The 72,089-nt window shown below is 38.3% G+C and overlaps 1 pseudogene; it reads left to right on the top strand.

Annotated features, from left to right (window-relative positions):
- Positions 1-26,027: 26,027 nt before the first annotated feature.
- Positions 26,028-26,663, top strand: LOC149147666 (fe(II)/2-oxoglutarate-dependent dioxygenase 4 pseudogene; annotated as a pseudogene).
- Positions 26,664-72,089: the final 45,426 nt, after the last annotated feature.

The raw sequence follows: 72,089 nt of genomic DNA, 5'->3' as shown, positions 1-72,089 counted from the left end.
AATTTAAGCTACTGCAATGAGTTAAAGGTGATTCCACATGAAATGTCCCACCTTACTTCATTAACCACACTGGACGCATGGAGAGTTGCATTAAGTGTGGCAGCAGAATCAGAAGGCAGAAGCATTTGGAGATTGAAGGGTTTGAAAAATCTGACGAAGCTGCTAATATGTATAAAGGGAACAACATCATCATCAGGAATAGAGGAGGGCATAATGGGAACATGGTTGAACATGAGGCACTTAGGGTTGGTCTTTGATTCTGATGTAATGGTCCATCTTCCTCACGACATGAAGAAGATGAGTAAGCTTCAGCTCTTTTACATGCAGCTCTACCGCGGGTCAAGTCTGCCGGATTACATTTGCAACTTCCAACATCTTGAACAGATAGACTTGGTGTCGTGTGACCAGCTAAGGGAGCTCTCTCCATTGGACCGGGTGCCAAACCTGAAGGTTTTATGGTTGTGGAACTGCGGTGGTTTGAAAGAGTTGGGAATAGGGAATTCTCGCGGATTTTCTATGTTAGAGAGATTGGTTCTCTGGTTCTTAAATAATTTAGAAAGCATTGGGGGAGCATTAAATAATGGTGTGTGGAATGAAAGTACACTGCCCAGACTGCGCATCTTGGATATCGGTGAATGTCCGAAGTTGAAGAGACTTCCCGTGGGGATGGACAAGTTACCCAAATTGAGTAAAATAGTGGCCGACAAAGACCAATGGAATCAAATGATTTGGGAAGATGATGTTATGAAGATACGTCTTCAAAGATTATATAAAGAATGGAAATGGAAAGTGTAATTTTTATTATTTAAATTTTGTTGATCATTTTACCATCGTTTTTATAATATAATTTTTTTGAATCATTATTATTATGCATGTGTTTCCGTAAAACCAAGCACATTATGTGTCAAAACCAAGCACACTATGCAGAGGCCTGAGAATTTGCAAATAAACATTGGGTGTATAATTTTGTCATCGACCTATGGTCAAGTTAGTGTTGCCACCACAAGGAGAACCCTATAAAAGGTTGTAAATAGAGAGATTGAAGAGAGGTTAGAAAGAAGAAAGAAAAGTCTCAAGTCTTTGAGGTGTCCCTGCAAAGCTCTACAATTTAATAATGAAGAATGTACACGATTGTTTTCCATGTAACGATATGGTTTCTCTGATATGGTTTCTATGATGGATGAATGAAATATCCATTTAAATTTGGTTTCTACAATTATTCTCCATTATAATGAATGTGTTCCTTAAGTATTTAGTATAATATTTGTAAGATCTATAAGGATATTTTATGTGAATGTTTGAGATGTGATATCTTATTGTTATGGTGAAATGACTCATCCCTAAATTGGATCTCTAGCTAAAGGTTCTATAATTCTTATAATCAACTTGGGTGGGACCTTCTCAAGCCATTATAGTCTGAAAATCTTGACGCTTATGGGGTATTTGTTGGCCAAGGAGTTAAAAGCTTGGGTCTGAACCCCATGCCAACACATTTGTTGATGAATTCCCCTACTCATTTTTTGGGGATGCATGGGATTTTATCAAATCATACCTATTCCATGTTTATCATAAAACTTTAGGACAAGTTCATTAGGATTAGAGACTAACTATTTTGAGTTGATCAAGTTCATTCTCATGATTGTGGACTTTAATTTTTTTTCCAAGTTAGAGGCCCATCAACCCACTCAACACATCCTATAAAAACTTATCTAAAGCTTTAGCTTTACACATCACACATATTCTTTGCAAAATAACTTTTCTAGAATGAACACTATTTATTTCAATAACGGTATGTCATTGGGAATTTCATTGTTACATGGGAAGGAAATGAATGGGGTTAGTCATTTAGTCTGGAAACTTTGCTCATTAAAATATACTTTAAAAAAATCCCATGATTAAGTGGAATGGCTCTTCATTCTAGTCATGCTCAAAGTCATATGACTTGTCTTGAATTCATAATTAACATGGAAAACTTGTTTACCATTTCATTGGCTTGTTTCTTCATTAACCAAATAAAATAAGAAAAAATGGGCCTATATCAGAAAATTAAACAAGTATTCCCTTTGGTGTCATACCTATATGTTTTGGTTGTAGAGGGACTTTGTTATCTTATTTTCTCTAAAATGAAAACATGATCTACTTCATAGGATTCATCTCTCAAAACCAATGTCCAAGAAGTCACTTAGTGGACATTTCCTAAATGAATCCTTCCTAGAAATTCTCAAGGAGTAACTCTTGTGGTTCCATATGGTTAGGTGTTTAGATACTTTTTGAATGTCCTTGACTTAAAATATTCAATGTGACAAGAGACAATGCGACAAGCATAGTGAATGAACCATGCTTAAATTATCAGCCTCATAAAATTTTATTTGGATACAAATAGTCGATGTGGTCCTAGACATCATCTAGTAAAATAATTTGTGCAATAAATTATATTGTGTTGAAATATTTTTCTTGGTCCATTTCAATTTCTTTCATGTTCTACTACATATAGTTATGAAAAATGCAATTCCTTTGCATCATAGTTTGACCTTTCCTATGTGGTGTGTTGTTATAGTTGAAGTACACTAGTATCCAATGCATCTAATATAAATCCGCATGTGTTTAAGTCATATTTTTTATATCCATAAGTCATTATTTGTAACTACAACTTCAACTAGTTACTCATCACTTCCAAGTAATTAAATTTCCATCATAACACCTTCTAAGGTATTTTTTTCCTTATTTGGACCTGAGGCTATGAATATAAGTTAGTGAACCATGGAATTGATCTATTTAGATAATATTTCAATGTCTATTTATTCGATGAAAACCTTACACTCTGTTGACGGTGCTAGAAATTTGTCAACCAATGGGTCTCCCTAATTTGAAGTCCCAATTAGACCTCACACTGTTTGGAGTAGTAGCCCCATCCGAAATATCGGCGCAATTTCCATGTATTCTTATAGATTTTACTTAGCTCTAACTATCAACAAGAGAGCGAGACGCATGGTGCCTTCGAGAAGCAAGGGGGTATGCATGGTGAGTGTTTCATCCTATGTGTGTCAAAGTTATTTCACTGTGGAGGGGAGGAAAAATGAGCCTCTAAGAGAGAGGTAGTAATACCACCATATTAGAGACACACATAAACAAGAAGGGTCCATACAACATCAATAGGAATAGTCCACATAGACGCGAAAATCATTGAAACCAATACAATCAAGAAGATTTGTCTAATATCCCCCAGAATAGTCCACAAGGATGCGACAACGATAATATAAATTACAACACATTCTAAATATGATAAGTACCAAAATAAATGAAATATTCAACTACTTTAGCACAAATGAAAGAAAACATGAATTACAAACATTCACATAATAGTCTTACAAATATCCATAATCCATGCATGAATAACATGTTGGCCCATAGGGATCCTCACATTAAGTAAAATTTCCAAGACAAATGTATATAATAAACACCACTAGCTCCAATAGTGGAGTGTTGGAGCCACTCCTTTCTCCTCAAAAGAACTAGCTTATCTCTTTGATTCCTTGCGGGAGGAGCCAAGGTGAAAACGTCCCTTGCTCTTTCAATGAAGGAGTATATATAACAATGAGGAGGTGATGCTCAACCTTCCTTGTGACTCTTCATATACCCTCATAGTTGTTTGACTTCCTATCACTTTTCAACTTTACATGACTCTTTGTATTCCACACATGTCCTTTGGACTTTCACTTTACAATACATTTCTGAAACATATGTTACATCATTGGCCACAAGTTGTGGCATGTGACCACTCATGACATTACATGACATGACACTACTGACATGGACTTCTTGATGATGTGGCAATGTCAAGCCACTGCTACTACTGAGTGTTGAATGTCTTCTTGAGAATGCTTTTCTTTTCACCTCCACATGGCTTGGTGATAAGGAATCTTCAATGATCTCAAATCTTGAATGGTGGTCACAAAATAGTGTTCCTTTGCTTTCATTGGTTGATTAGCTTGTGTGTTCAACTACAAGTGTTTCTTTCAAAATTCTTCCCTCCATATCCTTCTTCATCATCTTGTTATGGTATGATAGAGTAACTGCATCTACAATTCCCTCATGACGAGACGACATTAGTCTAAAACCCCCTTAGTCTAAGATGGTGCCTTCTGATCCATTAACTTAGTTGCAACCAGGTGATAGGTTGGGAGAGAGGGCTCAGTGACTGCATAGTTGCGCAGCTCAAGCAGCCAAGGGTGAGGCTTGATCCCTAAGACTGCACAGTGTAGAGGTCAGGCTGGATTGAGGGAGAAAATTACATAGTTCTCGGATCCAGTGAGATAGGTTGAGGGGGTGAACACTAAGAGGACATACTATGTAGTTCTAGGAAACAAGGGAGGCCGGAAAATTGCCCAGCTATGTAGTTCATAGGCTCAAGGAATGAGCTTGAGGCTTGTGATTGTGTAGTGAATAGTTAGGGCCATGTTGAGAGAAAGGATTGAGAAATTCTAGAGGCCAAGGCTAGAGCTTGAGCACAAAAATAGCGCAATGCAGCAGCCCTAGGAGGCAGGATTTGTCCATTGTGCAATTCCAAGGGGCAGGGTCACATCTAGAGGACTGAAACTGCATATTGCACAGTTTAGTGAGGTCAGGTGATTCCAGTCAGGACGCCTTCTCAGAAATGAATAAGTGTGAGACCTATGAGACTAATGTAAACAGTGATAAGACTTCGACTGTGATCTCACACTTAGAATACTTAATGATACAACAACATAGATCACCCATGACCATGAACATTTCATTTCCCTTTGTGTGACAACTTTATGACCCGTTATGACAAGTGCAACACTTAAGATAAACTTTGGGACGATCGTGACGACACTTTTGCGACAATGCTTAAAAATTTGTGAGTGTGCGAAAAATGTTTACATAGTTATAACAAATCATATACACAAAGATAGACCCTTGAAACCATCAGAACAGGCTTCTACACATTTCACAACAACTAATCATGCCAAAAGATGACAATTTACCAAACTTGCAAAGGGGAGAAGAATACTTCAAGAAAGTACATGAAATGAGATTCGATGTTTGCGACAACAATGTGCAAGACCAAGGAAGGCTCTGAAATTGAGTGTAAGCCAAAATTTTGGAGGGTGTTGTAGTAGCTACAACACTTAGTGACACATTAGTAGAGTTATATCTTCTCTGCCTCAGTTAAATTCTTCTGTGCAGGGCCTTGCTTCTTTAGGGAGTATTGATTCAGTGTGTAGATTACTTTGGTCTCCCCACCTACCCCATGAATGGACATGATCCCATTTATGCCTTCTCAGTTGAACATAACATAAGATTCAACGATATCACAATGCTTTGATTTGGAAATGGTAGTGTAGCTCACAAGCTTAAGATTTTCAGAGTATATTTTTTCATCTTTGGTGTTGCTTCATTGCTAATAGGCCTAGATAGTACCCCAACAGAGTCACGAAAGAATACGTACATTTCTCTGATACTAGCAATTCTGGACATACCTCGGTGAAGTTGATTGCTTCACCTCTCTGCGCGGGAATCCTTTCTCTTCTTTCATCTTTATTTATTTATTTTAAAGAGGACTATACATCGACACTTATTCATTTTTGGGTGGAAGAGGGATCTCGACTTATTGAGAGAAGAAGAGGTTTTTCCTTTAGAGAAGCATATAGAAACCTTTGATTTAGTTTTTATCATTTAGATTTTTCCCTTTCTTCTCTTCTACTAATTGGATAAGTATGAAAACACCAAAACACAAAAATTGATTATAGGCATAAGGTTTTTTGAATAGACATAGGTTCATGGTTGGACGAAAACTCTCCTTACGGATGGATCGTATTTTCTGTCAGAACTTCATTGACTAAAAGATATAACCAACACAAGGAAGATGGACAGGAGGTTAGCAAAATATTGAAGTGTCACAAGACTCTTTAGAGTTTGGCCACACACATACCAAGAAGCCAGAACATGTTCATGCACAACCCTTATTCACATGACGAAAACAAAGAAACATTCAAACAAATAAGGAAGAAAAGACTATTTACACAATGTAGGGCATAACCTTATATCATCATTGAAAGTAATGTTTTAAGTATTTTCCATTAACATGGAGAGATTAAATCTTCCCTTCAAGTGATTGAAGATGATAAGTGTGCTAGCCAAGCTTTTCATGGACTATGAATGGCCCAATCCATAGGGATTGAAACTTAGTGTGTTTGCCTTTGTCCTCGTGGACTTTATCCCACTTCAAGACTAAGTCACACACGTTGAATTTCTTCTTCCATGTGTACTTCTTGTCAAAACACCTCTTGATATGGTTCCGATAAAGTGAAAATATTTCTTTTGCTTTCAACCTTTCGTCCTATGATTTGTGAAGGGTTTCCATCCTATGCTACACTAATAAACATGGCTTGCCTTGGGATTCATATGAAAGTTGGAGAGCAGGAAAGTAGATCTTGGGCAAGAGGATGAATTCTTTTTCGTATACCAGGAAGTAAGGGGAGGTGTTCAGAGAGCGATTTGGCATGACTTGGTCAACCCATAAAGCATTTACCAAAGTAGAGTGCCAATTTTTCTTCTTAGAGAATATGGTCTTTTTAATGATACAAATGAGGTTCTTATTTGTGGATTCAGCAAGACCTTCCCCTCCAAATAATAATTAGTTGAATATTTCAATAGAATACCATTTTCTAATGAAAAATCATTAATTCTTAGCGATGAAAAGTATGTTTCATTATAGAAAACAAGAGAAGTAGGAATTTTGAACCTGGAAATGATGTTATGTTGAAAGAAATTTATGAGTTCCTGATCATTCACCTATTTGAGCAGAACTACTTCTATCCATCGCATAAAGTAGTATGTGGTAATCAGAATACAACGGTTCTTCTTTGATGAATGTGATTAAATTTCTCCAATAACATCCAAGCCCCATTGTTGAAAAGGTTCTTCCACTCCAATTGGCTGCAATGGGGTAGTTGACTTATTATTTCTACTGGCACACCTTTGACAGACCAGACATATGCGGGCATAAGCATGACCATCCTTGAATAATGTATGCCAATAAAAGACAAATCGTATGACTTTATGTGTTTTTGTTTTACCCATGAAATGTCCCTCAGCTATTCTGTCATGGAGATCATGAAATACTTTCTCTAAATCATGTGTTTCCAAACACCTAAGAAGTACTCCATTATGGTGTTTTTTTAAAGGCACCCATGCACCAACTGGCAAGATAATTCTTGGAGCCTCATTTCCCTCTTTTATCGTGTAGATCGATGGGGGGCGGTGTTATCACTCCTCTGAATCTCCAAGGCTGAGGAAAATTCTAGCTAAGGTAACCACATACCAACCTTTTAACTTGGTAGATAACCGTATCAAGTCGAAGAGGGATCTCTCCAAAGGATCACAGCCAAGAGGGATGGATAGATTAGGGTTTTATGCTAGCTATAGTAGCTTAGGGTTTTGATTTTATTTGATTGGGGTAGTCACTGGATGAGTGAATTAGGTCAGAGAGTGAACTAGGTCAGGGAAAAATAAAGTCAGAATTGTAGACATTTGATGGGGCAAGGTAGGAAAGTATTTTAACACTTTGTAGTATATTGACGGAATGGTTTAGACTAATGAGGTGCTAAAAATAGCATGGAAATCATGAATTCTTTTTAAACTGAAGAAATGAAACAAATTATGATGATTTTCCCAAAACAGAGCATAGAAGATGAATTTTGCTTATCACGCTTGATAATCAAACATATTTAGAAGTGAAATGGATAATGGAAAATACAAAACATTCACGCACATGTAACTGAAGAATAAATAATATTAAAATACCATGCCACAGGAATCCCACGAAAATCATTGCAACTCATCCATTATATTCCATGCCAAAGTCTGAAACACTAGTACACATCCAATGGAGTCCAACTTGTAGAATGAATGAAAAAGTACATGATACAGGCCTCAATCAAACTCCTCCCAGCCTTAGGGGTCAAATCCATGAGAGGATGAGAAGTTGCACCAAAATTTGAATTGATAGCTAGAGTGGTGGGTGGTCAAATTGACTCATCCCTAATTACAATGAACTCATTCATTACACCTCATAGAGTCTATTTGCCTAATGTATTTACCCTAGGTAATAGTAAAAAGACTATAATTACATTTACATGATCAATTACATCAGTAAAAAGTTTAATTCCCAAGAGGAAAATCAAATCAGGAGAATAACAGTGAAAAATTATGAAACTGGTCAAACGCGTAGCGTCAGTGTCAAACGCGCAGCACCAGTGTGAAACATGTAGCACCATCTTCAGACCCACTTTTTCCTGCCTTCCCGATGTCCAAATTGAGCCCGGGATTTCCCCTATCTAATTTCCAAATATACCTTTATTTTGAAAAATGGACTTGATTTGACCCTCCAAAAATGGATTCTTCCAAGATTGGTCAAAAGCGTAGTGTCAATGTCAAATGCGCAACACCAGTGTCAAACATGCAACTCCGTCTTCAGACACACGTTTTCCTACCTTCACAGTGTCCAAATTGAGCCCAGTATCACTTGTTCAAAATATATATCCCCTGGCTACACAATGGACCTATAAAGCACTGAAAATGATCAAGTATAGCCCTTCAAAACCCAATTCGCCCAAGATTTGTCAAAAAGTGCAGAATGAGGGTGCAAAAATAAGTGTGATCTTGCAGGAAGCTTTTGGAGGTCTGCCTCAAATCAAAATCGAGTGCATGATATTAGATTGGAAATATATTTCTGTCTAGGTATCATTTGACACATCAAGAAAGTCAGTTGGACAATCCAACTATAAGAAACATTGATTTTCCCAGGGTCACTCTAGAAGTGCAACAACACTCTTGTAGCAACTGTAGTTTTGACATTTCTCAAAACCCTTAACACCTGTGTAAAAATTGAAGGATTGTTTTCATCCTTGGACTATTATGGAAAAAAACCTCCCTCACTTTTATTAGTTGTATCTTTGTTTTGTCAGAAACATAGTTTGAAGAAAAACTAGCCCTATGTATGGAAAATGATTTGTCCCTTGGAATGATTTCTTGAAAAATGATGGATACATGATGGTTATGAGTTGGAATGGCCTCATACTTGCTGAAATGACCTCCCTTATGCCTCCTCTACTCATATGTCTCTGATTCCATAGCCAACCCTAGCTCAGTGGGAGAGGAAATTAGGGTTTAGTGCTTGTGGAAAATGATGATTTGGACACCTTTGGGAAAAGACAACTGCCTTTGGCATTCACTTAAATTTTTGAAACATTAACATTTCACTTGAATATTTCCTTTTAAAATTTGATCTTTTGATGGTCTTTGAGAACTCTTTGAATTTGACTTTGTTTTAATGAAGCCGACATATAGAGATTGAGTTCGTAGCTTAGGAACAATACTTATTACATATAGTGAACATAAAATTACATGATGAAATAAGCATTTGAGGGGGGTGGGTAGCCCCCCTCTATGGGGTCCGGGGCAGCGCCCCGGGAATTTTTTTTTTTTGGACCCTATATTAGGTTGGGCAAACCTACCTATGGTTTTCGGTCCATGGTTTTGGATGCAATGGTTTTTCGGTCCATGGTATTGGATGCTTCGACATGTATAAATATGTATTGTAACATTGAAAGGAACATAATGAAAAATCAAGCTGGTAGTCCCGGTTTTGGGATCCAGGGGAAAATCTCTGTGTATATGTGTTTTATGTGTTATGCTCTCACATTGTTTATTTTTCTGTGATTTAGAATTCGTATGTAGGTAATTTCTGTATGGGGTTAAAACCTTCATTTGGTATCGGAGCTATTTTGGCTTCAAGGGGACGCCTTTGTTGTTGAGGGGTTTCGCTCGGGCCTGTGGTAGACCCTGTTCAGTGGGAGATCTGCGAGATCAATTCTGGTGTTGAAAGAAGATGGCGAGTAGTGGAAAGATAGAGATCGAGAAGTTCAATGGTTAGAGTTTTGAGTTGTGGAAACTCAAGATGGAGGATCTGTTGGTGGATAAAGATCAGTGGATTGTGGTAGATCTGGGTACTAAACCAACGAGAGTGACTGATGAAGAATGGAAGAAATTGGATAGGAAGGCAAAGAGCATAATACGATTGTGTGTCTCAGATTCAATATTGCTGAATGTATCAGGGGAAGCTACGACGAAGGTTTTGTGGGACAAGTTAGGGACTTTGTACCAATCTAAGTCTCTGGTGAATAAATTGTTCCTACGGAAAAAGCTGTATAACATGAGGATGAAATATGGAGACTCGGTGACAGAGCATCTGAATGCATTTAATATTGTAGTAAGTCAGTTATCATCTGTTGATATTAAAATTTCAGATGAAGATAAGTGCATCAGTTTGTTGTGTTCCCTACCAGATTCGTGGGATAGTCTGGTTATTGCAATAGGTAGCAATGTAACCACTTTGAATTTTGATGAAATAGTCTCAGCATTTTGATGAAATAGTCTCTGCCTTGCTAACGGAGGAGATGAGACGGAAAAATATGGAGATCCAGAATGGTGATGCCTTGTCTAGACGAGGACGATCCCAGAATAGAAACAAAAATAAGTCATCGAGTGGGAGATCTAAATCTAGAGGGAGATCTAAATCTCCAGGAAAACCTGTAAAGGTGGTGTGCTGGAAATGCAAAAAGGAAGGGCACTTAAAAAGGGACTGTAAATCTAAAGCTCCTGATAAAGGAAAGGGATCTGATGATGCTCCTTCTGTAGAGGCGAAGACCACCTCAGATGAAGGTGGGGATGTGTATTTGGCTTCTTCAAGTACACATGTAGATCATGAGGCATGGTTGATCGACTTAGGTTCATCCTTTCACTTCACTCCCCATAGAGAGTGGTTTTGCGAGTATGAGAAATACGATGGTGGTGATGTCTTCTTAGGGGATGACAGAAAGGCTAGAATTGTTGGTCGCAGAAAAGTAAAGTTGAAGTTGCAAGGTGGAAGGGTTAGAACACTTCCGGGTGTTCTGCATATTCCTGCATTGGCCAAAAATCTGATTTTTGTAAGCAAGTTGGATGATGCTGGTGTAAAAACAGTGTTTGAGAAGGATACCTGCAAGATGGTTCGGGGAGCACTGGTATTGATGCGGGGAGTTCTAATTGGAACTCTGTACAAGCTGCAAGGTAGCACTATTGTTGATGGGTGGAATAGTTCTATGGTTCCTGAAAATGAAGCAGAAAATCTAGTGGTCTCTGGAGAGAATACCATGCTGTGGCATCAAAGGCTTGGACATATTGGAGAGAAGGGCCTTCGAATACTTCATGGTAAAGGTATGGTAGAAGGTATGAGTAATAGCTCTCTGGATTTTGATTTCTATGAAAATTGTGTATATGGGAAGCAGAATCAGGTGAGTTTACCCTCTGGTGGTAAGAGGGCGAAACATATATTAGAGCTTGTGCATAGTGATGTGTTTATACCTGTGAAGGTTCCATCACTGGGTAAGTCTGTGTACTATGTATCATTTATAGATGACTTCTCAAGGAATACATGGATGTATTTCCTTAAGAAGAAATCTGAAGTCTTTGACAGGTTTAAAGAATTTAAGGCTCTGGTGGAAAGCCAGACAGAGAAGAAGATAAAGGTGCTAAGGACAGATAACGATGGAGAGTTTTGCAGTAAGGAATTTGAAGAATTTTGTAAGAAGTGTGGTATAGCACGACAGAAGACTACTCCATATACACCTCAGCAAAATGGAGTTGCAGAAAGAATGAACAAGACATTGATGGAAAGGGAAAGAAGCATGCTCAGTGGTGTCGGGTTAGGACAGGAATTCTGGGCAGAGGCGGTGGAGACAACATGTTACCTGGTCAACAGAACACCTTCATCAGCGTTGGAGGATAAGAATCCACAAGAGGTATGGACTAGTAATAAACCCTCTCTTTTACATCTGAGGGTATTTGGACGTGATGCATATGTACATGTTCCAAAGGAGAAATGAACCAAGTTGGATAGTAAATCTGAAAAGTGCATCTTTATTGGGTATAAGGATGGTTTAAAGATTTATAAGCTTTGGAACCCAACAACAAGGAATGTTGTGTACAGTCAAGATGTGGTGTTCAGAGAGGTGAAAGATGTTATTAAACATGAAGTCCAACCAAAGGAACCTGAGAAGATAGAGTTTGAACTAAAGGAGGAAGAATCAGACTCTACAGTAGAGGAGGAATCAGAAGATGAAGAGCCACAAACTCTGGCTGTGAGAAGATCAGTTCGAGAAAGAAGGCAGCCAGAAAGGTATAGTCCATCTTCTTTCTGTTCAAATTTTGCTTTGTCTATTACTCATGATGATCCTAGAACTGTGAAGGAAGCAGTGGATTCAGAGGATGGAAAACTCTAGAAAGAGGCCATGGTTGATGAAATGGCATCTTTGCACAAAATGAGGCTTGGGATCTGGTGGAGTTGCCGGTTGGAAGGAAACCCATTGGCAGCAAATGGGTGTTCAAGAAGAAGACAAATGCAGAAGGAAAGGTGGAGAAATATAAAGCTCGGTTGGTAGCAAAAGGTTATTCCCAGGTGCCAGGAATTGATTTTGGTGATATTTTTTCTCCTGTTGCCAAGGTAACTTCTATTAGATTACTTTTATCTGTTACTGCTGCTTTTGATTTTGAGGTAGAACAGATGGATGTGAAGACAACATTTCTTCATGAGGATTTGGAAGAGGAAATATACATGAAGCAACCTGAAGGCTTTGCGGTGAAGGGTAAGAAAGAACTGGTATGCAAGTTAAAGAAGTCTCTGTATGGGTTAAAACAGTCACCAAGGATGTGGTATCAGAAATTTGATACATTTATACGGGGACTTGGCTTCACCAGAAGCAAAGCAGATCCCTGTGTGTATTTTAAATTAATTGGTGACTGTGTTATTTATCTGGTCTTGTATGTGGATGATATGTTGCTAGTTGGAAATGACAAAGAAATTATCTAGGATTTGAAGACCCAATTGTCCTCCAAATTCGACATGAAAGATCTTGGTGCTGCAAACTATATTTTGGGCATGGAAATTAAAAGAGATCGGGAAAAGAGGAAGCTCTACTTAAACTAGAGGAAGTATGTCGAGACAATACTACAGAGGTTTAATAAGCAGGATAGTAAAACGGTGAAGGTTCCTATTCCTATATGTGTGAGGTTATCTGCTGAACAGTTTCCCAAGACACAAGAAGAGAAAGAGGACATGTCCCATGTTCCATATGCAAGTGTAGTCGGTAGCCTGATGTATGCAATGGTCTGTACTAGACCAGACATTGCACATGCAGTGGGAGTATTGAGCAGGTTTTTGTCAAAACTAGGGAAGGAGCACTGGACAACAGTGAAGCGGGTCTTTAGGTATTTGCGTGGCACTAGTGATTATGGTTTGTGCTACCAAGGAAGACCACGATTGGACAGAGTGTTGTATATTCGTGGCTTTGTTGATGCAGACTAGGCTGGAGATATGGATCAGAGAAGATCTACAAGTGGGTATGTGTTTAACCTATTTGGAGGTGCAGTCAGTTGGATGAGTAAGAAACAATCTGTAGTGGAACTATCAACTACAGAGGCAGAATACATGGCATCCACTCATGCAAGCAAGGAAGCAGTTTGGTTGCAGAGATTGTGTTCAAATATGGGGTTGGTACAGGGAGCTATAAGGATAGACTGTGACAACCAAAGTGCAATTTTCCTGGTAAAGAACCCTGCTTACCATTCAAAGACAAAGCACATTGATGTTCAATATCACTTTGTGAGGGATATGATAGAAGACAAAAAGGTGTTACTGGTAAAGGTGGACACTTTGAAGAATATAGCAGATGCATTGACAAAATTTGTGAGTTCTGAGAAGTTATCTTGGTGTAGAGAAACAATGGGTGTTTCAGGGCTGGAAAAATGACTAAGCTCTCCTGTGACCCCCCGTGGAAAGAAAACAACAAGTGGGAGATTTTTGGGTTGTGTTATATTCTTTCCACGACTAACCTACGTAGTGAACCGGGGGTTAGAGGGGGGGCATAGCCCCCCCTTCATTTCGCTGATTGTGTAGCAAGGGGGTTTGAGGAGGGGTGGGTAGCCCCCCTCTACAGGGTCTGGGGCAGTGCCCCAGGAATTTTTTTTTTTTGGACCCTATATTAGGTTGGGAAAACCTACCTATGGTTTTCGGTCCATGGTTTTGGACGCGATGGTTTTTCGGTCCATGGTATTGGATGCTTCGACATGTATAAATATGCATTGTAACATTGAAAGGAACATAATGAAAAATCAAGCTGGTAGTCCTGGTTTTGGGATCTAGGGGAAAATCTCTGGGTATATGTGTTTTATGTGTTATGCTCTCACATTGTTTATTTTTCTGTGATTTAGAATTTGTATGCAGGTAATTTCTGTACGGGGTTAAAACCTTCATTTTTCTTTACAAATCATCTTCACCTGGTGAAGAAATGTTATTTGATCACCCTTTACTTGCTGATCTTATGCAATGGAATGGAGTTTTATTGGAACCTTGGAAACCCTATTGACCTAATGGAACCTTGGAAACCCTAAAAGACCTATTGAGACCTTGAACGACTGAATTTCAAGATGACATGACTCATGTGATGGCATGATGTCATTAATTTTATGGACAATGGATACTCATCAAGGTTGAAATGAGCCAACAAGGGGTATATTTCTGAAAGGAGTAAAGGAAACCCTAATTCAACCTTCAGTGACCAAATTTTTGCATGAAGACCCAGTGGAATGACAAAAATTTCAAAATGGGACCCTAATATGATATGAAAAGAGGATTTTTTATCAGTGATGAAAGTATGCAAATATAGACACTAACAAGGGGCACGGTTTCGTGCTCAAGGTATTGGTGCACATATGTCTACCAATACTTCATGACAATAGTGGGGGGAACTCGCTCAACACTGTACATTTTGTACTAGAATCAGGTTGTATCCTAAATATCCATCCAATATGGAAAAAAATTATGACCTCGATAATATTTGCAGTATCTATTCCATAGACAAAACAGAGTAGTTATATTTGTTTGAGGCATCGTTTAGATTTTGGAGATCAACACATAAGCAGATTTCCCCAGACTTATTTCTTACCGGGACCAATATGATCGGAGCATCCAAAAACTTCCTTAACTCCTTTTGAATGGGAGGCTGAAGTGTCAAATAAACCTTCCGTATCTTTTTTTGAAATTGCTTGACCCCTTCTTTTATTGGAATCACACGTTGGATAATGTGTGTGTCATAAGTTTTAAGTTCATCATACATCCACACAAATACATATTGGTACTACTTGAACAAGTGGATAAAGACTTGTCACTCTTGTGGTGTAAAAAAAGTACCAATATTGACAAAATTTAGATCCTTTTCCTTTCCCAAATTGATATGTTCATTCGACATCGTGGAACTATGGGTTTTAGCATTAATAGGTCCTCAGAAGTGATTTTTCAAGTCATAAAAATTTTCCAATGACACCATGCTTTTTGGCATGAGGTTGCCTTTGCTTAAGCTAGATGCATCCTGCAACACCCTTACATCCTCGTCTTCATCAATCACTACATCTTTGAAAATATCAACGTTCGCCATGAAGTGCACTATCTGCTGGTCATCATTGAAAATGCGTAAATTAGTAATATTATCACAGACGGATGGTTTATAAATAATTTGTACAGAGAAGTTGTACCTTAACAATGACAAACTAGAAGCAGCATTTGTCAGTGCATTCGCAACTGCATTACCCATTATAGGAACAAAAATAATATTAAAAGCTTGGAAATGTGAAATTAAACGCCATACCTCTTGTTGATAGATTTTAAGATGAGGTGACACATAGTGTATGGTACCACGTACCTGCCACACAACAATTTATGAGTCACCTACTTATTTTAGGATCGCAATGTTGAGGTTAATGTCTCTTTGCAAGCCCAAGATGAGTGCCTCATATTTGGTAGTGTTGTTCATGCACTCAAATTCCAAGTGGCTAGAGATCAAATGTTTTCTCTATAGCGGGTCTATTAAAATGAAACTAGCTCCACAGCCTTCCTACATTTTAGAACCATCAAAATACAAAGTCCACATATCATATGTACAAGGAATATGAAATACACTACTACTATTATTACTAATTGTACAAATATCAGTTTCACCAGTTGCACTGGGAAGGAGCTCCAACTATGTATTTGGTGGGACTGGGGATGGTTGCGCAAGATAACACCCCAGTTGAGTTCCTAGGAAGAAATTGCAAAAGATAAGTTATGCAAAATCGACTAGTTCATTATGTCCATTCAAGGGAGTAACAATATGCATCATGTATCTCTATGAGCTCATTTAGATCTTATTATTTCTTCCCTTATACAAAAGCCATAAATGTGATCAGTCTGTATCAAACTACCCTGGTAGCTTGTTGGACCAATATTTGCTCAACAATCCTCCATATGCTTCCGGAATGTCCACAATCACTATGTTGATACATTGGTGACTCACTCATTGGATGATAAACATGTAATCAAATCTTTGAGTTCACCAACTACACGGAAAAGAGTCATGTCCAGTTGTTACAGGGAAAAGTGTCTATATAGAACTGCTCTATCCCACTAAGGTGTGACAGCTTCCTTAGAAACAAACAGAGAAAAGATACTTTCGCTTTTCCTTTATGAATTATAGATGGAGATGAATAGAAAGACCAACCTCTGTCTTGCGCTAATCTCCTGATTTGATCCCTCTTTTATTTGATAGTCCTCAGCTACCTGCTACCTTGCACGCCCAGCTTCACAAAGTACCTGTAAGATCACAGAAGCATAGCACTATACAAAGACATGGATCTATAATCATAAACAATCTAGGATCAGATGTAAATTGACCATACAAATGTAGCAAGCATCAATGACACAAAAGCATGGAAGAAAACTCAAATAGCTTTTATTGATAAAAAAGAAAAGAGCCAAGAGGAGTTACAACCAGTTGTTCTGACCCAACATCAACCTCCCAGCAAATAAGCCCCACTTCACCTCAAACAAAGCTTAGATCACCCAACAATCTGATGTTTGTCTCGAGAAACCAACAACAATTCCTTACAATATGCAAAATTCTAGCCTCTGGATCTCTTGGATGAGGGATCCATATATAGATATTTGTAAGGGGGATGAGTCAGCTTGTGATTTGATTAGTGTCTTCTCTCTGATAGTTCTTGCTTCCACTTGGAGACTGATGGCCTCTTACTCATCCTTGGTCGAATTCAGTGAGGCAAGTGTCACAGGAGAAGATTATGGAAGCTTCCATTGCCTCTCCACCTCACGGAATGACACTTCCATTTGTCATTTCTCACCCATCGCACCCCACAGAAGGGACTTTTGAAATGCAACGCTCCCTCACAGTGTATTTGGATTAAATGCAATGCACTTAGCCAGTGGAGCAGCTGCAATGATCCTGTTTTGACCAATTCTGAGCAGTTTCTCATGGAGAACTTCTGGGAGAAGCTATAATCTGTTGACCTTGTTCCTTTAGGGGTTAGAACAAAACTTTTAGGGACTTAGGAGCCCTTGTTTTATGGACATTTCATGCTTGGGGTTGTAGGGCCCAAAAATGTATATCACAGTTGCCCCCTAAAGTATGAGGCCGTTAATCTTTTGGTGTCGGGTGAAATTCTTTATTATGAGGATCCAAAGTTCTTTCAATGCTGGGAGGAGACCTGTAATAAGTTACAATACAATACATTATCTTCATACTATTTTCATGATCTAGCTGAGGTGGGCATTCCCATGCTCAGCTTTATAAATTCATTTTCATGTACATAGGACAGACAATCGTCTGAGTGTAGACTGATGATTCTGATAGAGCCATCATCCTTTTGAGTGTATGATTATCTGTGCAACAATGATGTACATTTAATGTCTTTATTTCCCTGAATATATATCGCAGTCCGATGAAACTAGATCCGGGGTCTTCAATCGCGTCCGATCTTCACTCAAAGTACAAGTCGATCCATGTGAGAAATGTTCTGAAGTCGAACATGGAGAGACATCGCTTGATTACCAGTCAATGATGTAAACTGTTAACAAGCGCGAGAGGAATCACCGATAATGATAATGACCCTCAAGGTACTGCAGTACAATTCACGTGGCGTGAATAAAGGACTTGGCATCGAACACCACGCAAAATCTTTCAGTCGAAGGCCATTGATGTAAACCTATCGCCGGAAGTGAGAAACTTGCCATTGAGGCATGCAAGCTTCAAAGTACTGAATGGGGTGTTCCTAGATCAACTTCTTGGATAATGAGCTGATGTTGACAAGAAGTGATCCGTCACAGGAGGGCCTTAATGAATCCCACATCAATGACACGGAACGGAGCAAATGATTTTAATGGAGGTGAAAACGATCTGGTGATATAAGCTTCAGGGTGGCAGTCATGAAAGAATGGAGTATAATGTATGGTAGTGGGTGAGACACAGGTTAATTCACTGAATGACTTCTCTTGAACATATCGGCGACACTGATGTGATGGATTGGTAGCATTAACCCCAAATGTGGATGGTATGGCGTGACCATGGTGATGTGGCCGGTGAATGAAACAACCCAACCCGACTCGGACACGGAGTGGAAGTGTCATGTTCAAGAGCGACTTGCTACCAACAAAGTTTCTTCAAGTTTTCTTCCCAATTTTCCCCAGTCATTGCTGACCAGTACCTCTTTATTTTTGTCAAGCTTGAGGAGGATAACATATGCTTGTTCTATAATTTTCCCTTCGGGAAAATCCATCGCTATGTTTTAACGAGCCTAGCGACAGTGAAACTCGTTCTCGTCTATAGACAAGTTTGTCGCTATTAATCTTTTTAACGAGTTTAACGACAAAGATAACTCAGTCCTTTTCAATTTTAGAGAGTCTGAAAAGGAACGTAAAGGTAACTCCAAAATTATTTTTTCGTCATCTAATCCCTTAAGTCTGAAAAAGTATAAAACAATACAGAAGGGATGGATTTTCGATACTTTTAACGAGCCAAACAAAACAAGCGTTCGATCTTTTTGTGTAATAATCCCTCAGATCCAAAAAGATTAAAATCTAAAGGAGGGATAACACTTCCTGTCACTTTAACGAGCTGGAGAGGCCAATGGCTTGGCAATCTTTTCATATTTTACGAGTTAGTTCAAAAGAGCTTAAGGGAGACTCGTCTTTTGAGGAACGAGTGATAAAATGGGTGGCAGATGATTCCAGGTAAGGTTTGGAATTTTCCAATCATGGCAGTGTTACAAGGATGGCTAGTGAAATCACTCTTCACAGTTGTTCCTCAAAATGGGTAAACAATCAAATGGGGGTGAATTATCGGCCAATGAAAAAGTGGAGGTGACGGTGCAAACACGACCAAGGCTTTAATGGATGAAGTATTACATTCACGACGGTTATTTACCAGGGAATAGTTCATTTTTTAACGAGCTTAAACGCGGGGGGAAACATTTGCTCATGTCTTATGTTTATTTTTTAACGAGCTTGAAGTATGCATTAAAACTGATCAATTAATCCAGTCGTGTGATAAGAATGTCTCATAAAAACGGCAACTTTTAGAGTTTTTCCCCACATCCTTTCTTTATGCAAGTTAGGAAACGACCAATCCTACGAATTTAAAGGGTTAGAGGACCTACAAATTTAAAAAATAAATAGTCGCTCTTCGCTTGCACTCCAAAAGGTTTGCATGCCCCCAGGTATAAAATAGAGTTTCAAGGTTACCCCTTCTTTAGTCCGTTAAAACATTTGCTTTACTGAGAGAGGCCTACCTCTTACAAGTTACCCAAAGATTGTTCTATTCATAGTGCAAACAAAACACTTATTCGGTGATGTCTACCGAGATAAACAAAGGTGAGTGAAGGAGGCTACTCCACTCACATAACTTTGACAAGAGAATCTTATTCTAGAATAACCCCCTCTTCCAATCACGGACGGGAGTACAGACTAGTCATATTCTCTCGCGGAAACTTACCCTATACCTGGAGTTTTCCTGTCGAAGCAGACCAGGGTGCATGCCCCCTGGGTTTCAGTCATGTCCCTCTGAATCACTCGCGCTCATCGGGTGGACGGACTGGAGATTGAGACATTTCTTGCGTGAAAATACCATTCAGGGATGGTATATGACTATTTGCTCTGTATGATATGGGAAATGAAAGCTGGTCTACGAGCTTGACCACTCTTCCTTCGTGCGGAAAACACATTACTCTAAAGAGTGAGGAGACAATTGCTCCCATGCAATAAATATAGTCTCGTCCAAGGAGTAGATTGTAATCCAGGGGTCCTTGAACTACCATTATGTTCATGTGAACAGTTTTCCCTCTCAATGTTATGGGCACATTGGGAAGGATCCCTAACGGTCGACTGGTTCCTTTATCAAAGCCTGTTAGATTTCTCATCTCAGGCAAAAGCGATGGTGAACCAAGCGCTTTCCAAGCAGTTGAGGAAAGGATACTCATAGAAGCCCCCTCGTCTATGATGGTACCAGCCATAACCATTCTATATATTTGAACAATGATTCGGAATGGTACATTAGCTGGTAAACGGGGTCTGCCTAGTTGATTCCAGTAGAAGGAGACAAATAGGTTGCTTGGAGGTGGGACCGAATAGACGACTGGGTATGACTCTGACAAACTTCCTTCCTGCGGTAAAGGAACGTGTAAATTGCCCCCGTGTTCGTTGGAGTGTGTGCTTATGAAAAGAATTTGGATGGTGTCATCCTTGTTCTCTTCAGTGACTGTATCATCTGAATATGGAACCTCTGAAGGCAAGACCGGGTCAACTACCGCCTCGACCTTTTGACTTTCGTCTGGTATGGGTTCAGATGGTTTATCTTCAATGATAGATGCTTCGGCCGACCACTTGAGCGGGCCAACCAGATTTTCAACTAGTGACGGACTCGGCAAGAGTTTTTTATATCCAGGAGGAAGTCGTAACGGTGAAACCGGACGATCGTCTAGAACTCTTTTAGCTTCATCTAAGAAGGGACAACGGTGGACGACATGATCGCCTTCGCACAATTTACAAGGAAATGTATATTTTCCTTTTTGTCCTGGGGCTTCACTTTCACTAGTCGACGGTGTGTTTTCAACATGATCATTAGAGGTTGACGACATCGGGTTATGCATACGAGGAGACCAGTCCCTTAAGATCCGAGGGATGCAAGGACAATCTCTGTGATAGTGGTCTCCTTTGCAAATGACACATGGAGATTTAGGCCTGGTCAGTGCAGTGTGTGGATTTTTGCTAGACGACACTCATTTGCCCCCATTCGTTTTTGACTCCTTCTTCTTCTTCTCTTTCTTCTTCTTTTCCTTCTTCTCCTTAGGTACTTGACTTTTGGCTTTACCAGCCCCATCAAGTGAAGAGGAAGGAGGAGAGGAAGAATTAGAGGAAGTAGAAGGTTGGTGGGTAACTCTGGACTCGTCGAGTCGCTGGTTTGATTGTTCAGGAATTGTGGTGTTCTGAACGACAGAGGTTGAGAAGAGCCATATAGGCAAACCAATTGTCAGTCCTGGAAGCGACAATGTGGCCATATGGGGTGCACCAACATCTCCCCAAGAGGAGAAGGGACTAGGATTTCCTCCAAGGGGAATTCCTTGGTTGGTGGATTCCATTTTCTCAACCCAAGATCAACGTAGGAAAGGGTAATGAATATTCCGTTTAAAATAAATTTTAGATGCTTTGACACAACTTGTTTTTTTAATTTTTAAGAGTCGAGAAAAAACAAAAGATGACTCTAGTCTCCTTCAGTTTTTAATGAGCCTGAAGTGACAAGTGCTCAGATGGACCTTTTCCGTTAAGGAGTCTGAAAAGGAACCAAAGGGACTGCTCTGGAAATCTAGGTAGAGGGATTACCAAACCAATCACAAAACTACAAAATACTTTTTACGGTACGACAGTCAATCTTCCCGAATGTTGTGTTCAGTGCATTGTGATCGATAGGGTGGCAGAAACGGCTTCCTATGGATAAAGGATTAAGCCTATTGGGGTCTCCCGAAATATACTCGACGGTACGTGGGAGCACAAGTCCGTACTGGCACTTATCGTCTCAAAGTGGAGGAATCACCCAACCATCAGTGAGAACAATAGTTACCAGCCTTTATGATGCCAGAATACGTCCCTAGCCTAGACTTCTAAATGTTGTGCGTTAAGTTCGAAAGCGTTGTTAGATTCATTGGATTTATTTTAAGTTGATCTTGTTTATGAAGTTTTCCTTTCGGGTTCACCATGAGATGTAGATGTAATTCCTAAAATGAAATCTAAGATGATAAACAAACTTTTTATCTCTTTTATGCAATGAAAATCCTAGCTACTAGGGAAAAGAAAGACAAAATCTTTTCACAAAGAGCAAAGAGCACACTCTAAATGCACTTTCCTAAATCAAGCCAATCAGACTATCTATATGCAAATGCACATGCATGTATTTTTTTTTCGACTTTCTTAGTATATGAATGCTAAAAAGAAAGTTGATGCACAAATCTGAATTTCTTTTGAAGCGACAAATATCAACAAGTTTCTTTTCGAAATCAAAAAATGGAGACGATCACAACACCTTACTATTTTGAAATGAGTACTTGTTCTTGACACTAGAAAATTACAAATTCAGACCAAAAGCAATAGTAACGGGATAATCGACCATCAACAACAATCAAACTCTTTCCTAGGATTGAAATCGACACTTGTGACAATTTCAAATCAAAGGGTGACAGTACAATTATGCTACTTTTGCAAAGGAGAACTATAAATGATTCAACAAACACACAAAAACATCTACAGTTCTTTTGTACAAAGGAGACGGAATAATAGTAAGAAAAAGGGGTTTCAAACAGACATATACTGAACACAGGCAACAAAATTCAAGAATAGAACTGGAAAGAATGAACCACAGAAACCACAACTGCGCAGAGCTAGTCTGATCAGCGCACCTATAACACAAAGAATCTGAAATGCAGCGCAGGTTGTCCATTCGGGAAGTGCGCTGAAATTCAGAATCTCTGAATAGTACCTATGCTGGGCCAGAAATGAGACTTTGTTCGGGTTCCGGGTCACAGTTTGCAGTTCAGTTCTTGGGTTTTGGCCGAGCAAAAAGCAATCAGTAATGCAACAATTAGGGGTAGATCTAAGGATGATCTAAGAGCTATCACAATGGCAATCAGATGCATCACCCGATTGAAACTAGTGAAATGTGGACCCCTGTGAGCATCACCCGATGCAATGAGTGCTAAGTGAACTATTCAAAAATCATGAGAAATTAGTCACTTACGACTACCTCTCATGGAAATGGTCATACGTTTGAATGACTTACTTAACGCAGTTGAATCCCAAAAATGATATCTAATATAATGCACTGCGTAAATCCCCCATACTTAAATTCAAAAAGAGTCAAGGGATCTCTACTTGAATGGTTCATGAGGCACAATACTTGCTAAGGTTTTGCAAATGGGGTAGCAAGCTAAGTGAGCTTGATTGTGGGGAAAAACTCCACAGTTAAGCGCGCTTGAGCCAGAGGAGTTCTGGGATGGGTGACCTCCTGGGAAGTCCTGGTTACCGGGTGCAAGCCCCGGAAGTGATGATTGATGCTATGTGATTCGTTCTCCACATTTCACTAGTTTCAATCCCACTTCTTCACCCCTGTGAGCATCACCCGATGCAATGAGTGCTAAGTGAACTATTCAAAAATCATGAGAAATTAGTCACTTACGACTACCTCTCATGGAAATGGTCATACGTTTGAATGACTTACTTAACGCAGTTGAATCCCAAAAATGATATCTAATATGTTACATCATTGGCCACAAGGTTTGGCATGTGACAACTAATGACATGACATTACATGACACTTCTAACATGGATTTGTTGACGACTTGGAAATGTCAAGCCACTATTGTTGTTGAGTGTTGAATTCTTTCTTGAGAATTCTTTTCTTTTCACCTCCAAATGGCTTGGTGATAAGGAATCTTCAATGATCTCAAGTCTTGAATGGTTGTTGCAAACTAGTGTCCCTTCACTTTTCTTGATTTATGGGCTTATGTGTTCAACTACAAGTGTATATTTCATCATGATTATCTCCTTCATCTCCTTCTTCATCATCTTTCCATGGTATGATAGAGTACCTCCGTCTTCAATTCACTCATGACGAGACAACATCAGTCTGAAAACCCCTAGTCTAAGATGGTGCCTTTTGATCCATTGACTACACCGAAACGTGGTGATAGGTTGGGAGACAGGGCTTAGTTACTATGCAGTTCTGCATTTCAAGTAGCCAGGGGTTAGGCTTGAGCCCTGAGACAACGTATTGCGCAGTTCAGGCTGGACTACGGGGGAAAACAGTGTATTTCTGGGAGCCAATGAGACAAACTAAGGGGGTGGACACTAACACGACACACTGCATAGTACTGGGGGATAAGGGAGGCTAGGAAACTTCACAACTGTGATTTTTTAGTGTGCATTTAGAGCTAGGTTGAGAGAAAGGATTGCACAATTCTAAAGGCCAAGGCTAGAGCTTGAGCACATAAACAATTCAGTGTAATAGTCCTGGGAAGTAGGAACTACACATTGTTTAGTATCAAGGGGTAAAGTCACATCCAGAGAACTGAAACTGTGTAGTGTACATTTCAGGGAAGTCAGGTGAAGCCAAGTTGCTCAGTCGAGAAGCCTTCTCAGAAATGACTAAGCGTAAGACCGGTGAGACTGATGTAAACAGTAATAAGACTTTGACTGTGATATCACACTTAGAGTACTTGACGATACTGTTAGACTCCATCTTGCCAATTTGCTGTCAAAGTCACATTATCAAAGTTCATTTCTCATTATGTACATTCCTGTTTGATGTTTAGATCAGCAAGGAGTTAATTTGGTATTTAGGGCTAAGTGCAAGTTATTGTTCTCAAGGTGCTTCATAATACCTGCGCGCCAACACCGAGAGTTTTCTTTTCAGCAGCTTCTTGATGTATCTCTTCCATTTGCAAACGTAAGCTTTGATGGAGAAGTCTATTGGGCCAAAGCTGAGAACAGTGGAGGAGAAATCAGTTTTAGAACTTGTGCTCAACAACTTCTTTACGAGCTTGGAGATCCTAGTGCATATATAACTCCTGATGTTTCAAAATGTATCATTTCTCCCTTTGTCTAAAGATATGGTTTTTTCCAAAGGAGCAGAACTAAGCCTCCAAAAATGTCCTGAGACACTTCTTCAGTTGGTGCCAAAGGAATGCGGCTGGAAAGGTTGGGGAGAAATATCATATGGGGATTGGGGTGCATGAAGCGTGCATCAGCAGTGGATTATTTGGTTCGGTCATGGATGGAAGGGCGAGCACCTGGAACTCAAGAGTATATAGTTTCATATATTATCGGATTAGAAAGCTTGCAGGCACATTCTTCTGATGTACATCCTTTGTCTTCCATGGAGCCTATAGACCTAAAATTGCGAATGGATGGTCTATTTAATCTGAAGGATCATGCAGTTCATTTTACACAAGAATTGGAATCTCTTTATACCAATGGACCTGCAGGTGGCGGTGGCATCAGGATATAATATTTCTTCAGAAAATATTGGTACCACGAGAGTGCATATTCTGGAGGTTCAACATAAAATATAGGAATCCAGTAGAAACTCAACATGTTATAGGCTCAACGGACTTGGGGATGCTACTCTCTGAACGTTATGGTGAGGAATGTTTTAGATAGAGGTGTGAATTGTTCGAGAAGGATTGACCGACATGGAAAGACAACCTCAGACTTAATTCTTCGTCAAGAAATTGTGTTACCATCATGACTGTGAAAGACAGCTAAACCTAAATTCAATACTTTCTGGAGAAAAATCAGTGATTAGGGGTAAACTGGGCAAAAATTGTGCTTGAGTTTGCCGGCGCGGCACATCAGGCGACAAATTCCAGTGCTATCTTACAGGCGCGCGACGTGTTGGGTGAGGCGCACTACGCACTCAGTCTCAGAACTCAGAAAAATTTGCTTTGCTTCTAGTTTCGTGTCAAATCAGCTTGATCAGCTTGCAAATGTGTTTTTTATTGTAAACCATGGCGTGGACATTGCCAGAGAATTTTTCGAAATGCCCGTGGAAGACCGCTCGAAATTTTTCTCAAATGATATAAACAAGCCAGTTCGATTGTCGACAGGGTTCAATCCAAAGATGCGTAGCTGGAGAGATTATCTGGCCCACTCTTGTCATCCTCTAGAGGAAGTCATTAACTGTTGGCCTGAAAAACCTGCAGGATATAGAGAGATTGTAGGGAATTATGCCATCGATATGCAAGCATTGATTTTAAGGCTTCTGGCTGCCATTTCTGAAGCCCTGGAGCTCTCATCTCATTACCTGAACACACTTTTTGGAAAACCCGACCACACCATGTTTCTAAATTACTATCCTGCATGCCCCAACCCAGATCTCACCCTTGGTTTACAACCTCATTGTGACCTACGTGGCATCACTGTTTTAATGCAAGGCGATGTCAGCGGCCTGCAAGTAATGAAAGATGAAACGTGGGTGACTGTAGAACCCATGCCTAATGCTTTCGTCGTCAATTTGGGAATTCAACTGGAGGCTGTGAGCATTAAAGAGGTTCCAATGAAAGGGAAAATACCACAGCTGGAGATGACGGAACTTTGTTTCCATTTATCAAAGGGCGGAAGTTTTGTTCAAAACTATTTTTTATTAAAATCGGTTTTATTCAAATGGCAAATGTAACTTGGCAATGAAAGGTGAAAAGTAAAAGACCGAATGCCATGAAGACATCGACCACAACAGAAAAATAGGAACCGATCTCCTACTAATGGCTTCAGTTAAATCTCCAAGTGGATCTACGCTCCAGTATTTATCTCTTAATTGGCCATCAGAGGAATTCAAGGGAAACGATGCTTTGTTTTTAGAAAAAATGGATGACTCTTTCTATTCTTGCAATGATAGTCAAAACAACTCATTATTTTTCATCGACCTGTAGGAGAAAGGTTTTTGGTCTATTTATTGTATGAAAAAATGGTTTTGTTTCAAATGGCAACGTGACTTGATTTGCAATGCGCTTGTCAAAAGGTGACCTCCACATTCCAAATGCTATTTTGGTCTAACAACAAAAGGAAATGGAAAGTATAACGTGGCAGTCCAAGTCAAAAACAAAATTAGAACAAAGACATCGATCATGAGCAAAAAAATAGGGACATATTGCTTATCCTAGTCTTCAATTATGATTTGTAGGGTTCACACTACAACTTCCGCCTTTGTATTGGTCACAGAAAATGTAGCGCTGTTCTTTAGGAACCGATGAGTGACTTTTTACTATTTTTCATAATGTCAGTTGAAACAGTTCCATCCTTTTATGGATCGGTTTTCTCCTGAGCTTTTTATTGTATTAAAAAACATTTGTAAAAGGGGAGAAAAAGTTCTGAGAGGTGTGCGTGGAGGAGAACAGAGAGCTTTCTTGTACAGTTTTTGACAGAGAGTTTAATGAAAAATACAGCTCTGACCCCTGAGATTCCTGTGGTATGACATTTGACATATGTTTCTTCTCTGTCTCATATGTATCTTGTAATGTTTTTCATTTCATTCCTAACTCATTTTTGTTGAATACTTTTAAGTGAGAAAGGTAGAATCCAATTTATTTGCTCTGTCTTGAGGAAGTATTCATAGTTAATGTTTTCTTCTGTTTGACAAGGATCCATCTTCTATGCCCTTGTCGACTTCTCAGCAGTCTTGCCATTCCGTTTATCTCAATTTAATTGTTAAATTTCTTGCCTACCTTGCCTCAGGAGATAATCTGTGTTTTTGATTATATTTCTCTGTTCAAGCTGTTTCTTTGCCCCATGCAGCCCAGAAAACCCCATCATCCATTAAAACCCCTTTTCCTATCAATTTACTAGCCTAAAATCAGTATTCGTTATTGGTCATCTCAGCCCCTTTGAAGACTTTTTTGCCGAGATAGACCCGGAGAGAGCCCTCTCCTGTCCTTGTAGGGCTAGCTACGAGGCTGAGCTTGGTTTGTTGTTGCCTCGAGTTTTGCCTTCTTCAGCCTGAGTCAGTTTCGAGCGCTAACAGATACAACAACATAGATCACCCATGACCCATGAACAATGCATTTCCCTCTGTGTGACAACTTTATGACCAGTTACAACAAGTGCAACACTTAATATAAACTTTAGGATGACCATGACGATACTTGTGCGCAATGCTTAAAAATTTGTGAATGAGTGCGACAAATGTTTACATAGTTAGAAAAACTTACATACACAAATATAGACACTTGAAACCATCAGAACAAGCGTCTACACATTGTGCGACAACGAATCATGTGAAAAGATGACAGTTTACCCAACTTACAGAGGGGAGATAAATACTTCAAGAAAGTACATCAAATGAGTTTTGATGTTTGCAACAACAATGTGCAACACCAAGAAAGACTCTGAAATTGAGTGTAAGAAAAAATTTTGGAGGGTGTTGTAGAAACTATAACACACCCTTGATCCAATGCATCTACTAGACTAACAAATTTATAACCATTACAATTTATTTATAAATTACTTGTAATTTATTGATTTGTCATTGTTTTATGAGATTTTGTAATGAGTTGTTGGATTTTCATGTATGTTTGATAAGCATGTGTTAGTAGTATGATTTATGATGTGCCACGAAAGTTGTATTTTTCTTGTAATTAAGTTTTTATCTATTTGAAAATGGTTATTCATTTATTTCATTGATGAACAAAGAAATAATACACATGAACATTATTAAGATTTCAAATTTAATAAACAAATAGGTCATGGAGTATTTTGGAATACATGATTGTTATATGATCATGAAATCTATTAAATTTCATAATTGAGGTGTGGCTATCTAGTAGGTAATAAATATCACCTAACCCATTAACAACTAAATCAACCAAAATGAAATTGAGCTTGAGAATTCATTACTCTAATTAGACATTATTTATAAGAACCAAGAAGAATGATGTTCCCAAGAAATAATTTCTTCAACAACCTACTGGCACGATAATCAACCACCATGAGGAAACTAACAATGCTTGGTTGGTGAGGGGAGAGGGAGTGGTTGTGGCAAATAATTGGAAGGAGACTTAGAGTTGCTTATAATTATCATGACAGATCTAAGAAATATCTATTATATATGTACGTATATGAATCTCAATTTTGGTCATATTCTCTTTATTTATGTCAAGAATTGTGCATTGAAGTGTAGTGTTGTAAATATTCATAATAATTATATTAAAAAAAATTTACTATTTCAAATTTGAATTAAATAAAATTAAAGGGGTTCATTATCTCTCTTTGACTAGGGGTCCTCCTAAAAAGTTTACCAACAAATGCATTTTCTTTTTATATTCTTTTGTGATCACACTTACATTCCTTAGGTATATATGTTCTGCAATTCCACATTATAGCATGTCGACATGGAGAAACGTACATTGTCAAAATAAGGGAGATTTCCCAAATATAATACCCAATTAACTTTCTCTTTGTTTGGGGTATCAAGCTTCCCTAATATGTTGGATTGACTACCAATATATGGATTTAGAATCAAGTTAATACAAATCTAAATGATAAATATAATACTAATTAAAAAAAATAAAAAAAGTTGAACACCTAGCTAGAATTTAAGAACAAATAATGAATATTAAATTAACAATTATTTTATTCATTAAAATAGAAAGTAATTTATTGAATATTAATGATATGAATATTTGAAATAAATAACCATAAAAGCCATTTCAGATTGAATTGAAATAAGTAGGTACAATTTCACACTCATGAGTTAACAAATAATTGAAAAACAATAGAAAGAATTAATTACAATTACATGATAAATGTATATAGAAAAATAAAACATTATTACATTCATTCTAGCATAAGTGGGTAAAGGAATAATCCTAGACAAGAGGATATGCCATTATAAGTCTCCAAAAGTGGTCACCTTGGCTTCTTAGTTAATTTTGAAAGTAATTTATAATATCAAAGAAGAATTCATTTCTATATAGTATATATCTTATTTATAAAAAAGAAAAAGGAAGGAAAAATACATCAATTCCCCTAACTATTAATATCCTCAACTTGATTAGAGGGAACTTCATTTTTTCTTTTATATGATTTTCAACATATTCTTTAAGACTCAAAAGTTTAATCAAGTGAATGACTTTGAGAATGTGATGTTGTTTAAAAGGTTCTCTTTAAGAGAAAATTCTTTAACTCATCCATTTTTCATATTTTTCAAGCTTAGGTAATATAGTCTTTGATCAATGTGATGACCTTAGTAGGGTCCTCTACTAATTCATAAACTTTCATGGATATTCCACTAGATAGTTCATCACAACATATTTCATAAAAATGGCCTAAAATTTATACCACTAGAGTTAATTTCCTTAGATTCCATATTTATTAATTAATGTTTTTTTCTTATGCATACAATGGATATAATGTAGAACTATAGTGAATAATAAAATGAAAACACACACCAATCAAAATGAACATTAAGATATGATATGGGAAAATATTATGTGAGAAAAATTAGTGGGAAGGTCAAGATGGTATGTGTAGTGAAGTAAAATTATAAGTGTCGACATAAACAAATTCCTCTAGCCCGATAATGGGTCTAGCCACAACTGATACATTCCATGGAAGATTTCCTTAGGTTAGAACCAATTAAGAGGGCCTACCTCTTAGTACGCTTATCCCATTTGATGATGTCCTTGCTTGCTCACTCCAGCGATATTTCGCTTCCTTCTTCAAACACCTGAAACAAGTAAACAACAACAAATAGCAACCGTGATAATAGACAAATTGTAATTGAACCTACTTAACAAGTCAAGAAACAGTAAGCCATGTACATGTAAGATGAAAAATCACGTAGGAAATGAATTGATAGTTGCATATATATTGAATCAAGAAGAGATTACAACCATTGTCTTGACGTTGCCGTTCTCCTTTGACAAAACCAGGTTCCCAAACACCTCTGCTAGCATTCCATGATGGCCTCAACAATAATAGTTTTAAGGCTCTCCCCTTTAGGCTTCACACTAAACCAAATTCACACTTCTCCCTCACACAACTAGAGAACTACAACTATGAATAGCTTGTTGTTTTACTCCAAACTTAATTAGCACTAGCACAACAACATTAACACTAGCTTGTGCTTGGGAAAAAGGGAGGTTTATATAGAATGAATGGATGGGATATGGATCCTCTTCTCATGGGAGAAGGTCTTATCCCTTGACTTAGTTCATCATTATAGGGGAAAGGAGCCCAAACTGATATCCTCAACCCCATCCGGCCAAACCATTTACCAGTCTTCTAGAGCTGGAAGCTTCGGCTCTTTATTTAAAAAACTTTCCATAAGAGGATCGGCTTGACTGGAACAAAGCTTAGTTGCTTCGGTTGGTGCTAGGGACAGTGCTAATACCTGCATATCGGCACGAGGAAGACAAGGGCAATTAGAGTTGGTCTTGTAGATTGGGCAAAACAAAATTTTCAGGGGAAATGGTGCAAAAGGGAATTGATATTCTCATGAAGAGGGACACAATAGGAGTTCCTTAATGGAGGGAAAGCATGTAGGGTTCACTGTAGAGGTCCTCCAGGATCAAGGAATGGGGAGTACAGGGATAGTGACAAAATGTTGTGTAACATATGCCCCCTAAAGCATGAAGGCCGAACTAGCGTGAGGGATGAAACACTTTATGAATCAGTGCGAGGAACCGTAGTCTGTCATTGGAAAACCTGCAAGAAAGTACAGATACATATACATAACTAAGAACTTTGTCAAATGATACATGAATCTTGGCATGTACGCAACCATCCAGAGGATGATCATGTAAATGGATCTAGGTATGGGCACAACCATTCGTCAAATAGGATCAAAATGAAGCCAAGGTATGGTTGCAACCATCTAATAATGAGAAGGATCACATATGATAACTCATAGTGTGGTCGCAGCCATCCATATGAAAGAGAAATGTATATCAACATAACCATGTCACATCACTTCGCAACCTAGAATTTTTTGATCTGATTCCAGGGTCTTGTGCTCCAACACGACCCAATAAAAGTACAAATTCTAACATGCTAATAGATGTGTTGACGTAGAACATGTTAGAAAGTCGCTTTATTACCCGTCATTGATGTAAACTGTCAACAAGCACGAGAGAAACCACCAATAATGACAATGGTCCTCAAGGTACTATGAGCACAATCCATGGAATGGGAATAGAGGAACTGAAGTCAAACACCTATGAAATCACTTGACCAAAAGAAAATGATGTGAACTTGTCGATGAGTGTGAAGAACTTGCCATTAGGGGATGCAAACTCTAAGGTACTGGAAGGGAGTCTCTCAGTCAACTTCCCAGATAATGAGTTGAAGTCAATGGTAAGCTACTATGTCGAAGGAGGGCCATAATGTATCCCACATCATTGACACTAGACAAAGGGATGAAAAATGATTTCAGATGATACAAAGAATCAAAGGTAAATGTAACTGCAAAAGGAAAACTCTTGAACATATCAATGACACAACTAGAATTTTGGTAGCTTTTGGATCCATAGGATCGGTGGTCATGATGACATGGCATAGATCAAATGGAAGGAAAAAATGAATGGCCCAACCCAGGAAGGTCAACGAAAAAAAGGATGATATCCCAACTCAACACGAAGCAAAAAGTGTCATGTTCAAGAGTGAGCTGCCGACACAACTGATTAGATTTGCAAATTTTCCCCCACCATTTCTGGCAGGTACCCCAATTATTTTTTAATCGCAAGCTTGAAGGGGCTAGCATATGCTTGCATTGTAAGTTCATCCTTCAGATGAATCCGACCTAGTAAGTTTAACAAGCCCTAGGAAGGAGAAGTTCATGTTCATCATGGCGATGAATCCGTTGTCGTTTAGTATTTTAATGAGTCCGACAAAGGTGTAACTCGGTATCTTTTTCATGTTTAGAGATTTTGAAAAAGACACATAAAAGAAAACTCCACATGGTCCCTTTTAGTACATTTGTGTCTCTCGAGCCCGAAAAGGTAGAAAACAATACTTGAGAGAACCGCTTGACCATTTCAATCAAGGAGTACCTTTTTTTAAATAGTGCCTCCCAGCCCAAAAAAGGGGTAAACTTATACTGGGTGCACGACGTTTTGCATTCATTAACGAGTTCGAAACAACAAGGGCTTGACCATATTTTCGCTTTTAAAGGGTTGGAAAAGAGCTTGAAAGCAGACCCCCACTTTATTCTCTTTTACGAGTCAAAAGGGAAAAATAATTGGAAATCTTTTCATATGAGCTTAACGAGTAGAGAAAAGAGCTGAAACGTGACTCGTCATCATCGTCGAACATCCATCACCTGTCGCTGCACAAAAAAAGTAAAGTGTATTATCCAGTTCTTGAGGCAAAATAGGTTAATAGAATTACAAAAACCTAATATTTTCATGAAAAATTGAATAAAAAGGAGAAAATTAAATATATTTTTACCATTTACCATTTACCTTGCTATGAAGACCTTTTACTCACTTTTTCCCTAATTGTTTTGAAGCAGATTGTGGGAGATCCGGGAGGTCATTTATTGTGCCGCCAGTTACAGGTAAGAGCCAAATCCATGAGCTCCATTTTCATTCCTTTTATTCCTATTTGTAACAATATTTAGGTTTTTTGAGGGAGTTTTTGTAAAATGTTTTTCACCCTCGGTCGGTGCAACTTCCGGGCACGAAATTGTGCCTACCGAGGGTCATTAACAAGGCCTGTCGCACCGTCATTGCAATTGTTTTTAAAACAGGTGTGACAACACCGTGAGTAGGGAAAAAACCCTATTTTCTCACAAAACCACCGTTAAAACTTGAATTTTATGGGCCAAGCGTGGTTGTTGACTCAAATTAATGACTTTTATAGGAAATAATCGTTGAAAATGGTGGAATCGAAAGAACGGGAACATGAGGATGTGAACACCCAGGCATTGAATGATCCAAATTGCCTAGAAGCTTTGAGGGCTTGTGGGCTCCTAAAATTCTTTCTCACGGCAGGGATGCGAGCCCAACCTGAGTTGCTTTAGTACCTGATTAGTCTTTTGGACATTAATTGGAAAATATTTTTCATCGATGACTAGGAGCTGGAGTTGGAAACTTCAGATATATATTTCAGCACTGGACTATCCCATAGAGGGGAACCACTCAACTTGTACGCGTCACAACCGATTGGGGTGAGCATATCCTCATTGCTTTCTAAACATTACCCTGAGGCCCTGAAATCCAAGAGTGGGAATATTGAGATTTCAACTATTTAGGATCTGACACTGAGAGTGCTTCTGTTGACCATAAACAGAGTGGTCGGGTCCCAAGCAATACATGAGACCACAAAGTCGAAGTTCATGTATTATTTTGACTGTACATCACCTATGATCTTCAGTTGGGTAGAGGCCATGAATATTGATCTGATAATGAGATCTTAGATTATTATTAAGGTATTACAAACTCATGTGCAGGATTTTCCTATATCATTTAGTGCAACGGATCGATAAGATTGTGAATAATATAGACAATGAGCAGTTAGAGAAACATAATAGACACACACATATAACACAACAAAATAATCAAGGAGTTCACCCAAAACTCCTAGGCTACGTCTCTTGGTCCAGCCTTCAGTGGTGACCTCTCTATTATGTCTTTAACAACAGATTTTTTTACAAATGTGAGCTCAATTGAGTCTCAACATAACAGGAACAAAACAATAGGGTCAACTTGAATCCCTCAAGTCTCTCTGAGTACACAGACTTTCCCTCTCACTTTTTGTCTCTGATTTCTCTCTGCCTTAGCACCACCTTCCCCTGTCTCTGTCATTCTGTGGCTTTTAAGCCAATCAGTGCTTGTCTGTTCGTTTTCCCTCTTGGTCTCTCTGGCTCGCAGCCTCTGTTCGCTCAAATCCCCTCTGAGTGTTAAACAATCATTTGTTAAACGTCTTTAGGGAAGGTGGCCACCCGTTCTGCAATGGAAGGGACCATCGATGCGTTGAAATCCCAAAATATCATTTTCTCTGTTTACACATAGAAATACACAAAAAATGTTGTAAAACGCTTCTTATCAGACTTGAAATCACATCGAATCTGCCCTATAATCCTATCGGGTCTGCCTTTGATCAGTATCACAAGTCGCAAGTTCGCTTGTACCGTGGTTTCCTTTGTATTTGCAAAATACATTAAAACACTGAAAATCCTAACAAATGGCTTTATGGCGGACTTCAAAATATATGTATTTGCATCCATAAACCCTTTTTGGTATAGCTTCATCGCATCGGGTGCATTTCCTTTGTATTTCGTTTATTTAACGAAAATGCGAAATACATAGAAAAACCCCTTTTTTTTCGGAACTCAAAATATAGTAAATTTCATCCATAACCCCATCGGGTCCAGCTATCACAAGTCCCATTTGTATCGGCTCCACTCCTTTGTCTCACTCCAATGCGATATTGCGATGTGATGTATCGCAATCTCATAGTCCCTGAGCCTTTGGTAAGCGCTCCCTTGTATTTTGCCGATGCGATATTGCGATTTAACCCGGGCCATCGATCTGCGCGCTTGATCGACGGCCCTCATTGACTCGCGTTGATCGTTGTCACAACTTTCATATGGTAACCTATGATAGACTCCGCTTGCCATCTCTGATTGTGATATGCCGATCGAATCTGGAACGTTGATCAGTCAGATCTGATGGCTCCTATGCAATGTTGTTTTAGCCTCTGATAGCCTCTGTTTTTGCCATTTCTTCATAATTTTCTCTCCTGATTGTGTTTTTCACCATTCTTGAAGGTTTATCTTCTACGATAGTTCTTAAGTATTTTTTTGGGAAAATATAGTGTTTCTTCAAATGACTAACCCCTAGACCTAGTAGCTAGTCTAGAACAACAACCAGAGTAATTCCATTGCTTTTCCTATAGCTAACAGATAAAAGAAAGAGGAAAAAAAACCTGTATCTCTCGCTCGATCCCTCTTCCCTTTGACCGCTTTCGCCACTCCATTCTGTACTTAACTCACTTGGAAGGTACCTGTAGACAAGCTGAGACAAAAAACCATCAAAGCATACATATCAATCTGTTAACTAAACATATTATAGAATCAAAAGTACAATATACATCATATAACACATGAATGGGAAAAAGCATAGAACTCTTTATTGATAGAAGGAAAGATTACAACCCATGTAGATGCATTTTCGATTCAGTGTCATCCTTCCAGCTTCAAACTCTTCTCTCCTCATGAAGCAACAATTTGACATGATAACATTACTTTCTCTACTAATCTCATTCAAAAAACATTTCCTTAGCTCAAGAAGTTCCGACCTCTCTCTAACTAGACCAACCTTTGAATGCTTGGTCCATTTATAGCTGAATGGAGGAGGTTAAGCCATTAATGACCCTCATGAATGCTTTGCCAAAATTGGGAAGTGGTTCCATGGAGGAAGGGATAATGGATTAAGGTTCATGCATCTCCTTCCTCGTCCAAAAGCGAGCTCAATCCTTCTGGAAACTTCCAGAATAATCCATTGGATGAGGAATCCAATGGATTCATTTCAAAAATTTGATGGATCTCGCTCAGCGTAGGTAGAACAAAGGCTAGGTGCGATGCATAGCACCTAGACAGTGCAGTTCCTATAATGCATTGCAGCCAGACAGAAGGAAACCTGTGTTGATCTCTCTAGGGACATTTTTTGGATGAATGATGTCATGAAACTCTTGGGAGGCAAGCATGATGTAGGTTAACTTCATTAGGGAATGAAAACAACTAAATTAGGGGTCGATGGACCCTAATAATACGGATCTATAAATCGGGGTTGATGTGCCCAAATTTTCCTGTAACAGTTGCCCCCTAAAGCATGAAGTCAAAAATAAACATGTCGAGTGAGATGCTTTACCATTTGGAGAGAAGGTTTCGAAACGGAAGGTGACCTACATCAATTACAATACATATATCATGATACTTTGATTTATTCTCACAATTTAGCTGAGGGAAGGCATACCCATGCTCAGCTTATAAACTTTCATTACATGTACAAATATAGTCATCTACAGATATAGACCTGTGAGTGGATGACCATGAATGTAAGGCCATTTGTACATTTGATATAGTACTCCTGAAAAATATATCGCAGCCCGGATGGATGAAACTAGATCCGAGGTCTTCAATCTCATCCAATCTTTCACTTAAGTACAAGTCTAAGCTTGTGAATAGATGATCTAAAGTCGAACATGGAGAGACATTGTCTGACTACCAGCCAATGATGTAAGTCGTTAACAGACACGAGAGGAATCACCAATAATGATAATGACCCTCAATGTACTGCAGTAAATTCTGCATGGTGTGAATAAATTATTTGATGTCGAACACCATATGAAGTCTTTCGGTCGAAGGCCAGTGATGTCAACCTATCGCCGGAAGCGAGAAACTTGCCATTGATGTATGCAAGCCTCAAGGTACTGAAAGGGTGTTTCTAAGTAAACTTCTTGGATGATGTGCTGATGTCGACAGGAGGGCCTTTATGTATCCCACATCAACGACATGAAATGAGGTAAATGATTCTAGAGATTTAATATTGACTAACGACATAAGGTTCAGGAATGGCGGGCATGAAAATGAAGGTTTACTGTATTGTAAAGGATGAAGTTTTGAACTGAATGACTTCTCATATTGGTGACACTGAGGTGAATTGGTAACATTGACCCAAAACAAAGTGATGGATGGTATGATAGACCAGCGGTGTGATAACCATCAAGCTAAATGACCCAACCCACATAGTCACAATGATGAGGTGAACGTGTCATGTTCAAGAGTGACCTGCTACTAAAGTGTTCCCAGCTTTTTCCCATTTTCCCCAGTCATTTTTGACCAGTACCTCTTTATTTTTTATTAAGCTTGAGGAGGATAACATATGCTTGTTGTATAATTTCACCCTTCGGGCGAATCCATCACTATTTGATGTTTTAATGAGTCTAGCGAAGGTGAAACTCGAACTTGTCTAGATGGATAAGTTTGTCGCTATTTGATGTTTTTTAACAAGTTTAACGACAACGATAACTCGGTCCTTTTCACATTTAGAGAGTCTGAAAAGTTACTAAAAGGAAACTCCACAAATTCTTTTTCATAAATTTGTCTCTCAAGTCTGAAAAAGCATAAAACAATACAAGAGAGAACCTATTGATCATGTTTGACCAACGAGTACCTTTTTCGTAGTTAATCTATCTCAGCCCAAAGAAGGGTTAAAACCATACTGAGTAGATATCGATTCTAATCCATTAACGAGCTAGAAATGACAAGCACTCGGTAACCTTTTCATGTTTAGAGCGTCTGAAAAGAGCTTAAAGAGGACTCCATTTTGAGGAACGAGTGGTGTCTAAGGTAGCAATTGGTTCTGGTTGTTAGGACTCCGAATTGACCACTTTGACCTTGTATTTTTGCTATAATATTACCCTCTTCAGTCCATAAGTTGAAAGCTTTTGATTATATAATGACCTAATCATTCCAAGGTATGAAGCAACTCTCCTCATTACTATATGTTTAATCATTCATTACATATTCATGTTATCTTTATAATTAATCTTTGGAGAAGTTAACCAAGTTGCTAAGTAACCGTTGAACTGCCTAAAGTCTGCAGAAATTATAGTTCGTAGTTGCTGCAACACCAGAAACAACAACTACGCAGTTGCTGCAACACCAGCACCAACTATCTAAAGCAGGGAAAACGTTATACCAGAAATGACAAACAGCAACTATTAGAAGATCGGCAGAGTTCCATGCTAACACAGCACAATCAACAACTGTCCAAAAAGGGTAAAACACAGTTACAGTTGCTAAGGAACAACATCAGTTTACTAAATCAACAACAATGATGAAGCGACAAAGGATAGTACAAGGATTCCAAGAAGACGGTTGAGGTTTTTTTACCAGCTGTGTAACAGTAAGAGACCCAAGAAAGAATACACCGTCACACTATTGTAACGACATCCTGTAACAAGGATGGACTTCTTATTTTTGACAAAAAGGTTAAACTGAATGAACCATGACGGTCTATTGTAATAGATGTCTCCTCTATAAAGAGGATACATCTACATTAGAAGGGGGGGGGGAGAAAAACAAGTTGTAAGGGAAATTTTGAAAAACAAAAGCAAGTCTGAATCTTTATTGTAACTGGACATTTTGGCAGATGAATAAAAGGTTGTTCTGAGCATCTAATCCAGCGTCTGTGTTCTAGGGAATCTTGTGAGAGGGACAGGGCCCACCTTCCTCACAAGATTCACCCATTTATTTTCTGTTAGTGTGTGAGTGTGTTTGAATTCTGTAGCATTATCTCTTTTGCTGATACTCTGTTTGGATTCTGTAGCATTACCTCTGATAATTTCCTTTTGCTGATACTTTGTTTTGTTAATACTTCACCTGTGATTAGAAATTGCAGTGTGTGTTGGCAATTTGGTTACAGGGGCAGGTGCTGAACATCCTTACCCTGAGGATAGGGTCCTGATCCTCTGCTAACAGAGCAGCCATTATTTTTCTTTGTAGATTTGTATTCTTAGTTAATTGCTTTCATTTCATCTCTGCAATATATTTTAACTACTATAACATAGATTAAGGAGTTGACAGAAGATAGAATTGTGTATACTACAACTTTTAATGCTTTTAGAATTAAGTACATACAATATGAGGTCACCTTTGAAATAAAAGGACTTTCCCGAGTTGACAAATTAATGTGGTACTCAACTGTTTAATCAATAAACAATTCAAGTAGCCAACATTTTGGCGCCGTTGCCGGGGAAGGCGACTAGAGATTTTAAAAGCATTAATGATTTATTTTTAAGAATAACAGGTGCATGAGAGGACGCAGGAAGCCTAATTTCACAGGTGGCAAAGGCGGGGGAGGAAGAAAGACCTTCATTGACGAAATTATTTCAAAGGCCGAGACATCACAGAGGACGAGTTCCCGGAGACCTCAGATCCAGTATTCCTCACAACCAGATCGACAGACGGAGGAGGTACTAGGACTTGAAAGGAAGCTAGAAGTACCAGAGCACACTGAGGAACCGATAGAAGAACCTGAAGAGACAGAAGATACTGAAGATAGAGCAAGTGATTTAGGAAAAAGACCAATGGAGGATAACAGAGCAGAAGAAAGGGGGGAAAACTCACTCTCTACCCTCGAGTTCCCTATTGGGGAGCTCCCAAGTGGGGCAACCCCTATGAAGAACATTCCACTTTCAACATTACCCAACTTTCATGGGTTATCCTCTGAAGACCCGGATGAATTCCTCTTTGAATTTGATATACTATGTAGGAGTTATGATTATGTGAGCCCTAATCAGAAACTAAAACTGTTTCCAGCAACACTGAAAGGGAATGCGTTAAGATGGTTTATGAGCTTAGGAGCTCAGGCAATCACTCCCTGGGATCAGATGAAAGAAAGTTTTCTGGCCAAATATCAGGATTACTGCCGAATAAGAGAGAGGAAGGAAGAGTTGTTTAAAATGTTTTAGAAGGAGGACGAGAATCTGGAGGACTTTGTGGAAAGACTGCAATATAATCTCCAGCGATCTGACCACCCTACCACGAGTAAAGATATTCTGAAAACAATACTGTTGAAAGGGGTACGAGATGACTGCTTGGACATGTTAAACATGCTTGGAAAAGGAGATATTTCCAAGGAACCATTTGATGAAATTATCAACCTCTGTATGAGATGTTCAAGAGGAGCAGTAAGCAGACCAAAAAGCAGGGACAACGTATATTCAAGAGTGCAGAAGTCAGCAAGTGGAGGAGCAGCAAGGGCTGAAATAGGTAATTTGTTGGAAGAATTTAAAACTGAAATGTTGAGCTCTTTTGCTTCACAAATTGATGCTCTGTAGGTAAAAACGAAACAGGTAGAAGTAGAAGCTGCCCTGGCTATTTTTTTTTCTAAATGCAGAGAAAAACACCCACTCAGGGAATGCCCACTAGATAAGGTACCAGTCTGCACGATCTGTGAAAAGGACCATGAGACCCAGCAATTCCCCTCTCTGCCGGGAATAAAAGCAGCACTACAGTCAACTGAAGAAGAGGCTTAAGCAGTGTATCTAATGACACAGAGGAGGCAATGGCCACAAATACAAGGTATGAATTCTAACACAGCATTTAGTCGTTGGAATAATCATTCTCCTTTTCAAACGAATTACCCACCCATGAACCAAATGCAGTACCCACCCTTTAATACGATGAATTTTCTACCCATGCAGCAACCAAGTCTTCCTTTTCCTGGTCCTACCATGTGGAATCCTTGGGCTCCCCAGCAATCGTATTTTAATCAATGGAATCCGAACTGGGCAGCCCAGCAGATGCCATTTCCTCAGCATCAACAATCTCTTTCCTTACCATCCAACACTCCTCCGAATAACCAAGCAATTAGACCACAGCTGCCTGTGCAACCTAACCCCAACCCAAATAATAATAAAGCTCTGCAAGTAATTGATGTTCAAAATCAGCCTGTCTCCCCTATGCAATGTAACGATATCCATCTCCATTCAGGGAGAATTGTTGAACCCATCATTGATGACATTACTGACTCCGATAAAGAGGAAGTTGGAAAAGAAAAACCAGCTAACAATAATGCTGAAACAGTTGAATCAACATCTAACAACAATGCTCAAACAACAGATCCGCCATTCCCTGAACATCTAGCTCTCACCAAAACGCTTGAGCAACCTGCTTTTAACCTGTTAGGCGAACTGCAAAATTTATATGTTAAAATTCCATTGTTGCAAGCGCTAAGAGATGTTCCCATTTATGCTAGGACTGTTAGAGATATCTGTATAAAAAACCTGGAAGAAAAGCTAAGGACCCCCTCACAGTTCATGTGATGGGAGAACTGACTGCTTTAATGATAGAAAAAGATCCTCCTGTGAAATATGGTGACCCTGGTCACCCTACAGTAACACCTCAAGTTGGAAAAACCTTTGTCTCTAAAGTTCTAGTAGATTTGGGTGCTGCAATAAACATTATGACGCTTGAAACAACACAATTACTGTAGTTAAAAAACTTTATTAGGGAAACTACAACCATTCTAGAGCTGGCTGATCACTCTACAATTAAACCTGAAGGAGTCATTGAAGACCTAATAATTTCTGTAGAATCCTGGAAATACCCAGCTGATTTTGTGGTGTTACAAACTAAAACAAAGTTGGGGGGTCATCCACTGATTCTAGGAAGACCTTTATCAGCTGTAGATCAGGATCAATGACCATCTCTAATGAGCAGGAAACCAAACAGCTTACCCTTTATCCTCATGCTACACCCATGGTTAATAATGACAATTCTGTATGGGTAGATTATGAGCATGAAGAAACCCAACCTATCTTGACTATCGGACAAGCTTTAACTTTCAAAGATTCTACCGAAGATGAATTAATCAGTAGCTTCATTTCTGAACCTTCTTCAGTCAGCCCAGAAATGTATAATCATTTCACTACAATCTTGGAATCTGAATCTCAGCAGAACCTGAAAACTAAAAATTTATCTCAGACAATAGTAGGCAGCTCCTCCAAAAGTACAACAATAGAAATTGAGCCTGGCAAAACATTAAATATAAATCCTAACTTAACTGATAATGAAAAACAATAGTTAATAAAGTTACTCCGGGAGAATAAAGAAGCATTTGCATGGGATTATACAGACATGAAGGGGATTTCTCCTGAGCTATGCACCCACCGCATTTATATTAAAGAAGGATCCCGCCGTGTCTGTCAACCCCAGCGACGATTGAATCCCAATTTAAGGGAAATTGTGAAGGAAGAACTTCAAAAACTATTGAATGCAGGATTTATATATCCTATATCTGACAGTGAGTGGGTTTCCCCACTTGTAATTGTACCCAAGAAAAATGGCAAATGGAGAGTATGTGTGGATTACAGAGCCTTAAATAAAGCCACCCAGAAAGACCATTTCCCTTTACCATTCATTGATCAGGTATTAGATAATTTGGCAGGTAAGAAATTCTTTTCATTTTTGGACAGATTTAGTGGATACAATCAGATTAAGATTTCACCCCAAGACCAGGACAAGACCACGTTTACTAGCCCATGGGGGACCTTTGCTTATAGGGTTCTTCCATTCGGGCTATGTAATGCTCCAGCAACATTTCAAAGAGCAGTGATAGGGATTTTTTCTGATATGCTAAATGATTCCTTAGAAATATTTATGGATAACTTTACTCCTTATGGAGTGACTTTTGAGGATGCACTACAGAACCTTGAAAGAGTACTTAAGCGATGTATAGAAGCACACCTTGCCTTAAGCACTAAAAAATGTCATATGATGATGAATCAAGGTATTGTATTGGGTCACTTCATCTCATTCCTAGGAATTCAAGTCGATCCATCCAAAATACAGGTAATTCAGACCCTCCCTATCCCGAAAACACAAACTGATGTAAGAAGCTTTTTAGGACATGCTGGATACTATAGAAGATTTATCAAGAATTTTTCCAAAATAGCTTCTCCTCTATTTGTGTTATTAACAAAAAATGCTGAATTTAAGTGGACTGATGACTGTGAAAAAGCATTTAATGAACTTAAACATCAGTTGTCTACAGCTCCCATTTTGAGAGGATCTGATTGGACACTACCCTTTCATATATCCTCTGATGCCTCAGATACTGCAATTGGAGCTGTCTTGGGCCAAAAAGAAAATAGTATTCCCTATGCTATTTATTTTATCAGTAAGAATATGACACCAGCTGAACTGAATTATACAGTCACTGAGAAGGAATTCTTAGCAGTCATTTATACTATCAATAAGTTTCGACATTATATTACTAGCTATATTACTTTTGTGCATATTGATCACTCGGCTATTAAATATCTAATGAATAAATCAGTTACAAATGCTCGAGTTACCAGATGGTTATTATTATTACAAGAATTTGACATCACAATTGTAGATAGGCCAGGAAAAGAAAATGTAGTTGCTGATTTCCTTTCTCGATTAAAAACTGATGAAAATATTCCAGTAGATGATTCTTTTCCTGATGAATATTTATTTGCGGTATCTGCTCACTCACCTTGGTATGCAGACATTGCCAACTATTTAGTTGCAGGAAAATTACCATCGCACCTATCACACAAGGAAAAAAGAAAAATCATTCAGCAAAGTTCTAGGTACAGCTGGATAAGCAGGTGTCTTTTCCACACAGGACTCGATCAAGAAATCTAGGGATGCATTGGTGAAGATGAAATTTATGATGTGTTAAAAGCTTGTCACGATGGCCCTTGTGGAGGGCATTTTGCAGATAAAAGAACAACACACAAGGTACTCAGAATGGGTTATTATTGGCCCTCACTCTTCAAAGATGCAAAGAAATATGTGAAGGCCTGTGATAGCTATCAAAGAATGGGCCAACCTAATCACAGGGATGAAATTCCACTCAAACCCCAGGTAATTCTCGCACCTTTTGAGAGATGGGCATTAGATTTTTTAGGTCCCATTAATCCCCCATCCAATCAAAGAGTGTACATATTAGTGTTCACAGATTATATGACTAAATGGGTAGAAGCTAAGGCACTCTTTAAAGCTAATGAAGAATCAATACTAATATTTTTATTTGAATAGATCTTTATTAGGTTTGGATTGCCTAGAGAACTAGTCACGGATGGACGACCTCCTTTTAACTCTCATGGCTTCAAGGATACACTTCAAAAATATCATATTAAGCACAAAATTACTACACCTTATCACCCCCAGGAAAATGGGCAGGTAGAAAGCACCAATAAAGTCATAGAAGCCATCTTGACAAAAATAATAAAGGAGAATAGAAGAGACTGGTTTCAAAGGTTTCCTGAGGCATTAGGGGCCTACAGAACTACGTGGAGGAATACTACAGGCTTTTCACCTTATGAATTAGTTTTTGGAAAAAATGTTGTTTTCCCTGTAGAGTTTGAAATCAAAACTTTAAGAACTACTTTAGCTGTTAACCTTGACTTGACTAATGCACAGATAGCCAGGTTGCAGCAGCTTCAAGAATTGGAAGAGAAGAGACTGGATGCCATCCATCAAACAACCATGATACAGCAACAAAGAAGTAGGTGGCATGACAGAACCATCAAGCAAAAGCAGTTCCAGAAAGGTAACTGGGCTCTACTCTATGACTCCCGTTTTGAGAATTTCCAAGGTAAGTTAAGAACAAGGTGGTTAGGTCCTTATGAAGTAGATGTTGTTTTTCCAAATGGGACAGTCAGACTTTTAACGATTGATGATAGCAGAACTCCACTATTAGTGAATGGGTATCGACTCCGTTTGTATCAACGACCTGTTTCTAAAGAAGATTTTAAAGCTACTTGCATGGCAGATATACACTATGCTTTCCTGGGGGAACTTGCTGTCCCTTAAAGCACTTAAATTTATGTTCATTTATGTATTTTTTTTTTAAGATTAGATATTCTTTTCAACTAATAATCCCTGCCAAGGGTTGCCATATTACAATTCATTATTTTGTAGATCTTAGTTTTGGAAAATGGCGGAGAACAAAAACTTCAAAAGAATCACTTTGCGGACTTGGGAACATTTTTTGGACCATAAATCAGTCTTTCACCATTTCCCATTGCTGCAACACCATTTCCTGTTGTTGCAACCCAACTCCCCGTTGCTGCAACACCAACTCTTGTTGCTGCAACACCATTTCCTATGGTTGCAACCCACTCCCCGTTGCTGCAACACCACTTTCCGATGCCGTAATATCTTTTTCAGTATTTCTCTCATTTATACTAAAAAAGCACCAGTTTCTCCACTTCAGTCCCCAAGAAATGAATTATTATTTGCATAAAATATACCATTTCCTACCAAAAGAACCAGCCATACACTATGATGATTACAATCCTCCACTATTACTTCCCGTTAGTAATAAAAACCGCCAGTATTCTCATACTTTTAGACCCGCTTTAATCATTATTAATCCAGCAAAAAACAAGACAAGACTTTTCGATGCAGCAACTAAAAAGGTAAAATATAAAGGTATGCATGATTATGCATGGATATTAAATAATAGTTAATGTGGAGACTGTTATAGATCTGATATGAAAATATAAGACAATTCAAATATACCCAAGAAATAACAAGATCTAAATATAGATAGAAATGGTTCACTTTATTGATCAAACCCTTAAGGTAGGGCAACACCATATATTCACTACTTAAGGAAGGAGAACACTCCACAAGCGATATGCTTATTCATACAATAATCCTTGACATCCCTCAATGTGGAGTCTCTAGCCTCTTTATAGGCCTCATACATATAATACCATGGGTCATTACCACGGTTCCCTCAATACCATCTATCTAATACCATGGGCCCATTACATTATTACTAACTACTTGTGGTCCCTTACATGATATGGGTTAACCACCTTATTTGTTACTATGGCCCATCCCATTATTATATTATTCCCTTGGGTACCTCCCTTTGTACCCCATGTTATCCCCCCTAGGTATATAACATTCCACCCCCCTTAACATGTTTCATCCCCGAAACATGAGAAGAACACAAATAATAAGATCTACTCAAAAGAGTAGTCCACTGGTACCATGCACATGCATCTAGCCATCCAAGAGAAAGGTGAACCCTCGATCTCGCTGGTGCCTCGCTCGCTTGAGATGGAAGTTGACCGTGGCAGCTCTTCTGTGTTGATGTGTAGTAGGTGGATCTTCGCTCCTCTATATCTGTCATGCGGGGGTTGTTGTCCTTGTCGCTAATTGGTTGCCATTTGTTGGTTGTTTTCATCCAGGGTGATGTGGGTGATGATATGTTGAAGTTTTAACCCACAGTGTCTTTTTATTTAATTCACCCTACTGTGGTGCCTGCTGTGATGTCTTATCTTCCAATATTACTTCAACCACCGAGCCCTCATCTGATGTATCAACACCTGTATCCTTTTTTGCTTCAGCCTCTATTTGTGTTTGATTGTCGATCATCAATGGCTCTTCATCTGATATGTTAGTCCGTGGAACATCTTCTGCATCAATCTGAATGGACTCTACCTGTTTATTGATGAAAATATTCTGTAATGTAATTTTCTTCTTTTTATACCAGAGCTTCATAAATTTCTTCTGCACATTAATATTGATAGTACCCACGGATTCCATCCAAGGATATCCCAAAACAACATCCATATTATCCATCTCTGAAGTATAAAAATCACCATGCAACACATACTTATCCATAGAAATCTTCAAATCCTTATACACTTGAACATCCTCATCATCCACCTGTGTGTTTTCAATGTATTTTGCTGGAACTTGCAATTTTTTTGCCAAATTAACATTCATAAAATTATGCTTGCAACTAGGATTTATAGATACAATGATTTTCTCCTTCTGAATCAATCCATGAACCTGCAATAAGGAGACACCTGTAGAAAATAACTCCTTACGTGTCTCATTCTCCTTTTTTCTAGTCTGAGACCATTTGTCTAAAAGGACTCTTTCAAATTCTGCATCTGAAAGTTTGGACAACTGCTTGTCGTCAAGTGAGAAATACCATTTATGAGCCTCATCTCTGAAATTAAGCCACACTGAATCCTTCCAATTTTTTTCCCATACCGACTTAGTTTTCTCTATGTATTCTTCAATAGTAGGACCATTATCTTTTCCTGTAAAACATAGAACCGCCATGAAGAGGGTTTTGAAAAAAATTCACTTACTTGGCGAAAATTTGAAATGAACACAATTCCGTCAATATTGCTCAGAATCCCTATTATGACCTATTTTCCGAAATGGAACAACCATTCTGCATCTTCCCATGTGGTAGAAATCCCGATCTAGGCACTAGAATTGCCGATCCACGCTGCAACTGTCCCACCGTCACAAAAAATTGTTGAAAAATAGCTGATTTTAAATCAACGATATCTCCCTTATCCAGACTCCGATTCGACTGATTTTTTTTTTGAAATCGGGTATTTTTTCACAAAGAATCCATATCTGCAATTATATTTTTCAAATTTCGTACGAGAACATCCATATCTGCGCAGAAAATTTACTGCCCAAAAAATTGTCTGCAACACCACTGATTTTTAGATCAACGATATCTCCCTCATCCGGGCTCCGATTCGACCGATTTTTTTTTTTGAAATTGGGTATTTTTCACAAAGAATCTAGATATGCAATTAGATTTTGCAAATTTTGCACCAGAATGTCCACATTTGTGCCGCAAACTCACTGCCCCAAGAAATTATCTGCAACACCACTGATTTTTAGATCAGCGATATCTCCCTCATTCGGACTTCGATTCGACTGATTTTTTTTTTGGATTTGGGTATTTTTTCACAAAGAATCTAGATATACAATTATATTTTTCAGATTATGCACCAGAACATCTAGATCTGCGCCGCAAACTCGCTACCCTGAAAAATTGTCTACAACCCCACTAATTTTTAGATCAGCAATATCTCCTTCATCCGGACTCCGATTCAACCGATTTTTTTTTTGAAATCGGTTATTCTTTCACAAAGAATATAGATCTGCAATTAGATTTTGCATGTCTTGCACCAAAACATATAGATCTGATCTGCAAACTCATCGCCCTCGAAATCCTGCAAAAAATTAAAAAACAATTCTCCACTTTTGTGCCCAAGAAAGTGCTCTGATACCACTTGTTATAGATCTGATATGAAAATATAAGACAATGCAAATAAACCCAAGAAATAACAAGATATAAATATAGATAGAAATGGTTCACTTTATTGATCAAACCCTTAAGGTAGGGCAACACCATATATTCACTCCTTAAGGAAGGAGAACACTCCACAAGCCATATGCTTATTCATACAATAATCCTTGACATCCCTCAATGTGGAGTCTCTAGCCTCTTTATAGGCCTCATACATATAATACCATGGGTCATTACCACGGTTCCCTCAAAACCATCTATCTAATACCATGGGCCCATTACATTATTAATAACTACTTGTGGTCCCTTACATGATATGGGTTAACCACCTTATTTATTACTATGGCCCATCCCATTATTATATTATTCCCTTGGGTACCTCCCTTTGTACCCTATGTTATCCCCCCTAGGTATATAACAGAGACGTTGATAGGACTACCGAATAATCGTACTTCCAATCATATCACTTAGTCGTAGCTTTTGGGGGGGGGATTACCAAAGCGTTTTCATAATTGTATAGCACGCCAACTGCCGCCGCCCTTAAATCTCCCGGTAATATGTAAAAGTCACCTCGTGTCATGTTACCATTTGCAACAGTTTACTCTGGACTGAACTCGGAAACTTGGCTCTGTACTGAGAATTCTCACTGAAACAACAGCTATGGGAGGAAATCTCATCACATACGAACCTGGCACAACAACACTTCTTGATCTCTATCCTGAGGCCTACCAAATCTTCCTGCAAGCGAGATGGCTAGATTATTTTAGGAGACTTCCAGATTTCGACGCACAACAAGTCCTTGAGTTTGCATGCAATTTAACATAGGGGTTTTCCGTCGTTCAGGGAGTACAAATTCCAGTCACAGAGGAAGTCATAGCCCAAGCTACCAGGCTACCATCTAATGGCACGCACTGGTTCAGTAGGAAGCACCTGATCCTCAACGCGCAACAGGATTTTCTTCAACCAGGCGAGCAGGTGGAACCCAAGGGCAGAGGCGTAGCACTTCAATCACTGCCTCAACCATGGCCGAAATTTGCTGAGTTTGTAAAGCAATACCTGACATGCGAAGGCCGGTACCAGGTAATTTACCAGCACGATTTCGTCTTGTTGAATCACTTGAGGCATGGTCAGTTGATAAATATGCCATACTATCTATTGGGATGTCTTAAAAATATGTCACATTATACTGTCAATGCAAAGCATCCGCTCCATTCCTTGAAACACCATCATCTAGCTCAATTATTGATAAATAAAGGCCTTGCTTAAATAACCCCCCTCCCCCCATTAATCCCCACCAAGAGGAAGAAATCCCTCAACTAGAGCAGGAAATTCCTCATCAAAAAGAGGAAATCCCTCATCAAGTTGAGGACATACCTCAGCAGGATGAAGCAATTCCTCAGCAAACAGAGGATACTTTAGAGCAAATACCCCAAGAAATTCCCCAGAAAACTGAAAAAACTCCCCCACAAGTTGCTGAAAATGTACATTCAGCAGTAGAAATACCCATGCAAACAACCCCATCCCCCAATAAAACCGACCCATCCACTCCCATACTTGGTATTTCTATCGACAACTCTGATTATAACATCCCTATTACCCTTCTCAAACGAAAGAAGTAGCAGAAAAATGAAACCCCACCGAAAAGAAGAAGAACTAGGGCTTCGGTCAAGGCAACTGCTATTTCCGCCACTACCCCTATTTTAAAGAAAGCTAGCCGAAAAAGAAAAATATCTGAATTCCCTGCTTCTCTACCCAAGAAGAGGACTCGGTCGTCTGTAACAGCTAAATCCCCTAGCCCCACTCTCCCTAGCTCTCCACCCATGATGTTAAGAACCCGTACTCCCACCAGCCCTAAAAACTCCCCTTCCTCACCCTCTGGGGCTGAGATGCAGAGTGTTCACAGTTTCGTGACATTATCTTTTGAGGCAGCTGTCACACAAGAACCACCTGCCGACACCCAAGGTAATATTGGCCAAGTGACTGCAACACAAGAAACAGCCACTACCCCACCAGGTGACACACAAGAACCACCTGTTGGGGGTATAAATGTTCAAATGAATGCTGAAACACAACCTCTTCCTCCATGGAACCTGCAGTTTAACAAGATCAGCCTACCATATCTGCCCTGCAGGAAGAAATTGAATTTCTGAAATCCCAAGTTCAGGATTATCAGGAGGAAATAATAAGGGTCAAAGAAGCTTATCAAAATGAGAGCAACTTGCACATTTTAGCACAGGTAGCATCTGCAGCAGAGAAGAGTAAAGAGAGTGAGTATATGTGCGCCGAGTGTGGTGAGCTCTACACTCAAGCAGGATATAAGATAGTTGCAGTACCAGTGACTGAAGTCATTCCAGAACCTTCTGATGTTGTAGTTGAAATGAAAGAAGCTGCTGTTACACAAATTGCAGAAGCAAAAACAGAACCACCACAACCCTCTGCTGATATAGAGCAACTTGCTGCAACACAAGAACCAACATGCTCTCCAAAAACAGTGTAGGTGGAAACAGAGCAACCTGCTGTAACACAAGAACCAGCAGGATCTCCAAAAAGTGTAAAGAAAGAAGAAGAAGAACTTGCTATAACACAAGAACCAGCAGGATCTCCAAAAAGTGTAAAGAAAGAAGAAGAAGAACTTGTTGTAACACAAGAACCAGCAGGCTCCCCAAAAATTACAGAACAAGAAAAAGAAGAAGCATTGGCTATTACACAGGAATCAACAGGAAATGGAGAACAAGACATAAAATCACCCCGACATACCCTAACTGTTATGGAACAAGAAGAAGAAGCATTGGCTGTTACACAGGAATCAACAGGAAATGGAGAAGAATACATTGAACCACCCCGACCTACTCCAATTATCACAAAACAGAAAATTCTTGTTGATGTCTTTACACAAACTGAATCTCCCTCTGTCAGTGATGCATGCATAGAGACCGCTAGTTTTTAGGAATTAAAGGGAATATGGTGGAAAGAATATGAGCTGTCACAAGGGAAAGCATTCCAACAGCAAAAGGGAATATGGTTCAATTATGCATATAAGAATTGGGAAGCACTTGAGCAGTCTAGAGCTCAGTACAAAGAAATTAAGGAACTAAAAGCCAGACTGTCCCAGCTCTTTGATTTGGTTCAAAGAATACTTGCTACAAGAAAACCTTCCTTCAACTATGCAGCATTTTTTAGGGAATGAATAACATTCTTACAAATAAAGGCAGTTAGAGATGGCAGACCTCATCAGGTAATTACATTAGAACAATTTATTGAAACCTTTGCAGAAGCACCCAAGAATGATCAGAATTTGTTGTGTGAGCTTTATCTCCACAACGAAGCTATGTCTGAAGATAGAAAAATGAATATACTCCCTCTTGTTGGCGACATACAACTCAGAGCTTTCATTTCCTTTCTAGCCAACCAACTCACTTGGAAAAACGCTTTCATCTCAGCACAACACAATGAACAGAACTGCCTCCTTTGGATTAGGGCTGAACCCCAAAATGCAGCTACTTTCATTGCACAACACCAAAGAATGTTAAGTGAACCTGGAATGAATGATCACATTAGGCAACTACAAGCAGTGGTCTTACGAGATTGCCAACACTACGTGAAAACAAAGGCACCTTTGGCTATTAAAGCCAACAACCTATTCTAGGAAAACTGTCCCAAGGAAAGACAGGAGTATCATCCCTACAATCCCCCTAATCTATAGGTAGCAATTTCAAGGGTACCTTACTATGTTAGATGTATGGAACAATGTGCTGAGAAATGGATTGGCTACAGATTTAAATTTCCCCTCTTATAGTTATCTGGTTAGCAATACAAGGGTCAGTTTAGATCATCCAAAAAGGAAGAGGTGGCAATATGGACGCAAGTAGAGACTGTCTGTGGGTTCAGAGACAGGTTTGATAACACCTTCCATAGCTACTGTATCAGTAATTTACATTTTTCATCCCAGTACTCTGACTCAGATTCAGAGTAAGCATTGCATGAGGACATGCAACTCTTTCAGTTGGGGGGGATGTTATGACTCTGAATTGACCACTTTTGACCTTGTATTTTTGCTATAATATTACCCTCTTCAGTCCATAAGTTAAAAGCTTTTTATTATATAATGACCTAATCATTCCAAGGTATGAAGCAACTCTCCTCATTACTATATGTTTAATCATTCATTACATATTCATGTTATCTTTATAATTAATATTTGGAGAAGTTAACCAAGTTGCTAAGTAACCATTGAACTGTCTAAAGTCTACAGAAATTATAGTTCGTAGTTGCTGCAACACCAGAAACGGCAACTACGCAGTTGCTGCAACACCAGCAACAAAAACTATCTAAAGTAGGGAAAACGTTATACCGGAAATGACAAACAGCAACTATCAGAAGATCGACAGAGTTCCATGCTGACACACCACGGTCAGCAACTGTCTAAAAAGGGTAAAACACAGTTACAGTTGCTAAGGAACAACATGAGTTTACTAAATCAGCAACAATGGTGAAGCGGCAAAGGATAGTACGAGGATTCCAAGAATACGGTTGAGGTTTGTTTACCAGCTGTGTAATAGTAAGAGACCCAAGAAAGAATACACCGTCACACTATTATAACGACATCCTGTAACAAGGATGGATTTCTTATTTTTGACAAAAAGGTTAAACTGAATGAACCATGACGTTCTATTGTAATAGATGTCTCCTCTATAAATAGGAGACATCTACATTAGAAGGGGGGACAAAAAAACAAGTTGTAAGGGAAATTTTGAAAAACAAAAGAAAGTCTGAATCTTTATTGTAACTGGACATTTTGGCAGATGAATAAAAGGTTGTTCTGAGCATCTAATCCGGCGTCTGTGTTCTGGGGAATCTTGTGAGAGGTACAGGGCCCACCTTCTTCACAAGATTCACCCATTTATTTTCTGTTAGTGTGTGTGTGTTTGAATTCTGTAGCATTATCTCTTTTGCTGATACTCTGTTTGGATTCTGTAGCATTACCTTTGATAATTTCCTTTTGCTGATACTCTGTTTTGTTAATACTTCACCGGTGATTAGAAATTGCAGTGTGTGTTGGCAATTTGGTTACAGGGGCAGGTGCTGAACATCCTTACCCTGAGGATAGGGTCCTGATCTTCTGCTAACAGATTTGTATTCTTAGTTAACTGCTTTCATTTCATCTCTGCAATATATTTTAACTACTATAACATAGAGTAAGGAGTTGACAGAAGATATAATTGTGTATACTACAACTTTTAATGCTTTTAGAATTAAGTACATATAGTACGAGGTCACCTTTGAAATAAAAGGACTTTCCCGGGTTGACAAATTAATGTGGTACTCAACTGTTTAATCAATAAACAATTCAAGTAGCCAACACCGGTGATGTTGGAACTTGTCAAAACATGTTGATTTATGTGAAGAGGCTGACTAATAAGACCACTCATTGCAACTGTTCCTCAAAAAGGGTAAAACAACTAAGTGAAAGCATATGATCGGCCAAAGAGATGGTGGTGATGGAATGAAACAACCAAGGCTCATCTAATGAGAAGGCTGATAGAATGGCAATCACAAGGGTTAAAATGGAAATGGGTTAATTTTTAGACAAGCTTGAACCATAGGGAACTATGCTTGAATTCACTTTCATGTTTACACAAGCTTGAAATGAAAAACTATGCTTGGATTCAGTTTCATTTTTACTCAAGCTCGAAACGAAAAACTATGCTTGAGATTGGTTTACATGTCCCCAGCATGATGAAAGGGAGAGTCTCCTGTAACCATATGGAAGTCGCTGCAGTGAAGTAGGACAGTTATCCAACACCTTTTTGGCTTCATCCAGATAGGGACAAAGGTGAATGGGGTGATTCCCTTCACATAACCTACAGGGAAACTAAGCTTTTACCATTAGGTGCATGCCCCTCAACCTTTATTACATTTACCTAAGTAGACTAATCGTGGCTATCAGGTGGATGGAATGAAGGTTCTTTTATGAGATCAAATGAAAGACTCGACTGGGATTTTGCGAGATCTACTCAAAGACTCGACTTGGAACTTTGCTTCATGGGACCTTGTTTCATTTTTAGAAGAGCTTGACATAAGACAAGGAATTCTGCTCTGATTCCTTATTTCATCTTTTAACAAGCTCGACACAAGACAAGGAACTATGCTCATACTCCTTGGTTTCATTTTTTAACGAGGTTGACACAAGACAAGGAACTATCCTCAGACTCCTTGGTTTCATTTTTTAATGAGGTTGACACAAGACAAGGAACTATCCTCGAAGACCCTTGTTTCATTTTTTAACAAGGTTGACAAAAGACAACGAACTATCCTCGGACCCTTATTTCATTTTTTAACGAGGTTGACACAAGACAACGAACTATCCTTGGATTCCTTGTTTCATTTTTTAACGAGGTTGACACAAGACAATGAACCATCCTCAGAGACCCTTATTTCATTTTTTAATGAGGTTGACACAAGACAACAAACCATCCTCAGTTAAACTCTCATATTCAATACTATTGGTGATCCTCTTTAAATCAGATGAAGTAGAGGATAACATATTACATGTCTCGACTCTCGCAACTTCCAATGTTCCAGATGGTGGAGGAAGTGTGAAAGTACCCATTAAGGAGGGATCTTTAAAAAGACCTACACCAACAGATTGAAGTGAAAGCGGGGGTCCGTTAACAAATGGAATGCTTCCCATAACTTGAGAACTAGAGGCAAAAAATGAGGTTTGGTCGATAATTGTTATTCCACCTTTATGAGGAAATGCAATCGTATGAAAGTACGTGGAAACAACAACAGCCATAGCATAAACCCATGGTCGTCCAAGTAAAATGTTGTAATCGAGAGGTTCGTTAACCACCTCAATCTCAACAGTTACTCTTTTTCCCCCTAGTTCTACTTGAAAATTATTCAAAATCCCACATGAAGTATAAGTTCTTCCATCAAAATCCTTCAATGTGGTTGGTGATCTTGACAACGTAGGTGACCCCAGTGTTTTCCAGCAGTTCATTGATATAATACAGGTAGAAGCTCCCTCATCTATGATGGTTCGATGAATATTTTTGTTGAGAGCTTTAAATTGAATTAGAAAAGCTAATTGAGCTGATAACTATGGTGTATACCCTGAGTGATTAAAAACCACAAGATTAGAATCTGTTGTATCTACTCCACCGATTGCCGACAGTAAAGCCTGCTTTTGGGAGGGGCAATTTTGTAATACCTCAAGCGTCGACATAGTAGAAGGAGACTGAGCAAGATGTTCTACTATGTTATAATTTTGAGCAACTCGAGCTCGAGGGTTAAACGTTGATTTATGCACAACTCCCTTAGGTGGTTTTATTGTTAACTCTAGTGCAATGGGTAGTGGAATATTTTCCGATGTGGTCGAAGTCGAAGAACCAGGTTGATCAGTAGCCTGATTATTTTACGAAGATGGCAGATTACCATAATATTTACTACGTGTCTGAACCAAAATCTCATCTTTAGGTTTTATAATGGATAACAATAATACTTGGGATGTGGAAGCATTTTTAGTTGCAACCATATTAGTATCCGGGTTCGGAAATGAATGGTTCTGAGTGGTTAGGACAGTCTCTTGTAAAGTGCTTGTCATTACATATCAAACATGGATAATGAGGTTTCTTTCCTGAAGTAGAGGAATCAGATGATTTCTCTTGAGGAGGGTTTTCAATTTTCTTTTTATTTTTCCCTTTCTTCTTGCTTCATGGTTGCTTTTGATTCTTACCTTTGTTAGATGAAATGGCATTAATCTCGGAAGCAGGAACCTCAGATGCATTTACAGTTCGAATTTTGGCAAGTGATTGACCAGATGGTTTACTTGCTATTTGCGTGCTCAAGGAGCCGATCACACCGTCTCCGGCATGAGAGTCCCTATTCGATGATGAAGGTGGAATGGATTGATTTAGGCATGGAACATGTGGAATTTTGTCATAGAGCGTGCCGGATTGCGTGTAAATCAAATCCAAGTATTGGCATGAGCAATCACTTGCTCTTCGGTAACAACTCCACCTTTAGCCACATCCTCAGTGATAGATGGCATTAAGGACTTAATGAAACACTCAGCTAAAAGCTGACCAGGAACATAGGTTTTAACCATGCGACGATAATGACACCACTCATGTATATGATTTGATATGTGAGTAAAATTCGTTTGTTTAAAGTTGGTCAAAAGTTTCGTTCCAGTTTCATATCTGATGGGTAACTGGAAGTGGGTCAAAAAGGTAGTGGCTAAATGGGTGAAATTATTAAAGGAAGCTCTCGGCAATTCAATATACCACTTAGCATCTGAACCAATAACCGTTCTTTGGAAAAGACGGAGTCTTACTGAATCATCATTCAAGGAGTTCAAACCATAAATGATAAGTCATAACAAGATTTGACGGGTCTTCTCTAGGATTTCCATTAAACTTTCAAATATCAGAAGGAAACTTATGACGAATTACTGGCCACCATGGTGCATACAAAATTGGATCATTGGTAAGCCAGTTCAAATCTGGTAATTCTAGAGTTTCCACAAAATGAAATTTCCGATTCAAATTAGGTTGAGCATATTCGGGATAAGATGGAATTGTCTGTGCCATAGGCCTTTGCATGCCCGCATAAGGCAGATATCCTTGATAGGGCAGTGGGACATATCTGGTATATGGATTAAAACCAGGTTGACCTTGCATTTGTCCATAACGGGTTGGGCTTGATACACAGGACCCTGATACACTTGATATTGTCCTTGCCTAGGTTAAGTTTGGAAAGCAGGCCCATACTGAGGTTGGACATTCTGAAAGGGAGGTTGTTGATACTGTGGTTGCTAAGGTTGTTGGGGTATTGGTTGTGAAGTTTGATATTGCCCCCCAATGCCAATTTGACCAGGCTAAGAATAAACTAAACCTGTAGCAACTTGAGTCACTCTAGATAATGGTACACTAACCTGAGGTAATTGTACCCCAGAAACAAGCGGTTGTTGCATAACAGCCTGAGAAGTTTGGGTTTGCTGACTCAAAACTTGAGGTTGTGAGGCAGCGAAACTAACTTGCACAGATTGAGATGCAATAGTTTGAGCTTGTATCTGTTGTTTCATTGTTACGATAGGTTGGGTCAAAATAATCGACTCAGTTTGCATAGGTTGTGTTGGATACACAGGCCTTGGTTGTTGTGGCATGATTGGCTACCACTAACAGACTCTCATTTCAGGCTGACTTGAAAACGGCGGGACATAACCTTAGGGTTGTCCTCCTTGATAGGGAGGATGTGATGAATAGGCATATTGTTGACCATATGGTGGCAGTCCAGTGTTAAGAGTATATACGAGTCTTTGTTCACTGAATTGCCCAGTTTGATACTGATAAGCATGATCAAACTGTTGTCCTTGATAAGAAGAACCAGGGAAAATTCCTGATGACAACATGGGTGAAGACCACGAAAAAGAAGAAACCCCTGAGTGGATTCTAGACATAGACTGGTAACCAGCTGGGACGGACGACTGTCCATATAAATGTGACTTAGGTGTGGTAGTAAACATCGAAGAAGTGGTAGCAAAGGATTTTTCTGCAGCTGCATCAGATGAAGCAGTCTGGGATGTTTACGATTGTTCTGCCATGGTTAACTGACCCAAAAGTTGACCTACTGAATCAAGTGGTATCCCGAAGGTAGCAGCAGAACAAGGAAGAGATTCAAAATAAAGATATAAACCAGGCCCAAAATGATGTGGAGTCCCAGGGGTAGAATCTTCCTCAACTTCTTCCTCTACAACAATTAATCCAGGTGGAACGATTTCACTGTCAGGTCTGAAAAAGACTTTTGGTGTTAAAGATGGAGTTTCAGGAATTACAGATGACTGAGGTATTTCAATAACAACTTCAGAAGGTTCAAGGTCAAAGTCCAGATGTTCTAGTAAAAGAACTTCAGTTTCAAGGGAAGGTTCGTGAACAACTTCAGGTTTAGAAATGTCTTCGGTTTCAACTGCTATGGGTTCTGGATCAAATTCCAATTGAACTAGTTCAAGTTCTGAAGTAATTTCTGGTTGATCAACTTCAAGTTGTGGACCAACTTCAGTTACTTGTTCACTTGTTTCTGTTATTATTGCCTCAGGTAGTTCAGTAACTTCTTCTTGTGCAACAGATGTACCAGAAATAGTTGGAGTAACTTGAGGCTCAGTACTAGCCATGATAGGAAACTTTGGTAATTCAGATGAAGTACCAGAAACTCTTGAAGTACCAAACTTAGTTTTATGAGTCTACCTTGACCGGATGGGAGTCACTTTCGGTGGCAAGGGCGGTTTGCTCATAACTCTCCTCGAACGACGGAGTGGAGGTTGATCTTCCTCCAGAATTGCTGATTGTTCTTATCAACCTAAACTCAACTAAGGAATAAGGATGTTATTTGTGGTCAATTAACTTTTACGACACTAGAACATAGCTTTGTTTTTTCATTTTTAAAGAGTTGAGAAAAAACAAAATATGACTCTAGTCACTTTCGATGTTTAATGAGCTTGAAAGGACAAGTGCTCAGATGAACCTTTTCTTTTAAGGAATCGAAAAGGAATGAAAGTGACTACTCTGGAGATAATAGATAAGAGGGTTTACCAAACTAATCACAAAACTGCAATATACACCTTGGTGGTAAATGAAAGAGAAATTACCAAGGATTTACTGTATGGTAGTCAGTCTTCCCGAATGTTGTGTTTGGTGCATTGTGATCGGTGAGGTGGCAGACTCAGCTTCCTAGGGATAAAGGATTTAAACCTATTGGGGTCTCTCACTATATACTCGACAGCACAGAGAGCACAAGTCTGTACTAGTACTTATCAGTTCAGAAAGGAGGAATCACCCAACCTCAATGAAAACGACAGCCACTAGGTTTTAAGACGTCGGAACATGTCTCTAGCCTAGACACCTCTAGATTTTTGTGTTAAGTTCCAATGTGTTATTAGGTTAATTGAAGTAAAATTTAGGTTTATCTTGCTTAAGATTTTCCTTTGAGGTTTCACCACGAGATGTTTTCCGAAATTCCTAAGAATGCAACTAGAATGAGAAGCACTCTTTCCATTTATTTTCAACAATGAAAATCCTAGCTATAAGGGATAGAGCAAACAAGTACTTTTTGGATCAAACAACAAAGAGCACAAACTAATGCAATTCCCTAAACCATTCCTTTTGAACACACAAACTCAAACTCTAAAATGCAATTGCATGTATTTCTTTTTCTTTTCAGTTCTTCTTAATGTGAATGATGCATTCAGAAAAACTAATGCACAACAGATTCAAAAAATCTTTTCACAAAAATGTTGATTTATGACAGTTTCTCTTAAAGGGAAAGGAATACTAAAAGACACTTCCAACTTCAAAGAAACGAAGATTTTCGACACTTTTAAATGAAAATATGAATCATATGCACAAATAGACCAATCGATTATTTATGAAGGAAGACTTTACGACACTTCATTTTTGACAAAACAATCGATCGAAACTATTTTTTGACAATGGAATGCAAATGATAAAACAAATACATAAAAAAATTCAACAATCCAGTCTAAATCAAGTCGAAATAAGGAAACAAAGACTGTTTTTAGAGACAAGACCTCATCTATATCCAACAGGTAATTGAAACAACTGAAAATTGACTAAAGGTTTCAGCTCTTAGATGGGAAAACTGATCCTAAAGGGATAAGCATAGGCCAAAGTTAGGGACAGTGTGATGCATCACACTGTGTCTATGCAGAGGGTGCAATGTGTCAGTTACAGAGCTACGTTGATTACATGATGACAATTTTATGCTCAAAATTGACTCAATTTTCAGTGAATTGGACTTGAATTCGATGAAAAACAGAGGGTACAGTATGTCAAAGTGTTTTAAGAGATTGATAAGATACTACAAGGGATAGGATCGATCCCAGCAGAGTCGCCATTTTTTTTGGGCAAATTTAATGTTTCTTCAAATGACTAACCCCTAGACCTAGTAGCTAGTCTAGAACAACAGCCAAAGTAATTCCATTTCTTTTCCTATAGCTAACAGATAAAAGAAAGAGGAACAAAAGAACCAACTTGTATCTCTCACTTGATCCCTCTTCCCTTTGACCACTTTCACCGCTCCCTTCTGTACTTAACTCGCTTGGAAGGTACCTACACACAAGCCGAGATAGAAAACCATCAAAGCATACATGTTGATCTGTTAAATAAACATATTATAGAATCAAAAGTACAATATACATCATATAACACATGAATGGGAAAAAGCATAAAACTCTTTATTGATAGAAGGAAAGATTACAACCCATGTAGATGCATGTTCAATTCAGTGTCATCCTTCTAGCTTCAAACCCTTCTCTCCTCATGAAGCAACAATTTGACATGATAACATTACTCTCTCTACTAATCTCATTCAAACAACATTTCCTTAGCTCAAGAAGTTCCAACCTCTCTCTAACTAGACCAACCTTTGAATTCTTGGTACATTTATAGTTGAATGGAGGAGGTTAAGCCATTAATGGCTCTCATGAATGCTTTGCCAAAATTGGGAAGTGGTTCCATGGAGGAAGGGATAATTGATTAAGGTTCATTCATCTCCTTCCTCATCCAAAAGCGATCTCAATCCTTCTGGAAAAATCCAGAAGCATCCATTGGATGAGGAATCCAATGGATTCATTTCAAAAATTCGATGGATCTTGCTCAGCGTAGGTACAAAAAAGGCTAGGTGTGATGCATAGCACCCATACAATGCAGTTCTTGCAATGCATTGCAGCCAGATAGAAGGCCACCTGCGCTAATCGCTCTAGGGACATTTTTTGGATGAATGGTGTCATGAAACTCTTGGGAGGCAAGCATGATGTAGGTTAACTTCATTAGGGAATGAAAACAAATGAATTAGGGGTTGATGGACCCTAATAATACAGATCTAGAAGTCAGGGTTGATGTGCCCAAATTTTCCTGTAACAAGTATTGAAGACTTAGAGGGTTTTTATGGTTCATTTTGGATCACGCCTTCCCACTAAAAAGATTTTGGACCACCAAAAGTTGGTTTTTAAGCATCGATCAAGTGAGGATACAACTTCCTCACTTGTCCAATTTCTATCCATCGTGCATTGCTTGGTTTTGAACCTTTGAGTCCAATTCTGAGGTACTCAACATCCCCTCTACACTTAGTTTTCCCCTTTCTAGAACTGTGTCTTCCTACAACTCATTGAGATATTTAGGCAACAGATCATGAATAGAAGGTAACTAACTTTTCTCTTTGGGATCTTCAGTCAATGAAGGTTCATACAGACTCAAGTTATTTGTATTAACGACTGAATAGATATGCATATAAGCTGGCAAATCAAGGCGAAAAGCATTTTCTCCAATTTTCTCAAGTATCTTGAAAGGCCCATAACTTATTGGCTTCAGCTTCTTACCTTCACCTTGCATTCTGTCTTTGTTGATGTACAGCCAGACTTGATCACCAACTTGGAAGCTATGCTCAATTCGATGCTTATCATGCCTTGCGTTGTACTTGGCCTAGCTTCTTTCCACCTACTCCTACACTGCCTAGTGAATTTCTTGGATCTGTTCAATGAACTTGGTTGCTTTATCCACATCAGTGTGTCCATCAACTGCTATGTCTTTTCCAAAGACAAAATCCAAGGGATACTTTGGTGTAAAACCGAAACAAGTCTCAAAAGGAGATATTTGAGTAGAAGATTGCTTGGCACGATTGTAATCATGTTGCACATAACACAAATATTCATCCCAAAGCTTGGGATGCTTGCTACAATATCCCCTGAGCAACTAGATCACTGTCCTGTTGACCACCTGTGTTTGGCCATCTATTTGTGGATGAAATGTTGTGCTCTTCTGCAATATGGTGTCCATCAGTTCCCACAAACTTGACCAAAACTTCCCAACAAATCGGGAATCTCGATCAGATACAATAGAAGTGGGTAACCCAAAATGAACCCATACATGCTGAGAGAAAAAATTCATTGTTTGTTCAGCTGTAACCTGCTTGTTACAAGGTATCAAAATACACATTTTTCTGAACCTATCCACAATAACATATAAATAATCATGACCTTTTCTAGATTTTGGCAACCCCCCAACAAAGTCCATGGAAACACTTTCCCAAGGACGAGAAGGAACTGGAAGTGGAGTGTACAAGCCTAATTTTCTATTACTGGGCTTGCTTTTAGCAAACAAGTACACCCTTTAATATATCTAGAAACTGTTTCATGCATTCTTGGCCAATAACAGAACCTTTGTCGCTGTGCAACTATTTTACTTACACCAAAATGACCTAATATGAGAGAAGTATGTGCTTCTCGGATTATGTTAACTCTTTCAGTTTGTGGAATGCATAACTTTCCCAAATGATATAAGAGTTGGTCCTTAACATAATAATCCAATTCTTCTACTTGTTTTCCATGACTTAAAGTTGCATATACATCTTTAAAATCTACATCTTGAGCATATTGGTCAATGTAGCTTTCATGCATTACTGAGTTATGTTTAAGTATAGTAGATGTATTTATGATTGGTCTTGATAGCATATCTGCAACCTTATTGTGTATGCCTTTCTTATATCACATGACAAGATGAAACTGTTGTAGGAAACCCATCCACCTATAATGTCTTGATTGATGCAGTTTAGTTTGTGAGTGCAAATATTGAAGTGGTTGATGATCTGTGTGTATGATTGTTTCTTTTCCCATTAGGTAATGTTTCCACTTTTTCACACTCTATACTAATGCATATAATTCTTTATCATATGTGGGATAATTAGAAAATGTAGAATTAAATGTCTCAGAATGATAGCATATGGGTTTACCATGTTGCATCAACACTGCTCCCATGGCATAGTCACTGGCATCTGTTTCAATCTCAAATGGTCGTTGAAGATCTGGCAGTGCTAGTACTGGTGCTGTACTAATTTTTTATTTTAAGGTGTCGAAGGCTTTCTACTATTTGCCTCCCCACTGAAACACCTTGTTCAATCCTATCAAAGCATGTAAGGGAGCTGCAATCAAGGAAAAGTTAGCAATAAACTTTCTCCAATATTGTGCTGCTCCTAGGAAACTCCTAACTTCTATAGCAGATTTGGGTTTAGGCCAGTTCAAAATGACTTCAACCTTAGAGGGATCTATCTTCAATTCACCATGCCCTACAATATGACCCAAATAATTTAAAGATGTTTTGCCAAATTCACATTTTGATAACTTCACATAGAGATTTTCTCTTTTCAAAACATCTAAAGTCTTCTTTACATGTTGTTTGGTCAATTTAGTGTCCTAAATTTCTCTACATAAATTATCAATCCGGGTATCGTAAACTGATGAAGTGTGGTGCACTGTTTGTGCTAGGTAACCCTTCTTACTTCATTGTTTTTGTGTTTTATGTTGTTTTGGGGGTTTTTGTTTTTTTATTACCGAATGATTTACAATGTAATTATTGAAAACTTGAGTCTAACTTTTGTAAGGACTACTCAAAACCTAAAAATGAAAACAAAACTTTTAAAGAAGAAATGAAAATAGAGCTGAGATAGACTTGGAAGCAAATCTTAAGCAAGAAATGAAAACAAAGTTTCTATTCATGTTTTACCATTATTTCCAAATCATGATTTAAGAACTGAAAGTGAAATTTATAACTGATGCCTAACTAATTACAGAAATAAAACTTAATGAAATACTTAGTTACTCTGCCTCTCAATTTTGGGAGAAAGTCTCCTTAGGATGACATTTCAGGAATTTTGTACTTCATTAATCTAATAGAAAGCAAATACAGAGATGTAGCAAAGACTCATTGCATAAATGAAATGCTCAACCACTTAGTTTAGGATGAATTATCAACTTGAAGGGTTTTTAGAGACATTCATTAACACCATGAGTTAGTCATCTTAAAAAATAAAATGGAAAAGACAGTAAATGACACTGATCAGTCTAATTGAAAATGTAAAGACTAGTAAAACAGTGAATGAAGAAAACTAGATTACATTACTGAACTTCATCTTCTAACTACTGATAAAAACTGGAAAGAGATCAAGCAAATGGAAGCTAGTCTAAATTATGAACACTGTTAATAAGAAAATGATGAAAACTTCATTATAGACATTGTTAGCAAGAAAATGATTATAAACATTGTGAAAGAAAATGATGAATTTACAGTTAACAAGAAGAAGAAAAATAACATGAAATGAAACCTTTTCAGTGCAGGGGCCCTCTGCAACTGATTAGGCTACGCTTGCTCAATCAACTCAAAGGAAACTCCTTCAGATTCTCATAAAACATGCGGTCTTCATATTAACAACAGGGACACAAAATGCCTAGAAATTACAGAGTTCAGAATTTGATTTCATAATAAAACTATTACTATCATTACTTAACTTCCTCGATTCTTTACACAGGTATTTATAAGAAAACCATACAACTGTTTGTGGAGAAAAATATGCTACAGTCAAAACACGTAGAAGAAAGATACATGGAATTTCTTCCTCGGCTGTTGGAGACATAAATCCAAGATGGTGGCTGTTGGATTCGGTTGCACAGGTGGCTGCTGGAGTCCGTAGGTTACGGTAGTTGTTTCAAATAACACTTCCCATCACTGTGAAATGTGTTAATTAACCACGAAACAGAGTCCTGTTACCTTCGATCTCTGTGTTTGACTTCTCCATTGACCGTAGTCTTATAACAACTTCCTTGTCGACCTGGGCTAGGTGTATAGGACAGGGTCCATGTCACGATGATTTCCAAGCTGCCCATGTAGTTAGTTTCTCCTTCTGACATCTGGAACCTGTCAAGGCATGAATGTAGCTACGTAATAGCCGACTAGCTGTAGAATAGGCTACATTCCGTAGCTAATATACAAAAATTTATTCAAACAACAAAATATAAAAGCATAATATGTGAATCACAAAATGTCCTCCTTAAGATGGTATATACTGATCATTGGTGATGAGAATGCATATTTCTGATGGAAAAACAATGAAAAGGAATGAGAATAGTTGCTAGGGAGAGAGTAATCTTGAGACTCAACATACCCCCACTGCAAAATTATTGCATGTCCCCATGCAATCTTGCCAAAGATTTGAACTCTTTTTTTTATTGCATCTGCTCAGAAACTTCTACCAATACATCTAACTTCTTCCTCTTGCTCTTCTTTGAAGTGACAACCATCCTTGGTTTCTTCATGAGAAGTTTGTATTTGAGGTTGATCACTGTCTTGTTCAAGTTCCTATTCTTCCTCTTTAACTTCCGATTTTTCTTGTATCATAGGCCTAGGTGCAGTATGGTATTGTCATGAATGGCCTTATCCAATTTTCTTTGTTCCTTTAGGGCTTCATTTTCTTTCTTAATGTGCCTGTTCAATATGTCTAACTGATAGATTTCCTGTTTGAGTGTGTCAGTCAGAGGTTCTTGTGGATTGATAGGTTGTTCTGGATTGGATGAGGAACCTCAATCCCTTGAGGCATTTTTCTTTTCCAGTGATTCTATGTAATAATAAATTTTTTGTTGTATTGGATCTATTCTTGGGGATCCTCTACTAGGACTTCCTTCAAAATATTGTCTAGGAGAGTTTTGAGGACTGTATGTAAATGGAATATTTTCAGGTGATGATACTGGTGTTTCTCCTTCCAAATTGATGAACTTTGTTTCCTTTGATGACACCTTCTTTACCATTCCTTTGAGCCTAGAGCTTCTTCTAAGGGGTTTTATGTTCTCCTCCTTTGCACCATTTTTCTCTTTTCCTATCTTTTCCTTCCCCTTGGTTTGTCTCTTAATCTCTGTCAACCTTTCAAAGATTGGTTGTTCATCATCTGGATATTCAGGTGCGTTCTCAGTAATTCCACCAACTTTCTGTTTTATCTTCTTCCTCTGCTTGATTTTCTTTCTGATCTCTGTTAATTTTTCAGATATTGGTTCTTCTTCATCATTTTTCTGTGCTGAAGGTTCAGGGTTGCTTTGAATGGTGAGATTGGTCTTCTTTCTCCTACTCTTTCTAAGACTATCTTTTTTAGGAGATTCTGGTGTCTCTTGGAAATGGTTTCTTATTAGAAAGTTTTCCCAGGTGTCCCCTATTTTCTTTAGATGATATTCAACCAGGATTTTGACCAATCCATGGTGGTACATGGTTGTTTCCAGAGATTCTATTTTCTTCTGTACATTTGAAGCCATTCTCCTTAGACTATTTAGGAGGAGGAAAGGGAGGTTGATGTCCCCATTGTCTAGAAAGTTCATCAATAAGCGTATATGATAAACATACATACATCCAAATCTTCCCTTACAGGTAATAAATTTTTGCAATATCAAAAGCATGCTTCTCCATTTATTTTTGAGTGTTGAAATAGGGATTCCTTTCCTAAACACAATGACATCCATACCTAGGTTCTTGAGGAATACCTTCCATAATTCATTATGGAATTCTTTGTTTTTGAACCACCACTCACAAAGTCTTGGTAGTCCTATAGCCTCTGCTATGTAGGATTCTGTTATTGAAAACTTGATGTCCCCAATCTCCACTTCTGTACCATCAAAGGATCTAGCAAAAGATTTCGTGATCTCCTTATGATATCAATCAAAATTTTAAATGAACTTGAGCCATCCAGTCTTCTACAACATCTCCTTAAGTTGGGGATATCCTTCCATGAATTTTTCTCCTACAGGCTCTGCCCTGACGATGAGTTCCATGGCCTCTATTTTGTAGATTTTACTACCCTCAAAATTACTCTCATTGTCTATAAAATGAGTGCTATTGAGAAAATGGAATGACCGTGTGTATGGAAATGAAATGAATGTGTGTAGAAAATGGAAACACTGTGTTTATGAAATGGCTGCGTGAATATGAGAGTTGGCATGTAATAAATAGACAGTCAGGGATTAGAGAGTCGTAGATAGGTAGGTCACCTCGTTATCTTGACCGTTAACAAGTGTAGCAAGTGCAGTTGTGGAGGACCGTTTGAGTACAAGTTATGGAGTTTGAAGCGGAGATGTGATGTGAAATAATCATCAATACCATTTGTCATTAAAGATGGAAGATATGGCGGAGACATCATGGTGGTCAAATCAAATGATGGTTAATTAAGGAGACATGTGATCATACATATTATACAAGCTTATGTTTTCAAATTTCTTTTTGAAATAAATTTTTGCATTTACCTTTGGAACCTTTACCTTTTGCTTGCTAAAATTTTCCTTTGATGTTGAACCACACGTGCCTTGAGCATGATTGGTCTTCAAAAATTGTTGTTTCCTTCAATTCCTTGCATTCAAGATTTTATTATGAACTGTACACTTGTGCCTGAACTGTTAAACAAATTGTAGTTGCAGAATCAGATTAGCTACAGAACAGAATCAACTGCAGAATAGAATCAGCTGCAGAATGTGAAACAGAAAATGAAATATGGCTTATGGATTATGAATGAAATGGAAATGGCTATGTAAGTGAAATGAAATGAGATGTAAGACAAGATGATAAATGAAATGGAGATGGAATGAATATTGAAGAAGGAAAAACTGAAAATTTTTATTGATGAAATATGACAATGGGATGAAGTGAAACTGCAAAAGTAAAATAGAGTGAGGTGAGATGAGATGATAAATTTTGCAGAATCTAAACTATAGAGTGTCTGTGGCTTTTTTTCACTACTTATTATAGAAAGGAAATGGAAAATATGGGGTGTTAGAAGCCTCTGATTTTCACCCTGTATTTTCTGTATAAGTATGCCAATCAATGATTGGTTTTCAACCTTATACAAATTATTATTATTATTATTATTATTATTATTATTATCATTATTATTATTATTATTATTATTATTATTATTATTATATAGGAAAAATAAATACTAAGTTAGTGGAGAAGAAGGATTCTTCTTCACTAACTTCATTTCAGAATTGTCTTGGAAGATCTTAATGAACTCCTCTTTTGAGATGGGTTTCTGATATATCTTTAATCTATGACTATTCACAAGAAGAGAAGTTTTATTTTCATCTATTGTTCTAATCCTCACTGCTCCATTACTAAAGGCTTTTTCAATCTCATATGGCCCAAGCCAATGAGTTTGAAACTTCCCTTGAAAATCTTTAAACTTTGAATCAAATAACTGTGCCCAATCTCCCACTTGAAACCTCTTGTCCTTGATGTATTTGTCATTCCATTTAGCCCTCTGTTGTTGGACTATACCAGTCCTTTGAACTGCATCTTGCCTGATTTCATCAAGCTCATTTAATTTATCCAACCTATGCTTTTGTGCCTCTGATAAATCTAGTCCTAATTGGACTGCCATATTGAATGTTCTGATTTGGAACTCTATAGGGAACATGACTTGTTTCCCATAAACAAGTTCATAGGGTGTGTGTCTTGTTTTGTTCCTCCATGTATTTCTATAGGCCCATAAGGCTTCACGAAGCCTTTCTGCCCAATCTCTTCTATGTAGATGCACAATCTTGGTGAGGATTCCTTCAATCACTTTATTTGTAGATTCCACTTGACCATTTGCTTGTGAATGATAGGGAGTAGATTTTCTATGCTTGATCTTGTATTCTTCCATAAGCCCTTCCACCATGTTAGATGTGAATTGAGATCCCTGATCTGTCACAATTTCTCTTGGAACACCAAAACGAGTGAAGATGTCCTCAAAAAGAAAATTAACTACATATTTTTCATTAGCGAAACATAATGCTTTGGCTTCCACCCATTTAGTGACATAATCAGTGCATACCAATATATACTTTTTCTGCTTAGATGGAGGATTAATTTGTCCAACAAATCAAAGGCCCACTTTTCAAAGGGTTCGATGAATACCTGTCTTTGTAATGGCATTTCATTTCAGGAGGCAGGTTTCCCTACCCTTTGGTAGCTGTCACATCTCCTGACATATTCTTTAGCATCTTTGAAGATAGTTGGCCAATAATATCCTAATGAAAGGATTTTATAGGTTGTCCTCTTGTCAGCAAAGTGTCCACCACATGGCTCATCATGACATGCCTTAATAATCTCGGGCATCTCATCTTCCCTGACACACCTTCTGATCATAAGATCTCGCCCTGTTTTATACAATTCGTTAGTGATCCATGAATATCTTGCACTTTCTTGAATAATTTTTCTTTTCTCTCTAGGAAACAAATGTGAAGGTAACTTCCCTGTGACCAAGTAGTTAGCAACATCTGCAAACCAAGGAGTTTGAGTAGTTACTGCAAAAATATATTCATCAGGAAACTTATCTTCAACCGGAGAATCTTCTTTGATATTCTGAATCCTGGACAAGAAATCAGCAACTTTGTTTTGTTTTCCAGGTCTATCTAACACAATAATGTTGAATTCTTGCAAAAGTAAAAGCCATATTGTAATTTTGCCATTAGTAATAGGTTTATTCATCAAATATCTAACTGCAGAGTTATCTGTATGAACAAAGGTTTCATAGCTTGTTATATAGTGTCTGAACGTGTTAATTACATGAACAACAATTAAAAACTCCTTTTCAGTCACAGTATAATTCAACTCAGTGGGAGTCAAATTCTTACTTGTATAGTAAATGGCATAAGGAATCAAATATTTTGGTCCTAATACAGCTCTGAGAGCTGTATTGGAAACATCTGTTGAAATATGGAAAGGGAGTTTCCAATTTGGACCTCATAAAATGGGTGCTTCAAAAATTTTTGCTTTCAAGGTTTCAAATGCCAACTGGCAATCATAATTCCAATTGAATTCACAATCTTTGGTAAGCAATTTGAAGAGTGGAGATGTTGTTTTAGTGAAGTTTTCTATAAACCTTCTATAGTACCCTGTAAATCCCAAAAAACTTCTAACATCCTTTTGGAAATTTGGAATTGACAATTTAGAGATGACTTCAACTTTAGATTTGTCAACTTTAATCCCATCTCCTGAAATGTGATGTCCTAAAACAATACCTTTTGTAAACATCATAAAACATTTTTCATGGCTTAGTGAAAGGTTTTTTTCCTTACATCTTTTAAGAACTTTTTCCAAAGCTTCTTCAAATGTATTCCCATGGACTGTAATATCATCCATATATACCTCTACACAATTGTGTATTAGATCAGAAAAAATTCCTAGTACTACTCTTTGGAATGTTGCAGGTGTATTACATAACCCAAAAAGAAGTACTCGGTAGGCATAAGTTCCCCATGGACAAGTAAATGTGGCCTTATCCTGATCTTCAGGTGCTACCTGAATTTGATTATAACCACTAAAACCATCCAAGAATGAGAAATACTTCTTACTTGCTAATGTATCTAACACTTGATCTATAAAAGGCAAAGGAAAATGATCTTTAAGGGTTGCTTTATTCAGTTCTTGATAGTCAATGCACACCCTCCATTTATCATTCTTTTTAGGCACAATTACCAAAGGAGAAACCCATTGGCTATTTGAAATTGGGTAGATGAAGTTTACATTTAGTAATTTTTGGAGCTCTTATTTCACAATCTGCCTAAGATTTGGATTCATCCTTCTCTGAGGTTGTCTGATAGGTCTACTATTTTCCTCAATATAGATGTGATGGATACAAGTCTTAGGATCAATGCCTTTCTGTCCGTGTATTCCCATGCAATGCAATAGAATGTTTTTGTAATGTTTTGATTAGCTCTTCTTGTTGTAGTTTCTCAAAGTTTTTGTTTATGTTCAATGTCCTACCTAGAAATATTTCAATTGTAGAGCTACCAAAATCTTCCATAGAATAGAGAGACATCTACCTAGATGACAAATATTCAACATTAGTTTTTTCTTGAAATTGCTCATGGTCATATTTTGAAGATGATTCAAAATTTTCCAATTTGTTTAAAATTTGACTATCTTCACTAATTTCTAAAATAGTAAAGAGAGGTTTAATATCATATTCATCATCTATCCATTCTTTGTCATCTATTTTTGTGATTGCTTTTGCTGGAGGATATAGAGTAAATTTCTTTGTTGAATTACCATCATAAATATAAATGTCACCAGATCTACAGCTAATAAAAGCATCAGCTGTGGCCAACCAAGGTCTTCCTAATATGAGTGGATGTCCTCCTAGATTGTTCTTGGGAGTTAAAATTATGAAATCAACAGGATATTCCAAAGAATCTAGGGATACTGAAATATCTTCTAACACACCATCTGGATTGATTACTGATCTATCTGCTAATTGCAGTAAGGTAGGTGTGTAAAGAAGATCGGGAAGTTTAAGCTACTCCATAGTTTTTTTACTCATGATGTTTATTGCTGCCCCTAAGTCAATCAATGTATTTGGAATTTCAACTCCATTGATATGTGTTTTCACGATTGGACTTCCTGGATCCACATATTTTTGTATGGCAATTTTTCCCATCATTATGTCTGCTATTTTTCCTACCAGGTGAATTCTTTTTGTTTCTTTTGCTTTTCATCCTGGTTTTTTAATGCTCAATTCCTTTATTGTTTTGGCTAGAATTGGATTTTCTCTAATGGCTTGTAGCAAAGGAATTTTGATACAGACATTCTTCAATTCATCTAGGAAATCATAGTTGGGCA

The sequence above is a fragment of the Pinus tabuliformis genome, chromosome 9 (assembly GCF_031772625.1).
Source record: "Pinus tabuliformis cultivar Carrire ecotype Pingquan chromosome 9, CPIR1, whole genome shotgun sequence".
Classification (NCBI taxonomy): domain Eukaryota; kingdom Viridiplantae; phylum Streptophyta; class Pinopsida; order Pinales; family Pinaceae; genus Pinus; species Pinus tabuliformis.
Note: the sequence above shows the minus strand (reverse complement) of the source record. Positions and strands in the feature narration are given on the sequence as shown.